A 70282-nucleotide genomic window follows, 5' to 3' on the forward strand; every position below is an offset into this window, starting at 1 on the left:
CGTTGTGGTAGCTTCCGAAGCTGCTGGTCGCTTGTTGTTCGCAGGTGGGGGCGATCGAAAAGAGGCAGGCTTGGTCAGCCCCGAAGACGGCGCCGAGCGTGGGGTGTAGGTGGCCTTGCTCCTGCTCTGCAAATCACGTCCCTGCAACTCCTTCTCTGCAAGCATGGCAAACTGAAACAACTAGTTGACAGTGTGAAATTCTTTGTAATCAACAATGTCCTGAATGTCACGCCTCAAGCCCGAGTAAAATCTACATATAGCATTCTCAGTTCCCTCAACTATGGCACAACGCATCAAACCCTTTTGAAGCTCACCATAATAATCCTGCACGGTTTTATCTCCCTGTTCTAAGCACATCAATTTCTTACGCAAATCTCTATGGTACGATGGGGGAACAAATCTATCACGCATAGCAGACTTAAGATCATTCCAAGTAGTAGGTGCAGCATCCTCAGCAATTAGACCGGTCCACCAAACGATAGCAAAATCTTTAAACTCACTAGTGGCTTGTCTAACTCTATGTTGCTCAGGTACAAGGTGTGCACTAAATTTCTACTCTACTGTCATCTCCCAATCAAGGTACCCCTCAGCATCATAATATCCCGAAAAGGAAGGTATGGTAAACTTAACCTTAGCATAAGGGTCATCGGGTACACGATTCTGGTTACCTTGCTGGTGATTGTGGTTGTGGTTGTGAGTACCACCCATACCTTGTGTGTTGCGGCGAAGACGACGGCGTAGCCGTGCTTCCCGTGTGGCCGCTTCATCTATATTACCTTGGTCATCATACACCATGTCCTCATCTTGATTGTTCTGTTGACGAGCCTCCAACACATCGATCCTGTCGGTAACCGTGGATATGATTTCACCAAGCTTGAGGCCTATGATCACCTCGGTGACTGCCTTGGTGATGACCTCGTGCATCTCTCTCTTGGCATCATCCAGCTGTTCTTGGCTAACACACTCGTTGAAGTCCTTGGGAGTATGACCCCCACTTCCATCATCACCTGCCATGGTAGACACAAAAACAGGAACAAACAGTGAAGGTTATCCCTAATAATCTGACTACTCAGGTGGTGGTGCCTCTCAAGGTCACTACTAAAGAGAGCGTCTTACCAAGCCCTTACAAGGTTCTTACCAACACGAGCAGTGGACGGTACAACCGGTGGCCGGTTCGTGATACCTGTGAGGAAGTGGTACCAAGATTGCAAGATCCTCTGGGTGTAATGATCTGAAGATAGTATGTGTAGCTATGGGAGGCTCAAAAGTATAAGTATGTGGAACACAATTCAAAATCAGATAGTAATGCTGAATAATGGTCCAAAAGCACACTTGTCCTAGTTGTTGGCCTATACGTGTCCTAGAACAGTAATGGTAACAAGCAGGATCAAGATCAAGTATGGATACGATAAACAGCACTGAATCGGGCTCAACGGAGCTCGTCGTGAGGTGGAGGCACTAGTAGAAATCAACTTTTCTTTTTTTTTATTTTTTTTTGATAATTTTTTCTCAATCTGCCTCACTAGAATAGGCTTCTCACAAAATTTCAGCTCGAACGGCTATAAGATGTGGCCTATGGAAATTCTGCAAAAACTTTAAAAAGCGTGCAGAAACTTCCGAGCTCCGACAGACAATTTTCTGATGCGAATTTTGCAATTCTGAAATCACCCAACCCGGCAATGCCGGGGGACAGACGGATGCGAAATTTTTTTCTCTTGTCCGAAAAGTTAAATTTCACCTGATTCCGAATCCGTATGCGAGAGTTATGGCCGTTTGAAGTTCGGGGGTCCGATTAGGGTTTCTGTGGAGAGCAAAACCCAAATCGGGTGGTAAGCGATGGTGGATCTGATGGCAGCGGGGATGGAAAAACACTACTGGACCAAAACACGAACTAACCAGCAACAAGACGATGAACTAGGACACAAAACACAACACGACGGACTCTGAAAAAGAATTATGCAAAAGGCTAAACACGGCTATGGGACGGGAAAACTAAACCCTAATTTTTTTTGGCTTTTTCGTGGACTATGGGACGAAAGACAACAAAAAAAACACTCAAACTAAAGATAGATGTAAAACCTGACAGTAAACCTGAGTCTCTGATTACCAAATAATGGGGACGTGGGTTCCCAATCTTCCGTCAGGTTCTGGATAACTCTCGTTGTAGGCGGAGCGAGAGACACCGATCCGGCTTCAGATCCTAAGACCCGAATCCAGCAATCTTAGCACCACAACTCCTCTGGTTATCAACCGTGTCACAACCCAATTGACCTCGCCAAGAAGGCTAATCCCTGCAAGCGTAACGAAGAACACAAGCAAGAACTCGAAAGAACGCAGCTCAATTGAAGTGACTCTGCAGATGAAAGATTAATCTCAAAGTTGGGGTCTCACAAACCGACACGGCGGCGAAACTGTTCTCAACAGAATAATCTAAGCAAAACCCAAGTCTCACGATGGCAGCGGTGGCTAATAATAAGGGTTTAGGTCGCGCAAGACCTCCCGGACGCGCTCCTATTGGGCTCCAACACGATACACGGGCCATCGGCCCAAAAATAGTGACGCAGCACCGGAACAGATTCTGGACGCCAACTTCCACAGACGATTCCTGTCGACTCCGGATGAATTTGAGTCTGAAACCAGAGCCATTGGAAGCGTCTTGAAATTATCTTTCCATCCATATCAAGTGCGCCCAAATCCGACTCTGTATGCAACCTGGGCGTCCGTTTTAGTGCGGCCTGTTCCTGGAGTCCGAAACTGAAACGAAGTCGAATCGGTTTGGGCCTCCATCTTGATCCGGACGTCCTTGCTGGTCCTCCACGCCTCCAAGGCCTTTTCCACACCCTTGCTGGTCCTCTCCTTTGTTCCTAAGTACAATTAAGTCATTAGGTAGCAATCTATTCTCAGATTCACAATAAACATTACTTAGGAACGAACTCACCTGTAAGATCAATTGTCGAGCACGTGCGCGAGTAATAGGACCTTGTATATCATCTTGAGGAGTGTCGTTTGTATCCGTAGGAGTGATGTCCTCATCACTCTACCTAGTGAAGACGGTGGGGAGTATCTTGGAAAGGTAAGGCAGAGACCCACTTGCGCATGGGGAAGGCCCATCGGCTATCCACAGAGTTACTCGACCGGGTGCTTAGCCCTTGCGCGGGCATTCCCTCGCGAGGGGCTCTAACGAGGATTAGTGGAAAGCAAGAGCTTTCCAATACCTCGGTAAAAAGTCTTCGTGCCATAAGTTTGCATTTTCTATCTCATTTACACTCTATATTACTTTTTGCACTTACTTTCTACGTTTACCTTTCCTAGAATTGGCATGTACAGTTTGTAGGATTGGAACCTAGGGTGCAAATTTTGTATGATAGATATAGCAACACATAGAAAAACCTTGTGCACATCTAGATATTTTTTGGAATAGGTTTTTATATATGCTTAGAGCCTTAGTTTTTAGAACACCTAACTCATCCTCCCTCACCTCTTAGAGTGTCATGGTCCTTTCAGTCTAGATATAATTGTATCAATATAAACACTGAAGATATTCAAAAGTTAGCTGTGTCCATAAGATATAGATTGTATGAGTACCTAGTGATGTCTTTTGGACTAACCAATGCTCATGTAGTATCTCGTGAACTCATTGTTCATTCTCGAGTTGGACACATTTGTTATGATATTTATCAATGATATATTGGTTTATTTTAAGAATATGATAGAGATCATGTTGAAAATCTAAAGATTGTTTTAGAGCGACTACGAGAACACCAACCATATGCCAAACTAAGCAAGTGTGAGTTTTGGTTGAAAGAGGTGTCATTTCTTGAAGATGTCCTATTTGAAAATGGTGTTGCAGTTGATCCATAAAAGGTTAAAAATGTAAAGAATTGGAAACCTCCTACTTCAGTGCATGAAGTTTGAAGCTTCCTTCGATTGGCTAAGTATTATCATTCCTTTATAACCAACTTCCCCAAATTGCAAAGCCAATCATAGAGTTACTGAAGAAAGAAAATAAAGTTTATATGGAGTGAATAGTGTGAAGAAACATTAAAGACTCTAAAAATTTTAATTAACCACAACACCAATTCTAGCTCAACTAGATATTGAGAAGACTTTTGGCGTGTACTATGATTCAAAGATTAGGTTGTGCGTTCATGCAAAAGGGCGGAGTCACTGCTTATACCTCTAACAATTGAAGTGTCATGAAGAACGTACACATGATTTGGAATTAGCAATCTTAATGCATGCCTTGAAGATACGGTGACATTACTTATTGGGGAACCTATACCATTTCTATAGAGATCACAAAACTCTGAAACACATCTTCACACAATTAGATTTAAACATTAGGCAATGCATATGGATGGAATTGATTAAGCTCTAATGATCATTGTTATGGATTGGGCATCATTTGGGCAAAAGGAACTAATGTGATAATGAGGTTAGAATCTATAGCTGAAGTTGAACAAACTTCATCAAAATGGAGAATTCAAGAATTTGAAAGTGGAATTGTAAAAAAAAACATGTGTAAATTAGTGGTTAAAATCAAGATGTAGTCAAATAAAAAAAGAAAAATTCAAATCCTATTTCAAAAGATTTTAATTTGAAAAAAATTCATGAAGAACATAAAATTAGACAATTAGCTAAGTTTGAGGGCTTTGAATTTGAAATTAAGTTAAGCTATGAAAATTTGGCCAAAGTGAAAGTGCTAGTAGGAACTAAGTACTACACCGTGGAAGAATATTTAAACAAAGATCTAAAGTATTTGTGTTGGATTATAACAATCAACATGCTGCTTCTGCAATGTTAAAAGCCAAACTTTAGCTCAAATTTAAGTAAGATTTCACATAGGAAGTTTGAACAACAAATGCTTCTAAGTGAAGGAGGATATGTGGAGTGCATAAGGGTGCTACATGAAATACAAGAAGGAGTCTACATGGCATTAAAATTTGATTTCAAAGTTTGAAGAATGAAAGGAGCCTGAAAACTCTATTTTTTTTTGAGTCCAATAAAATGGGCCAATATTTTAGAAGATGTTAAGAAAAATTTGTTGACCTTTTGAAGAAGGATTGAATACAAGAATTATAGAGGGATGTTCCCTCTTTAACTTTGGCTCAGAGTGATCTAAATATTTACATTTGGAATTTGAAGAAAATTTGGTTCAAAGTCTCCGATTTAGATAAGTTTGAGTGGGAAAGAGTAGAGCATTGTGTGACCAGCGTTGCCGCCACACCATTAACTTCGGCAGGAGTTTTTTAAAATGCCATGCGCTGGCGAGCCATGATGCTAGAGCCAAGAAGCTAAGAAGAGCTGGAAGCCATCGGTGCAACATGTTTTCAAATAAATTCTAGACTCGTCCGTCCTTCTTCCCCCTCTCCCGTCATTTCTCCCCTTTCCCAAGCACCATAGGAATACCACTTCAACATCGTTGTTCTCCTCAATCCACAGTTGAGCTGTGCAAGGTTGAGTTCGAGGGAGCTCTATTGACTCTATTACAGACCAACTGCAACTGTCAATTTGATTAGAAAATTATGAGAGTTAGCATTTTTTGCACCCATATTTATATAAATAATGCCAAAACCACATGTATCTTAGAAACTATTGCTATGCCGAGAAATGAACAGAAATGCAGGTAAAATGCACCCCAGAAGCCAAGGCAAACGGCGTCGACCAATCAAAACGCATTGTTCGGCCTCACATAGATCAAAGGGCCGACTAGAACATGCAATTGACACAGGATAGCGCCAATTCATCGACCTTTCACTAGGGAGCCCACCTACCATTGACTCACGGAAGATTGAAGTCAGTTGATTGTCATGCTAGGTTGGCCAAACCAGTGGTTCGGCCTAACTGGCTTTGGCACAACCGACCTTCTCCTTCCATGTGTCACTCCCTCAGCTCCTCCCAAGGTTGGTTCTAGGTGATTTGAGCTTAATTGAGCGCCAACAGCTGCTGTGACAAGGCTATACATATGGGGGGCTCAAATGAAGACAAACCTCAAGTTGCTCATTCTCAAGTTTCTCTCTTGCATAGTCCACATGCTAGTGGAGTTTAGGATGAAGTAGCTCATCTTGGGGTTCCTGAGCTTGCTTAGGAGTATTTTGTATGTGTTTAGCTCTTTGTATGTGTTTAGCTCTTACTTTCCTTTGCAATTCTCGAATATTATTTATAGAGCTATTTTCTAGATTTATATATTCGCATGACTTTTACTCTATAGTGTTAGACATATACTTCATGATTAGTTCATGTTCATACTATATACCTTGTATGATTAGATGAGTAAATATAGTGCCATGGCACTAGTTCATGTATTTGAATGTTTGCTCTAGTATAATGTCTGCCCATCCGAAGGTTGGGGACTCCACACAGGATACTAGAGTATCACTTATTAATTTAGGCATGGTGTGTGGATTAATTAACTATTATTGGATGTTTCCCTTTCCCACGGCTTGTAGAGGTAGCCGCAGGTGTTGGCAGTCCTGTCCAGTCTTCCATTATCCTCCATGTTCGGTTAGGGGTGGTAGAAAATCTATACAGTAGCTGAGTTGGCTGGTGGCTCCTCTGCCAGCCATATGCGGTTCTCCCATTAGTGCCTGGGAGCCTAGACCTGGGGATAATCATGTGTATGCATGTACTTGTATAATACAAACTACATATTTAATTAGAAGTACATAAGTCTCGAGAAGCTTTCTTCTTCCTTCTTCTCTGGCTAGGGCTTTTCATGAGTTTGAGCTTGAATTAACTTGTGTGTCATACTACCTTTATCCATTATCTTACCTTGTTTATACAATTGCATATCCAATGAAGAATTATTCATAAACTTACCTATTCATTATCTATTGCCTTCTTTGTGCAGATAAAATATGACACCCTAGAATACTCCTGGGTGGAATGCTACAACAATATTCCGTGCGCTTACAGATTTATTTGTGTTGTTAGAAATACAACAAGCTCCTACTTCTTGAGTTTCTCTATTTTAGTTTGCATAGATGGGATCAATAGCTCATAGGGGTGCTTTAGAAATCATTCATTGACCAGAAATGTGGTTAGATCCACTACGATGCACATGTCGCCGCGACGCTGCTCTGCACCATGGTTGCCACCACGGAGCATGTAGCTACGACCTCCTATGGCTACGATTGATAGTAGCAACGTGCTCTGTGATTTTGGGTGAAGCTATTGAAAGGACCTTGATGTCGTCTAGAGGGGTGAATAGGCCTTTATGCAAATTACAACACTAATTGCAACTGTCGGCACACCAATTGGTCAGACGATCTAACGCAGAAAGCACATAAAAATCAGAGTAACTTCCCTTAGAGTTCTAACACAAACCAAACTTGGTGGAGTACCTCTGCAGAAGATTTCAAGTGTTTCTAGCTAGTTAGTCACTACACACAAAACAAGCACAGACAAGTAGATTAATGCAGAAATAACAAGTAAGTGCTAGAGAATAAAGTATTGAGAGAAACCACAATTGACATGAGGATTTGTTTCCCGAAGTTTGAATTCGCCGGTGTGAACCGTTCATCTCCGTCGAGGAACTTGTTGGAATTGTGTCTATTTCAACTTGGTCCCTTGAGCTCAGTTTATTTCATCTCCTCATTTCACGGGGGTAAGATCTCAACCTTCACAAACTTGCTGTTGCTCACCACAAACTCGAGAGCTAGCCATCAAACCTAGCCATCTAGGAGACTTCTCCTCCAAGAGTAACAAAAGTTCCACGAGTTGCCTTGAAGTCAACCACAAGTGCTCAAGCTATGGAATGCTCTCTAGTTCTCACACACACTCAATCTCTCAACCCAACTCAAAGCTTTGCTACAAAATTAGCTCAACTCACAAAGAGAGGTTTGGAAAGCTTGCTGGTAGGTGTGGTAATGGGCCATGACCATAGTGGCCTCTTCAGATCACAATCCAAGTTGGATCTTATATTTTTTTTAGCTTAAAATTGTATAAGATTAGAGTCCTGTCCTTTTAGAGACTGGCCCTTAGATAATCTAAGTCAAATTTTAAGGCCCTTTACCACCCCTACTTGCTGGTCAGGGAAATGGCTTTGAAAAGCTCAGAATGAACCAGCAACCCATGAAAGAGGGAGCCAAGAGCTATATATATCGAACTTCCAAAAACTAACCATTGCTCTGCTGGACCTAGACCGGCCAGACTAGTTAGACCGGTTTCTAAACTAAAGTAGCTGTTAGTGCTCAAATCGGTTAGACCAGTCCCTCAGACCGGTCCAAGCCAAAGGGGAACCAAATCCAAATAGAGAGCTCCACCCGGTACACCAAGGCGAAACCTGGTCGACCAAGTTGATCATAGTTAGTAACCAAGGGTTTCTCTCAAGGATTCTCACTTAGCTTAGCCTATGAGCACTTTTGGGTATTGTCAATGAACCCAAGTTGCATCTCTCTTGATAGTACGACATATCTATACTCAAGTTTAAGAGATATAACAAATCAACCACTTGAACTTGTATAACTCCATGGCCTACGATGTGTAAATACTGTCGATGAAAGTGCATCTAGGCCCCTAATGGGTTTTGGTGAATTGAATGACAACATGATTAAAGGACTAATGTTTTATTTGAGATGTCATGAGCAGGGATTTAATTGTATATCATTATGTGTATTGTCTCATGTATCAAGGAATCAAATAAAATAGAGCTTATTATTGAAAATCAAGCATTTTGTGATGAGAAATGAGAAATAAGTATTCATGCAATGACATTATACTATTCATGGCTTGACATATTTGAAGAATATGTGAGATATAAAATAGTTGAAAGTATTATTGCAAGGCTTCATGGAGTTAAACAAAAAGATAAGACATACACTTATATGCTACATACTGGTCTTATATTTTAAAGCATGCAATGCTTGGAAGATAGTTATCAAATCATGGTTACAAAGCAAGACAAGCACATCATGAAGGAAAGATAGAAATGAGTGCTCATGTATTACTTGGTGGTTTCTAAATATGGCTTGTCAAAATGAAGTATGCTTTGTCTCAAAGGATCAAAAGTTCTTTATTACAATGCAAGACAAAGAAATGAAGATACAAGAATGAATTATGGAATTCACTGTTGATGTGCAAAGTTTAGCTCAACATGGCAAGGGTAAGTGATGAAGAAACCAACCGAGATGACTAGTGCGAGGGACTAAGCAAGCTTTGGTGAAGCGATGGCTTACCATGTGTGCAAGTGCTAAGGTGAAGTGCTAGTATCCGTGGGGTGTTCGAAGTATCATATTCAAGCCTTGTTGGGAGAAGCAATGCAATGCATCAAATATTTTTTGGAGTGACTTGAGTATTCAAGGACAGTTTTGCAAGATGATTTGGAACTCTAAGTCACTAGCTCAAGTATGGATTTGCTCAAAAGGATGTTATGCAATGTTGGAATCCCAAAGTTGAAGAAAATCAAAGTATGACAAAGCTGAAGCAATTCAAGGCTCAAGTGGTTGAAATGTGGTTCATATTTAATCTTGAGTGTAGGTACGCCGTACTATCAAGAGGGATGCAACATTGATTGATTAACACGGTCAAAAGTGCTCATAGGTCACCCCAAGTGAGAATCTTGAGAGAAAACCCCTGTGAACTAACTTTGTGCTACTTGAATGATCAAATATTGACTTGATGGACCAAGTGGAGCACTTAAGCCTGGGATTGGGCTTCTCTGGCCCAGACCGGTCTGACCGGTTTGGGGGACCGGTCTGGGTATAACGGCTAGTAGTTTGAACAGACCGGTCTGACCAGTCTGCACTGACAGTTACAACGACTAGTTTTTAGAAATGGGGTATTTATACCCCTCAGCCCCCTCTTGCGTGGGCTACTGGTTCTCTAACTTCTCTTGAGCTTCTTTAAGCAATTTCTTGACCAGCTAGCTCTCCCCAACACTCTTTGTGAGTTAAGCCCTCTAGATTGCATATGTTTGGATTGGGTTGAAAGATTGAGCAAGTGTGAGATTGGTGAGCATTGTGAGAGCTGCATTTTGAGCAGCAAGTGAGCAACCATAGCTTGAGCACTCAAGATTTGTCAAAGCATTCAAAGTTCGCATTTGTTACTCTTGGAGATTTGCCTCCTAGACGGCTAGGCGTCGCCGGCTAGCTCCCAACGTTGTGGTGAGCAGCGACAAATCTGTGCGGGCGTGATCTTGCCCCCTTGGTGGAAAGGATCAAGATAGTGGAATCGGGGAAGTGGTTGAAAGAGACCCAACTCAAGGGATCGAGTTCAAAGAGACTCACACCCAACGAGTTCCTCAACGGAGACGTAGAATTCACGGTGGTAAATCTGAACTTTGGGAAACAAATCCCTGTGTCTCCTTTGTGGTTTTCCTCACTACTTTGAGTTCTAGCATTTGTTTTATAATTCCACATTGATCTACTTTGGTGTGTTGTTTCTGTGTGTGCAGGGACTTGCAATACATTCATAATCACCTGCAGGAACACTACATCAAGATGTATTAGTGCTAGAGCTCGAGGAGGGGAGAAACTCTGATACTTGTGCAGGTTCTGCGTAGGACCGGTCTGACCAGTCACTCCAACCGGTCTGACCAGTCAGTGTGCTGACAGTTTGTTTTAAGTGTTGTAATTTGCAGAATTTGTTGAAACGCCTATTCGCCCCCCCTTTAGGCGACATCCAAGGTCCTTTCAGACGAGACCCGAGGTTCTATGCCTAGACCCAAGCCTATGTGGGGGAGAGATAAGGGGGAGGGTTAGGTTGTGGGTGCGTGAGAAATTCGGCGGATTTCAGCGATACAATCAGTTTAAGGTTTTATATTTTTTTAATTTGTTATAAATCATAGAATTATCCAAAAGTTGTGAGGCCAATTTTTTTAGGATTCGTGTGATTTTCCTTTATGCATGAAACATATAAAAGTTCTAGTATAATGATAAAAGATGGGTATTTATATATTTCTCTTTTTCTTAATTAATTCAAATAAATATTTGTACTATTTCTTATGTAATAATACAATTTAGTAATTCATTTCTAATAAATTAATATCTATTCATAATAATAATGAACAGGAAAATTGGATTTTCTATTGTATAATTATTCAATTAATTCCTAATAATTGACTAAAAATTATTTATGGCAAGAATAAATTAAGGAAAAATGTGTTATGCTTTCTAGAAGGGTAGACAAGGGTTGGATTGCAACTTTATCATGAAGGAAAGTTGTAAATTCAAATTTTCTAAAGCTTTTTGCATCTACCAACCCTGCATATGTGTCATGATCGGAACCGGAGTTGGGAAAATATACAACTGCCATCAAGATTAGTATCAAGATCACCAAATGCTCCTTTTCTAAAAAATTTATCCCTTTCCTAAGATGTAGTTGTTTATTTCCTTTAACCAAAACATTTTCCTTAATTACTTGAAGTCTCCATCCTCTTCTTGTTGCCTTTCTTTTTTTGTGACTTTTCTTGTTGCCATTCTGATACCGACAAAAATAAGGGATATAAAGGGGGGTTAAAAAAACTAGAAACTGCAAGCTCTTGAGGCAAAAGACAAGTGTACGACTGGATATGAGCTATATATGCATTGGCACTCATATGAATCGTGACATAGAAGCACTGTGTAGTGAGAAAAGAGGCACAAGTGACCAAACCAACAGTAGCCAAAGGCTATGGCTGCAGCGGCTGCATCTGGGTACAGACATACCAATGTGCTACCTCCTTTCCTTGGCTGCATGATGCATGCCTGACAGCTAGTTCACTGGTTGGATATGTGTCTATGAGTCATGCTCATGCCTACCTTGGTCTGGCACTAGGAAGAAACTGAAGCTTTGAGGGCACTTCAACAAGCCCCTCAAGGAAAAGGAAGTGCAAAGACACTTTGCTAAGAAGATGGGCACACAAACATGGCAGGCAACAATACCTCAAGCCCTGAAAAATATTATTTCACTTGGACTTGTAGTTCTGTGGTGCATGATGGATGAATATGTATCCACTAGCTACGGTGCAAATACAAGCTTATGTTATCACCACATCCTGCAAACATAGTATTACCTAATCAAAATTTAGAGGCCAGGGGGGAGTCCAGTTGTAGAATCTTTGTTTGGTAGGGAAATTCCAGGTCATCTTTGTTGTCTAGTTTTGGTGGGTTCAACAACTGGAGGTTTGATCTGACAGACGGTCAAAAACGTCCCAATACAACTCATTGTGCACATATTTCATTGTCACCAGATATCCAAAGGATATAAGAACGTTACATACAGATATAAACACATTTATTATTTCACTAAATAAATACAATGCATTTATTGCTATTGATTTCTTTTCACTTTCGGCGCACCAAAAAGAGGCAGAAAAAAATCCAATCAGTGTGCTGCCCCCTAAGTACTGCCCCCTAAGTTCCAAGAGATGGAGTGAAAGCCAAGGTAAGAGGAGAGAGAAAAAAAAGATATGCTCAAACTATTTCCATCTGGATCTTGCAGACCTAGGCAGCGCCCACCTGCTATATAAGGCGAACCCCTCCTCCTCCCCATCGGCATCACAGACACACAGTCACCATAGATCTAGACATTGCCTGCTCACTAAGGAGTAGCAGAGGCGCGCGTGGGACCTGCACAGCAGGGGAAGGGTGCCATGGTCATGGTGAGTGAGGCCAGTGATGCTAGTGCCCTCACATATTGTTCATCAGCGTTAGGAAAGGTAGTATCATGGTTTTGTGTATTGCTTTGTAGGGGGCGAGGAAGACGGAGGCGGTGAAGCCCAAGAAGACAGTAGCGGTGAAGCCAAGGGTCGTGGTAGCGGAGGAGCCCAAGGACCGAGAGGAAAAGAAGGAGAAGGTGCTACCACACCCACCACCGGAAGAGGTAGAGATGAGAGTCTACATGCACTGCAAGGGATGTGCCAAGAAGGTCAAGAAGATCCTTAAACGCTTCGATGGTAATATTTCCATAGCCAACATGATGACCTAATCTCTCCTTCTCGCCTCTCTTTGGTAGATCTAGACCTGATCATCTCTTGGTTTAGTTCGAGTTGGGATCGGGCCAAAAAATACTAGCTAGTTTTTCCTTCAGCCCAAACCCAACCCAACCACCATGCAAGAATTTTCTGTTGAGTCTGGTTGGACAAAACACAATTAATTGTGGGCACTTTTGTGCTAGGTTGGGTTTTTTGAGGGTTTGGGTCAAAAAAATTATCCTATCTCCAAGACCCGATCATTTATCGGGTCGGGTCGAGTTCATTTCGACTTAAAAATTTAGTATTTTTTCCTTCAACGTGTACCCGATGGTTGAATTTGTTGGCCCAAGCCCGACCCGACATGTGGTCGGGTCCGGCCGGGTTTGGGTCGGTCGGGTTTTTGGCCCATTCTCGGCCCTTTTTTGTGTTGGGTCAAAACTTTCGACCTGAGCCCAGCCCATGCATTAATCGGGCCGGATTGGGTTTTTTTCGAGCGAGTCAGTTCCGGTTTATCAGGTCGGGTAACCCGTGATCAAGTATACGGTGCCTGTCCCAGTATTTATTATCGAGCTCAATTTCATCCCAAGCCCGCCCAACACATGAGTCAGGTTAGTTATTTTCGGGCGGATCGGGTCAGATTTGTCGGGTTCGGCAACCGTGATTAGGTCTAGCCAGATCATTGAGTCTCTTAGTGCAGGCAAGATTTCTTCTTCAATCTTTCTTTGTAGTGTGATCATCTTTTTTCAATTTCTCAAGATTTTATCATTTTCTTTTGATTGTGAAAGATGGTGGACATTGTAGAAGGTTATTCTAGAAGAATTATTGTGATTTAGTGTAGGATTAAAGTGGTGTTACATGGATTATGCTTTATTTAGTCAGATTCATCACTTAATCAGTTACTCATATTTTTAAAGTTATTTAATTTTGACATAGTTTATAGAACAATGCACCAACATTTAAAAAATCAAATTAGTTTATTGAATCCACCATGAAATATGTTTTCATAATAAATTTAATTGATACATGAAATCTAGTTGATTAATGGCGGAGAGAATAACTAACCAGATAGTGACTTTTTTCTGTAGAAAAGGTCGGTACATTCCAAGAGAATGACAACCTCCGGCATATTTTCTCTTATGCTTTCAAAAGTGAAGTTGATTCTTCAACCACCTTTAAATCTTCGAATGTTCCACACATGATGCATATTTTCCATGTACCTATAGTTGATATCCAAGGAAACCTAGGATTCTTTAGCTCAAGATTCAATATTGATGGCACCTGAACTAAAATTTTTGTGTCGTACTGCAGGAGTTGAGGATGTGTTTGCTGACTGCATATCACGCAAGGTGGTGGTAAAGGGTAAGAAGGCAGCTGCCGAGCCGATGAAGGTGATGGAGTATGTCCACAAAAAGACTGGCCACATGGTGGAGCTCATATCGCCGATACCACCTCCTCCGGAAGAGAAGAAAGAAGAGGAGAAGAAGGAGGAGCCCGAGCCACCCAAGCCGGAGGAGGAGGTGAATTGAGATAAATCTCATACGACCGTCTTGCAAAATTACTCCTGCATTGCCCCTTGCAACTCTACATTTTAGTGTTTTTCATACTAATTTTCTTGCATAAGAGGCTGATGTCAGAATGTTTACTTATCAATTTGTTTGGTTCATTTTTAAGCCGCCGGTGATCACTGTTGTGCTCAAGATGCGCATCCACTGCAATGCATGTGCTCAGTGGATCATGAGGAGGATCGTCACGATGAAAGGTGCTTACTAGTTGACTACAATCAGATTTCCTATCCTATTATGACTATCCACATCATTTTCATGTCCTGTCTATTCAATAAGCTTCACAGAAATATGATTAGCTTTGTTATGTGCGCATGGCCAATTAAGTCTAATCATTCATGGTATATATAATGATTTGCAGCAGAGCTCTTTAAGTGACTAAAACAAATTTTCTCTGCAACAAGTATAGCTCCCTTCACCCACCTATATCTGACTAAACCTCAACAAATTTATTTAACTTGCCGAAAGATTTACTGATTAATATTAGTACTTGCTCTAATATAATTTGCAGAAAAATAATTTCAGTTTTATCATGGTTATGCATGCAGGGGTGCAATCAGCTGAGCTAGACCTGGAGGCATCGCAGGTGACAGTGAAGGGCGTTTTAGAGGAGGCCAAGCTGGCCCAGTGCGTGTACAGGCGCACCGGTAAGCATGTGGCCATCATCAAGCCCGAGCCAGTCGCTCTGCTGGAGAGCGCTGGTGGCGACGACACCATGGCCAACCAGGAGAATGTGGTGGTGGAAGGCGGTGAGGGCAGTGGCATCAACAACAATGGTGGAGGAGAGGGTTATTACATGGAGAACAACACCGCGTCCTTCGCCGCGGGCAATATGTACACCTACTACCCGCAGCAGTTTGCATACCCTGGGGGGTACTACAACAACTACTCACAGCCGCAGTACTACCCGCCGCCGCCGCCGCCGCCGGGTTACTTCTATCAGCAGGCAGCAGCCTATCCACCGCCGTCGTATGGCCATGGGATGTACGCGCCGCACCACCACCAGATGATGGCGCCACAGATGTTCAGCGATGAGAACCCAAACGCATGCTCCATCATGTAGAAGAGTGATGGGGGTTTGGAGACAATAAGAAGCCGGCCGGCCCGGGACCGGAAAGAAGGGAGCAGCATAATTTGAAGGTTATCTTTGAAAAAAAAAGACCCTTGAACAGAGCAAAATGCAAATGGCAACTAGAACTAAAGTGCCAGCCTGTTTGAGGGGTTTAGATTTCAATTTCTGTTCTTCTTTTTTTGTAAGTTATAAACTCCCGTTTTCATCTTTCTGGATAAATTAAGTTTGGATTTGTAAGTTTAGCATCCTGGATGCTAACGCTATGTCGAGTTTGGCCTTGAACTGCCTCGACTTTAGACTTCTATAATAATATATTGCATGTTACAACCATTTGCCTTGGTGCCCTCTTTCTAGGTTTTCTCGGTTTTCCCCTTTTTTTTTACCCCTTTCTTTGGGACAAAATATTAATAGCACCAGCAACTTCACCTTGGAATCTGAACTTTTATTAGGGTGAAAAAAATAGAGAATTCATCATGGGCTTGGGCATATGGGGCCGTCAGCTGTGAATGTGATGGCTCCATTGCGCATGGCCCAAAATCTGAGGCGGATTGCAGCTTCAATTTTGGGTGCTCCCCGCTTTTTACACAGTGCAGAGCAGTACGTCCTACTGGTACCCAAGTGGCAGCTCCAGTCTTGGCGTTTGCTCTGAATGTGAGGATTCTTTCACATCATCATGGCAACATCAACTCTCAAGAGCTTTGGCCGGCTTCAGGTTGCCTGTGTACAAATGATGGATGGATGGATTCACCAGCGGCTTGCTTGCATGGCCTGTGATCCTGTTTGTGCTGCCACTGAGCTGGGCTACTATATGTGGCATCTTTGGATGCTCCCAGCTGGTGTGGTAGTATTTGTTCGTATGGAGATGTTTGGAAGAGGGCTGCTCCATTAAAGATAGCTCAACTCCATAAAAATATAACCAAACAGGTTAGGCAACTCCACTCCACCCCATGAAAAACTAGCTCTCCTCCAGGTTTTTTCGGAAGCTCCTCTAGAGGTGCTCCACAAAATAGTGGAACTGGTAGAGTTGGGTAGTGTCGGTACCCCAGGACTGGGGTACCCCCTCTTGCTGTGTCTAGGCAAGAGTCTTGTAGTTATCCTTAACTACGCCCTGACGGCCGAGCAGCCGGACCCCTGTGGTCCGGAGTCCTACTCTCCCAGCAAACGGTCCCGGACCCGTTCCCCGCTTGGGGAGGGTCCGGTGACGCCACATGTCCCGGAGGAGGTAGCCCTCAACCAAAACGGTTGGAGGCCCCGGACCACCCAAGGAGTTCCGGACCCCCGCCGGGTCCCGGACCCCATATACTATCCGGACCCCTCAGCAGGGAGGAGCCGACACCCCGCCTGGGGCTGGTCCGGAGCCGCCACGTGTCTGTGGGTGCGGGCACACGTGCGCGGGACCGCGTGGCTTCCCTTGGAAGACTCGCCTACCTACCGCATTCAATACGGTAGGCGGAAGAACGCTCTGCCACAACAGAGCCCGAGGCGGCTTTTGCCAGGTTGCACTGTTGGTCGCGTGTTACCAAGGCGCGCAGTGCAGTCGCTGGCGCCGCCCACGCCGCGTATGTCAGTCTACTATGCCAGTTTGACACGACGGCTCGGTTTCGCCCATTATGACGCCTGCACGGTAGCCTCGACAGACTACGCCGCAAGCTACATTGCCCCAACGGGCGCCTCGCCGATGGGACAAACAAAGATCCCCCTCGGTCAAAGAGTCAACAGAGCAATGAATGGTATCCGAGAAGAGATTCTCAATCGTTGTAGCTCCATTGATGCCTTCTGCGCAGTATATTATACATCCACGTTAGACCCACATGTCGGGGTCTGAACGCCTGTGTATGCGTCCTCTTGGTCTATAAAAGGGAGACGCTCGCTAGAGGAAAGGAATTCAAGCCCGGCTGGGCAGAGGATAGACTCATTCATACTAAGAACACCACACAGTGGATGTAGGGTATTACGCTCCGGCGGCCCGAACCACTCTAAATCCGTGTGTTCTTGCGTTCTTGCCCCCCTAAGCTAGATCGGCCTAATTGCTAGGCACTTCCCCGAGTACTCCCCCTCGGGGAATAGACGAGTGCGTTCCGCCACCTGGCTGTGGGTACCCCAAAAGCCCACGACAGGTAGAATTACCCACCATGCCACTTGTTACACATCTTTCTCATACACCTTCACACAAAAATTAGAAAAAGTCAACGGTGGCTCCGAGCCGCCCGCCTCCGGGGCTCACCGTCGTGCGGGTGCTCCCGCCGCCCCTCACCGGGGATCGCCGCCACCAGCCGTAGCCTCCTCCCCTGCTGCTCCCGGCCGCCTCCTCCCCTGCGGGTGGGTGTGGCGGGTGGGGGCGCGGCAGGCGAGGCGGACGGCACGGCGACGAGCAGCAAGCCGTGCGTGAGGGGAGCGCTCCGGACCTCCGGCCATGGTGGGCACTAGGCAGACAGGTAGCTTGAGGACGCGGGCCCAACTGATGGAATCACCCCTAACGCTTGTCCAGTATCCACTCATTTATTTCTTCCGTCCTTGAAAAACTCGTACTCATGCCACATCATGAAAACGCTCACGTGGCAAGTTTCCTCTCTCTTCCTTGAGCAAGACTCGTAGTCGCTCGCTCGCCGGGAGGGGCGGGTGGGGCGGTGTGGTGGTCGGGGCTGACGGAGGGGAAAGAGTGGAGGTGGAAGAAGATAAGCGGGACCCGCATAGAAGTGAGGTGTGGAATGATGAACTTCGGTGGGCCTCTAGATTGCAGTTGGGCTGGTGGGGTGAAAAGAATCGGGCTGGCTTTTTAGAGTTGTGGAGTGAAGCAACAGAATATCCAAACAGAATGGACTCCAAGTGGAGTGAAGTGGAGTTGGTAGAGTAGAGTTGGTGAAGTGCAATGGCTATTTTGAGAGTGAAGTGCTTCCAAACAGACCCTTTATATGTGGTAGCCCTTTTTATGTGATTAGCAGTGCTCCCTGCTTTTAAAAAAATATATATATAGAACCTTTTTATTTTTCATGGAGCAAGCCATGTTAATGATGGTGAATTGCTGAGGTAAGAAACAATGGCGCGTGCAATTGCATAGGGCTGGTACGAGATAGAGACGGCGGAACATCAACCGAATGCGACGGGGTCCGCGTCTCAGGCAATTCTTTTGCAGAAGATCCCAGCCAAGAGAAAAGCTTTGTGGGGGTATTGACTGGTGGGTGGTGATTGGGATACCAATACCATGGGCCTGCAGCCGTTAGCTGCAGCGTGCACATCGTCTGATGCACAAATGCTTGCTTCTCACATAACCAAGACCAAGCTAGTTGCTGCTCACTTGATCAAAATATAATATTAGCAACCAACTTGCATGATTTGTTCTCTGACACACAAGCTCTGGCTAATCCCCACCACCCCCACAAATCCACCACTAATCTATGCAGCACAAACACATGCAGACCACTGCCTTGTGCTGCAGCTAGCTGCTCATCAGCTTTTGGGATCTTGTTTTTCAAACAAAAAGAAGTTTTGGGATCCTAAGTAGAGTAGAGTGATCTAGCTCACCACCCAATCCTCAGACGCTGCAACTCCCCAAGGGCCAGGGCGTGCCCCTAGCCATGTGCTGCTGAGTGCGAGACCACGTCCTCGGTTTTGTACTGGCCTGGGAACTGAATGTGTCACATGGTGAAGCAAACAAACTTGGGGCACAACACAAGCGGATGGGAACAAGGGGATGGAAGTTTTGGAAGGATTTGAAAAATTTTAGCCTTGTTTGCATATGGAATTGCAGCTCTTTCTTTTTCTTTACTTGGATGAACAATCATTACTAAGGATGTGCAAAATATTTGATATATGGTGATGGGCCCCCCTGAAGCAAAGGGCCGGGCCGGGCCGGGCCGGGATGCTCCATGGACCACGTAGCAAGCCAGTAATAAGCACGACAGATGTGGATTCAAAACTTGTAACCACTTTGATTTGTTTACATTCGAGGACTATGCATGCATGGTCCCAATGCCAAATGTCCTGTTCGTTTTGAAATGCATTCATTTCTGCATGACCACAAGGGTACAGTACTTGCAGTGGTCTTGTTTGATAGGTTTATGCTCTGGTTTTATACTTATATGGCGACAAATTAAGTCATTGTTTATCATTTGAGGGAGCAGATGTTACATAAGTTGGTGCGGTGCGCATTATGGCAATTGTTGTTATGTGATGCTGATTAGGACTTTAGGTAAGGGACCGAAAATGAAATGAAAACCGGCCCCACATCTCAAGAGACGTCATTCCCATGGTTCAACGATTATTGGACAATGGTTTGAGTGGTAGACTTAAATTTTCTCGCCAAGTAATTTTGATTATATATATCTCTTAAATAAATGCTAAAATAACTGGAAGTGGATACTGTGGATTTCTTATAAAACATGGTAAAAGTGTATTTTTATGGAAATAGATTTTGAGACAAATTTAATTATATACTATACCTCCCTTCTTAAGTATATAATATTATAATATTTTGGACAAGCTCATTATCTCAAATGAAACTAATTAGCTTGTCCTAAATGCCATATATTTAAGAATGGAAGGAGCAATTTTTTAATGTCCAATATATGCAACCCAAGTTTAGAGTGGTTGACTTAATAGAACCTCAAAGTGCCACTTATTTGTAACCACAGAGTGCTAGATTGGTAGTAATACACTAGCTAGTACTCCCTCCTTCCCCGTTTATAAGGCATGGTGGAACATGACACGGTCTTCTAAACAACACTTTGACCATTTATTTATCATATATTATATCACTTTTGATTATAAACTTATAATCATTGTAAAATATATTTGATTATGAATCCAATCATATGAAATTTGCATTATAAAAATAAAAATTTAATAGTTAAATTATTGGTCAAAGATGACAAGATTTGAATCTTGATATACGTGTATGCCTTATAAACAGGGAAGGAGGGAGTAGCTCCCTGCTAGTAGTCCCTAGCAACAAGACGCCTGGTTCAAATCAAATTTTAATTTTCTCAAGAAGACTTGTCACAAACCGAGTCACTTCTCACGACTCAAGAACTTTTACACCGGGCGTAGCATATTTCTCGGGTTAAAACCTCATTAATGCTTCTTTGCCTGATATTTTAAACATCATGCAAATTAATTAAATTGTACTCTGTACCAGTACCAATGCAAGTGGATGAATTCAAAATAGTACTCCCTCTAAATTAACATGAAACAAAGTGCATTCATTTGTTTATTAATCGGATCCGTACGCCGAGGACAGAAACCAATGGTTGCTAGCTGAAGAATAGAACCGGTGGCGCAGAGGTATATGCGCCACGTACTGCTCATGGATGCAAGTGCATGATGCGTAACAAATAAACTAGTGCAAATGCACGCATGTTCTGTGGTCCAAAAACAATCGAAACGAAAGAAAGGCATTGCTTTGCTTGATTTGCACAGCTCAAGTCAGCACTACTAGCACACAGACATAGATAATTAAACTACACACAGCAGCCGGCCGGCCTTGCTGCATGATGAAAACGATGCACAGCAAAGGAAGTCGTCCACATAGCTAGTAGCTGTTTGTCTCGTGACATTGTCGCTGAAGAATCCAAGAGCCAAAAGCATTCGCTTTTCTCACTGGAAAATTTCGCAGGGACAATCGCCATGTACTAATTATTACTAGTACTAGTACTAGTACTAGCGCCACTGCTGGTAATGTAATGGCGGCACTGCCGTATCCCGTCAGGGACATGGCGCAATGATGAGGACGACGATACGGTAGAGAGCTAGCACGGATGAATTGAAAGAGCAATAGGGCCGGCCGTGTCCCAGATGAGGCTCGTGCGGCGATCGAATGGAACCGACGATGCGAGGGGGGGGGGGGGGGGGGGCCTTACGAACAGGGACGGAGATCGCGAGATCTTGCCGCCTTGATGGCCGCCGGCCGTCTGCTAGCTCTCTCTCCTCGACCTCACTGCGCCTCCGTCGTCAGGCCGTACGCATATCATTGCGATCGACGACCTGCAGGGTACAGGCCTCTGCACGGCACAGCTTTTCTCACTCCTCTCGGCGTACGTGCACGGGCCCCCGGTCTCTCTCTCTCTTGTGAGAGAGAGAGAGAGAGAGTCGATCAGTGACGAGTGACAGTGGCAATGTCGTCTTCTTCACCCATTCTGGTGCTGCAGGAAAGGATTCCTGCCGAAAGCCCCGAGGGGACCTCACCCTCACGGCCTCACCTCATCGCCCATGAGAAAAAAGCTCAGCTCAGCTCAGCTCGCTCTGATCTCATCGAGAGACGAGAGAGCAGCTAGCTTCTTCGAAACAACACAACAAGCTGGAGTTGCTGTCTTCTCGTTGGTGAGCCAGCGGGCTCGGGAAAAACACAGCAAGGTTCTTCCAGGGACTTGATCACGCGAGCATCCTCTTGCCCATACTCGGGGATACACGATTCTTGCGAGGATCAAGGTTTCCATGTATAGCCGGCCACCCACCAGCCCTCTCTCGCGTGCATAAATGCGACACGCACTCGTGCCATGCGGAGCACAGCCTGACAGCATGCTGCATCGTTTGTTTGCGGTGGATAAACTTGTGCAGGAATGTTGTAGTTTGGAATAATTCTACTCTCATTTGTTTAGTTTCGAGTTGAAGTTGAAGAAAGAATCCTACAATCTACTATTGAAGGATAAACTTTCCCCAGGTTTATTTTGAACTCTTAACCACCAAAGTTCCAAGCCGAAATATCGGGCCACTAAAATACAAGCCTAATCCTAGCTAAATCCACTGGTTTGTTGTGGCTGGATAACATAAATTTTAATTTATCTTTTTCTTTTCTAGCTAAATAATATATGGTTCTAAGTAAAAAAAAAGTATTGAGTATTATTCAACTTGGAAAGTGCACAGTTTCATGCAGTGTGGCGGTACCGCGGTAGCATTTGGCCGGTGTGGGAGTAGCGAAAGTCGACTCTCTCGGGAGTGTGGCTGTGTCCCCCTGCGGGCAGGCTACGCAGCGTCCGCACTTTAACTAGCGTGAGTAGCATGGTATATTCCTCTCTTTTTCCGATCTACCACCACCGCCACCTCTCGTAGCCCGTGCGCGAGGGCTCCAGTTCCGAGGCCACGGAGAGGGGGGCCCGCGAGCCGCGCCGAGGTGTCGCTCCACTGTTGGGCGCGTGCGCCGGCGGCCCGGCCACCGCGCGCGCACGTACGGTCCACGCGCGACGCGACTCGGCTCGACGGGGAGCCCGGCCGCCGGGCGGCGACGTGACGTGGCGTTGTCGTCGAAGTCGCCGAGTCGAACCACGCGTGTGCCTGCGCCGTCGCCGGCCACAGCTCGCCGGCCTCCGTTCGGGCCGAGACGAAGGAAACCCAAGCGTTTCTCCCTGCTCCGATAGTTTTGGGCCTTGTTTGGTTTAGAGGTCAAAAAAAAAATCATGCAAACTTTTCAACATGTTTGGTTGCAATTTTTTCCACATGTTTGGTTGCAAAGTTAATAATTGCGCGAAAGAGCATGTAGCCTAGTTGTTATAAGAGACTCGGTAGCAACTAAAATCCTGTGTTCGACTCCCTATGGGGGCTAATATTCTGGAATTTAACGGCGTTGTGCATTAAGTGGTAGGCGACGTCTTGTGGTGACTTTGTCAACCTCGAGGATTTGTCGGCTCGGTCTTCGAAGATGCTCATAGGGGTAGGGTTTTTGCTTACGTGTGTTCATAGGGGTATGAGTGTGCGTGCGTTGTGAGTGTTCTCGTGCTGAACTGGGCGCCTTGGGCCTTGGCCTAACTAACTAACTACTTAGGGGGGGCCTGTGCGGTCGCCCAGCCCGCCGGGGTCTTCGACGGGGCTGCTCTTGAGCCTAGTTTCAATACCATAGCAACAAAACACATGATTTTCTTCCGCACGAAATTTCCCCCCAATCCAACCAAACAAGGCCTTGGTCAAACGGCAACAACATCACACACTGTACCTGTATCTGCCGAATGCCTGCTTATTGAATCCATTCTGTTCTGCTGGCTGCTTTTCCAGCCAACCAATATTACTTTTTTCTCACGCCAAACCAGCACCAGCCACCGGCCACCAGCAATAATTTTCTCCCACAACAAACCAGCACCAGCCACCAGCCGCAGCCAGCAGAACAGAGTCGCCGAACTCTATATATTGCGCTGCCAAACTCGTCCTTTCTTTAATTTATTATTTCGACACCGTTTTAGTTTCTCTCTTGTTTCGGGGGATCGGAATCCTATCTACTAGCCATATATGCATGGGGCGATCAATCAACGTACTGTTCGCCGCCGCCGTCGTGTGTCGTCGGATATAGCTTGACCGACCGATCGATCGATCGCGTGGTGCTGCGGATGAATATAATGCGCGACGTGACGCGCGAGGGGAAATCTTGTTCGGCCCATTTCTGACGAGCGACGCAGCGTGCCGTGCCGGGATGCATGTGGCATGGGTTCCATTCCATCAGCATCAGGTAGCTAGGAGGAGCAGCGGGGGATGGTCAAGAGCCGCAGCTTCTGTCCAGGCCCTGCTCGGACACGTAGGATCGGCGCAGCGCTACTGTGCCCTGCGCAAGCACCTCATACCTGCAACAAGTCTTTTTATTGCAGGTCTGTTTAGTTAGGTAGACACGATTAACCGATCTGGGATTACTGACACCATTTTCACCGGTGTGCTGAATAACTATTTAACACACTAGCCAACACCCCGTCCGACGACCGAACCTGTAGCCAGACAGACCCGAGTCACCCCATCCCTCCCGCAACCGGAAAAAAGTGAAGCTTTTGACCGGAAATCGAGTAACGTGAACGGAAAATCCCCACCTGATCATGCATCCATCCAGCAACCGGAAAACATGAATTTTTTGACCGGAAATTTATGAACGTGACCGGAAAATTTGTATGTGACCGAAAAAATTAGGTTGAAACTTGTACATTGTGACCGGAAAATGTTACAAAGCCGCAACCTGATAGCAGCATCCATATCAGAAAGTTTCTTATATATGACCGGAACACTCATACTTAACCGATATATTTCTAGGCCGTAGCACTATGAACGTCATTGGGTGTCTTGGCGAGCCGTGAATTTCCAACCGGAAACTGGAAACGGGAAATATGTTATAGTTTTTTGTGCATGGTCGGTTTTGGAGATTGAAATTTTGGGAACCGCATGTTACGGTCCTGTGTCTATTGTCTGCGCTGTATTTTCCAGTCAAATACCATTCCTGAGATGCAAACTCATATTAATTTTTCTTATTGTGTGCGCTGTATTTTCCGATCAAATACCATTCCGAAGATGCAAACGCATATTAATTTTTTTTCCTGTCAAATACCAGCGAGACAAATCTGACAATATAATTCCGGTCACGAGACAGAGCTTTTCCGTCCAATACAAGCACCCAAATATTTTCTATGCTTTTCTAGTTGTGCCTGCTGTTTTTCTACCTGTGGATACTATTTTAATTCCGGTTGGTACAAATCCAAATGCCATTTACAGCACAGTTGCAGAAACGAGCCGGGAGGTAATTTCCTGTTGGAAGAGGAAACTTCATTGCTTTTTCCGGTTCGTTGGACAGGCCCTGCTTCCTTTTTCCGGTCGGGGTATGTGATTTTCCTGTTGCGGGATGAAAGCGATGGCTCAGGCACCGCGGCCCACCAGGGTGGGATTGCAGCCTGCGCGCTTAATATTATTTGACACGCCGCGTGCTATATATATATATATATATATATATATATATATATATATATATATATATATATATATATATATATATATATATATATATATCAACCAGCCGCTAGAAAGGTTCAGCTAACCTTTGCTTGAGTGCTGGATTGCTGGCTGCTGGACGTACGAGTAATTGTTTTTCCAGACTTGTTAGATGTTGTTCAACAAATAAATGCTGCTTTATAATATACTTCCGTCGGGGCTATGGCAATTGCGGGGCGCTTGCTAATTCGCGGGCACGTGCCAAATCCAGACTGGCGAGCGATTTCCGAACATAGTCTTTCTGATTCTGTCTTCTATCGTGGATTGGACGTTCAGCACGTGGCTGGAGTCTCAAAGAACAATATACACATTCAATCTTGCCACTTCCTCTCGCAGATGATCATCCTCGCGGACAACACATATTAGAATTATGCAAACAGTTGGTGTGCAACTCGAACAAATTATACACAGGCTCGATCAATCTGTACATTATTGTTCGTATAATTTCATTGTACCTGTGATCATGCTAAGATTTCGAATTTTGGTTTCGAGATCGAAGGTGTTCGTTCATCATCGCACAAATAAAAACTCGGAGATACTGCGTACGGAGCGGGTGGGCCCGGCGGTGCCGGCGCGCCCACCGGCCGGCGGTGGCTCGCCTCACGTGGCAACGGTACCGGGCTGCCTGATACGTCCATCCAACGCTGACTCGGCCGGGCCCACCATTAACGCCTTTTTATCGTACTGTACGCAAAATTATTCCCACCCTCTTTCCTTCAATCCACGTACTACTACTACTCTCGATCTCATCCATCCTTCGTAGCTTCGCACACCCCAACAAATTATCCTGAGAGTATCAAAAGGAAAAAGAACAAGTTATCCTGCCAGCTTTTTGTTTTTTTAACTCCGACTTTTAAGACTTTTTTTTTCTTAAAAAGAACACTGTATTAGACACAGCGTCCGGATCAGATGATCGTTCGGATCAACACGGGTATGAGATCGATCATCAGATGCGCACCTGGATTAGTATAGAATATATATATATATATATATATATATATATATATATATATATATATATATATATATATATATATATATATATATATATATAACTCCCTGCAAAGATTGCAGCTACTAGCAGCACAAGATTTTGTACTGTTTCAGAATTCATAAAGTAATTAAAATTCGTATAATGCTCTGCGCAATGCATGTTCTCTCGATGCATGCAGCACTCGCATCATGCACAACGGTCGTATGCCAAGTTCTATTCTACGTATCAAACTGCTCTTGGGTCCTTGTCACATCAGCACACTTCGGGCGACATGCCCTAGGGACAAAAGCTCATTGCTATACTACGAAAAGAAGTAGGAACTTGTTGGTACAAAAATAAATGAATTTTGCATGCTTTTTTTCTTGTCGATGTTTCAGGGCATGTTCGGTATAGAATTTCTTCTGATTCTGATTCTGATTCTGTTTGGAAGCTGATTTTCTGAAATAAGTGATTCCCTTTCGTTCTCTAGCATAAGCTCTTAAAATCAGGATGGTGCATCACTTCACACAATCAGAATAAGCTAATTTTTCCAGCTCCCAGCTTTCTAGTTTGTTTCACATAATCAGTAGAGGATTGCTTCAATCTTAAAAACGGTTTGACAGAGCTTATGTTGGATTCAGCAGAGAATCAGCTCTAGGAGCTCCGCCAAATGCATGCACCCTTACATTAACATGGATCTGCATGCATGCGTTTCGTGCATCTTATTTGCCCGTCTCTATATATGCAAATGAACAAAAAGAGGAGGTGATAACAGACTCCATTTTCCTTATCTTCATAAAGCGCAGGTCGATCGTCTCTGTGGCCTTTCCTTGGTGCTCACTTCCCTTTTCAAAACCGTAGTGCTGCCTTTCCTTTTCTCTGCTGTTGGATGAATGAAGAGCGGATCGATCGGAATGGTGGTGGGGAAGAAAAAAAAAAGGGGGGGGGGGGGGGGGGGGGGGGGTTGTAAAGCTGACTGCGAGCTCGCGCGCGTGGGTGGCATTTTGGCCCCATTCCACCTGATGCGGGAGGGCCCTCGGGCATGCTCCATCGAGCTGATGATGGAGGGTGATCTTCTACGCATTACCAAATCCAGCTAGTATCTTTTTTCAATTCTTTCAGGATCCGGTCAGGGGTGAAGAGAGAGGAGCGAGACTACTGGAGGTTGGGAAGTGATTTTGCGAAATACTACCAAGCAATGGTGTGCAGTGGCTAGAAGAGGGTTGTAGTTTCGGATTGAGATCTGCGGTAGCTGCAGAGGTGATTCCAGGTCGATCGTGGACATGGAAAGAACAGAGGAGAGGAAGACGGTCGCGTTAAATCGGACGGCTGACGCACGTCGCTTAGGAAACGTAGGAATGCTTGTACGACTGCCGCGCAAACAAATTGAATTCCTAATACGAATCAACGATCAACGATTATATGCGACTACAGTTTTGAGTATATTTTACTATCGTCTACTAGTGGCTAACTAGTAATCGACTGCTGGCCTTGTTCACCGCAGAGAGCTTACCCATTCTCACACCCGTGGGCTCCACCACTGGATCACGGCGGCCCGGGCCCGCACGTCATGGACCCCACCCTGAAAGGAAGCAGTCACTGCCGGTATCCCAAGGCGATCCCATTCATGAATTCTATTTACCACGTCGTCGTCTACCTCGCACCACGTACGCTGCACGCACGCGAAGCCAAACAAAGCTAGTGCTCTGGGTACACAGAGAAGAGGAGGAGAAATAATTTTTTACGCGTATAATAACAGAGGGAGAAGAGGGGGGATCGCAGCCACCCGCGGATCTTGCAGCCCTTGGCGGCGCCCACCCGCGCTACATAAGGAGCCACACTCGCACGGAGCCAGCCACCGCTCGAGCAGAAGCCATGGGCGAGGTGAGCGAGGCCAGCCGCGCCGGCGACGCTTCCGTTTCTCTGCCGCGCTCGCCGCCGGCGTCGTCACCACCAACGCAAGGCGGCGTCCTGATGGCTTTTGTTGTGCCGCTTTTGCGCTCGCAGGAGGCCAAGAAGGAGGAGGCGGAGAAGCCCAAGGAGGCGGCGGCGCCGGCGGAGGACAAGCCCAAGGACGCGCCGCCGGCGGAGGAGAAGCCCAAGGAGGGCGGCGGCGAGGAGAAGAAGGAGGAGGCGCCGCCGCCGCCGCCCCCGCCGCCGGAGGAGGTCGAGATGCGGGTCTACATGCACTGCGAGGGGTGCGCCAGGAAGGTCAAGAAGATCCTCAGGCGCTTCGACGGTAATGCCGCCATGTCCGGCCGGCCGGCCGGCCATTTCTCTGTTAGCTTAACCTCCCTTCTTTGCTGGGCCATCGAATGGATTTTCAGTTTCTGCTTTGGACTCTGCTAATGTTCTTGCGATTTCTGAAGTAACCACTGTTGGTTTCTTTTGGTTGTGGGAAGCAGCAAGCTAATCTGTATCTGTATGCTCATCAGGTCTCTAACAGGCATGCTGGGATTAAGATTTCAGAATATTCTCTATTTTAAAAAAAAACAAGAAAAAAATAAATCAGAACTCCAGATTTGGAATATTTTGAAAGTTATTATTATTACTTAGAAGAAAAAGAATTGATGTGATTCATGGTAGGATTTCAAGGGTGGTAGGTGGATAGCGGTTTAATTAATCAGATTCGCCCAATTAATTAGATCTTTCGTTTTCAACTGCTGTAATTGCACATGAATCCATCAGTTGATAATGCTGGGGAGAATGACTGACCGAGAGATCCGAATGACTTTTAGCTCCAGAAAAAAAAAGGTTTGGTAGATTCCAAGAGAATGACAGCCTTGGGCTTATGTCATTCAGAGCTCAAAAAGTGAAGCTGATTCCTCAGTCACCTTCAAATTCTCATAAGTTTCAAGCATGATGCATATTCCCCATGTACTTGTAGTTGCTATCAAAGGGAACCTGAGATTCCATAGCTCAAGTGTTCAAATCTTCGTGACATCTGAAATGAAAAATTCTGTGTCGGTACTGCAGGAGTGGAGGACGTGATTGCTGACTCAAAGGCACACAAGGTGGTGGTGAAGGGGAAGAAGGCAGCCGCCGACCCCATGAAAGTGGTGGCGCGTGTCCAGAAGAAGACCGGACGCAAGGTGGAGCTTCTCTCGCCGATCCCGCCTCCGCCGGAGGAGAAGAAGGAAGAGGAGAAGAAGGAGGAGCCGGAGCCACCCAAGCTGGAGGAAAAGAAGGAGGTGAATGAGACAATTCTCATCTGAACAGCTTACCAAGTTCTTGCTGCATTGGCCCTTGTTGTTCCACATTGCAGCGTTTTCTATGCTAATTTTCTTTCATCAGAGGCTGATATCAGAATGTTTCCTTCTCTTGTCTGGTCTTGAAGCCGCCTGTGCTCGCCGTTGTACTGAAGGTACATATGCACTGCGAAGCCTGCGCTGAGGGGCTCAGGAAGAGGATCCTCAAGATGAAAGGTGCTTATTAGTAGGCTGCAATCAGATTTCCAGTCCTTTTCATGCTATCCATACTATCTTCATGTCCTATCTAGTTTACTAAGGCTTCGTGGATGCAATTAGTTCTGATGGTTCGAATGGCCAAATCCTGTCGTTCTGATGAAATGACTTGAAACAGATCTCTTCATTCAAGTGAATGAAACAAAGTTTCTACAGTCAACAATTCCTCCGAGCACCTGTCTGATTAAAAATCAACAAGATTGTTAGGCTTGTCAAAAAAAAAACCTGCTCCTTGATCTGAGTCACAGATTTTTTTTCTTCTTATTCCTGGTTGTGCAGGGGTGCAATCTGCAGAGCCAGACCTGAAGGCATCGGAGGTGACAGTGAAGGGTGTGTTCGAGGAGGCCAAGCTGGCCGAGTACGTGTACAAGCGCACCGGTAAGCATGCTGCCATCATCAAGTCTGAGCCTGTGGCTCCGCCGGAGAGCGCAGGGGGTGACAGCAAGGCCAAGGAGGAGAAGAAGGCAGAAGGTGGCAGCGAGGAGAAGAAGGACGACGACAAGGAGGAGAAGAAGGACGGCAAAGAAGGTGGCGGCGAGGAGAAGAAGGAGGAGAAGAAGGAGAAGGAGGGTGGTGATGCTGCCGCCGGCGACGAGAAGGAGAAGGCGGACAAGGAGAAGGAGGCAGCTGCCATTGCTGCGGCCAACCTGTACATGCACTACCCGCGGTTCGCATTCCCCGGCGGGTACTACCAGCCGCCGCCGCCGCTACCGCCGCCCGGGTATGTTTACCAGCCAGCCTACCCGCCAGCAGCCTACCCACCGCCACCGGTGTATGCGCAGCACCACCAGGCAATGGCTCCGCAGATCTTCAGTGATGAGAACCCGAATGCGTGCTACATCATGTAAAAAGGTAGAACCGTGGGGTCTAGAGGAAATAAAAGAAAATAAGAAGCAGGGGATGGAAAGAGAGAGCTGCATAATTTGGAGGTTGTCTTTGCAAAAAAAAACGCCATTGAGCAAAGCAAATGGCAACTTGAAGAAAAGTACCAGGCTTTTTGAGGGGTTAGATCTCCATTTCTTTTCATTTTGTAATTTTAACCCTTTTTCACCTTTCTGGTATAAAGTAAGTCTGGTCAGTTTATGGATGTTATATCTTTATGTAGAATTTTGCCTTGTACTGCCTCAGCTTCAGACTTCTATAAAAAAAACTGTACTATACTATAACCATTTACCTTGGTTCCCTCTTTCTAGTCTTCACTTCTTTTACCCTTTTCTCTAGGAACAGAATAACTGATTCAGCAACTTTACTTTAGGAATCTGAATTTTATCGCGGTTAATGATGTGAAGGTTCTAGAGGTGGCTGTGGAGGGGACAAGTGCTTAGCATGTGCATATGGGGCATGTGAATGTGATCGGTCCATGGTGCATGGCCCAAAATCCGAGGTGGATTGCAGCTTCAATTTTGGTGCTCCCTGCTTTTTCACTGGCACACTGCAGAGCAGTACTCGTGGAACTCCAGTGGTAGCTCCAGCCTTGGCAACATGCCAACATCAACTCTGAATGTGAGGATTCTTTCCCATCATCATGGCAACATCAACTCTCACCCTCTCAGGAGGTGTGGCTCAAATGATGGAGGGTGGATGAATCCATTTCTTCTTTTTGCTTTTCATTTTTTTTGTAATCTCAACCTTTTTTCACCTTTTTGCTATAAATTATGTCTGGACTTGTCAGTTTATGGATGCTATCTTTATGTAGATTTTGCCTTTTACTGTCTCACCTTCAGACTTAACTAGATTATACTAACATATTTGCCTTCGTCTCATTTTTTCTACCCCTTCTGACTTTTCTACTAGAGACTGCACCACATCTTCATGCATTTTGTGTATTTATGGATTTGCAGTTACTTCTATATTGTGCAGTTTATCAATTATACTCTGCATCCTGTAATGAGTCAAAATTAGCAGAGGAAGGTGTTCAATTTTGGTTCACTGATATACATTCAAAAGTTGACGAGCCCTACTTCACCCAACCTAAGATGTACGATGTATAGGTTCTTGTTCGGTTCTCCTGCCTTGCTAGATCTAGCACGAATTTATGCGTACTTTATTTTAATATTTGTCTGTCCTGATTCTTGGGGTACCATTTGTAGTATTCTCCATCTAGTTATACGTTAAGGGTAGTTCCAAGTATTTTGTTATGATAATTTCCCTCTTCTTATGAAATGATAATTATCTCTCCTGCGCATTTGAGATAAAAACATATTTACTATGTATCTTTTGATATCAGAATTTAAAGAATTAATAAATTTACTATGTATCTTTTGATATCAGAATCAAATGAATTAAAAAATTTACTATGTATCTTTTGATATCAGAATCAAAAGAATTAATATAAGTCCATAATTTAAAGTGATTCTGAGTAATCAAATCTGTTTAGTCTTGGAGTTATCCATGTCACTGTCACATGTGCCCAAGTTATTTTCTGTTTGTACCAGGTGATCCGGAACCATCCAAGTGTTCTTCAGATTTATCAAAACAAGCTGTTGAATCTGAGAAGATCTCGAAGGAAGATATTGACAAGTTAAACAAGAAGGTCAGCACACTAAATTAGGAATTTAAGGACAGCAATTGCTATGGTCCCAACAAAAGATACTGGCTTTCAGCTTACTGGACTGGGTTCAAGCAACCAGGGCAGATTTCACGCATCTGAAACACCGGGTAAACAGATCTGCTATTCCAGTTCTCATTGTTTCCTTTATTTATCCTCCACATTTTGAGTAATCTTTGTCTAAAAAAGCACTTCTAGTAAGTAACCTTCGTACAATGCATTTCATTGCGACTTGCATGCAGTGGTAATATTTTTATCAGCGACGTTCGATGATTGAGACCGGAGATGGCACTGATTGGGCAGTGGGTGTAGCACTTGCTTTTGCTACTCTTATAGTTGAGGGAATTATATGGTTAGGTTATCGAGAGGGGTACATTCAGCTACTGCCATTCTGGCGTCCATGACCAGAGGAGACTGGAAAGTGGTACTGCCGCCTGATCATCTTGTCATGAACCAAGATGAGCTTTTTACTGTGTTGTACAGTATTTTTTTTTAATTGTTTGGTGTATATATGGTATCCACATTGCTGGGTTGATATGGAATCAGGATCTATGGGACTTTGAGTATCTCCCACAGTGACGGGGTTTGGGAAATTCTACAAATTCAAATTGGATACACCATGATGGCTAAAATTTCTGAAGCATCAGTTCATGCTTGTAGGAGCATATGCATGGGACATAGTTTCAGATAACAATATATAGAAGTCATTTGTCAGGCAATCAGTTCAATGCTTATAGAAGCTTATGCTTGGGGCATAATTTCTGAGAACCAGAAGAATGCAAGTTACTCAGTTGTTTTTTCTGCTGACTATTAGGATTTTATTACGAGTGCTCTAAACCTTAACAGAATGTGTACTGAACTTATATGACTGAACATTGTACACTGAAATTACATGGGAAGAAAGATCATTTATTTCTGGGCATACAAGTACCCGCCTGCTTACCTGCCTTTTCATCAGGAAATTACTTACAGTTGCAGGTGTAGCATGCTGCATGCAGTCAGTCACAACTCACAACCAGTGCACCTACCCATTTAGATGATGAGAATCTGCAATGACCTCAGTGGTCTCAAACCAAAAATCTGAAATCGTTCTTCAGAAGGGTCCTGATTCTTCAGAATCTACTACTACCTCATGAGTGAGTGAGCCACGTGCACGTGCAGACTGCACGGCATTGAAGCACATGATGATCGTTTTTTTTTGATACTCCAAGGAGAATCGGAGATGATGGTTGGTTGGTCGTCGATTTCATGAGAGCTCGCATGTGGAAGGACACCTCAGCTCTGCACAGTCTGCAGAACTAACCACATCCACAGACCAGACTGCCGAATCTGCAACATGATTTCCTTCACTGGAACCATGCATTGCATTGCTTTGCACAGTGGGATTCTCTTAAATAGCAATACCATCCAAATTTATTGTAGCAATCTTACTAGCAGATCAGCAGCTAGTAAGATTGTTGATTATGATTGATCCCACAATTTTTTGTTTTTCGAATTAAATGGTCCCACAATTAAAAATAAAAAGAAAAATTGACGCTGCAAGCAGTATAGGCGAGACAAACGGGGCCCACTATCGCGCTCCCTTACCTGGGCCGCGGGAGAGGAAGCAGCACACGCGCGGCTCCAAGCGGGTCGGGCAACGCGCGGAGTTGGAGCCTGGAGGAGCGCGGCAGGATTAGTACCACCTCGCTACCGCACGGAACGAAAGACTAGGTTATAAGCTGCTGCGCCGGAACCATTTTGTTTCTTCGAAGACATCTGATAAAATTGGAATGATAAAAAAAATTAGTATGGCTCCTGCACAGGATGACACGTACAATTCGAGAAATAATTTAAATTTTTTTGAGATTTTGCGGTCCCGGCGGCCTTGCAGATACACCCCTGAATATTTCCGGTCCCTACGGCCTTCGCCCTGTTCGAGAAAAGCGATGGTTGGGCTCCCAGCCCAACCGTTCGGGGCACCCCGCGCCGCCGTCTGAGCATCCATCAGACACCGCCCGCAGGCAGCGCCCTTCTCATCGCCTCTCCCAGCCGGTGCCCATCCATCCGTCCTCGCGTAGCCTCCAGCACAGAGATCCAGGCGGCGGCTCGCTGGTGCTGGGTATTGGTACTGTGCACCCAGCCAGCTCAGCCTAGCCAGCGCTTTTACGTTCAACCGAACAGGGTCCTTGCAGATACACCCCTGAATATTTACGGCCCAGTCCCTGGTTCCCTGGTAAAGCTGCTACTCTCTTCCAGAGACGTCCCTGGATGAGTTCTTTGAGGACCCTGATGCTACTATGTTCCTGCAGAATGGTCCTGGTTGTTGTTCTAGTGTCACACTTACACCCCTGCGGATTTATGCTCCTGTCCTTAAGTTATGTTTTTCTTTACAGCCACGCACCTGGAGGTAAACGGTCTTCATTGAGATGGTTTCTTATAAGCAGAGGGGTTCCTTTTGAACTGTTTCAACGTGAGTTGCAAACCTCTTATAGTTTACTTGTAAGAGATCCTCATATGCATTTCACGTCTCGTTTGTGTTATTGAACTTCTTTTCCAAATATAATTGATTGTCTTCTCCTCTTGTACATTTCAGTCTCGTTTGTGTTATTGAAATTCTTTTCCAAATATAATTGATTGGCTTTAGTAGTAGCTCATTAATATTATCCTTTAATTTGCTCTAGACTATTTTTTACTGTTTTTTTACATAATAAGGTTCAAAATTCCCTACCATATTTTTACACATACTTATCTCAAATCCCATAGGAAGTAAGAAAAGCTCATGAGAAGCAAGATTTCCATCCAAGGTGCTGCGAAATGAATGAATCCATGACATAAGAACAAATTAAAATGTCCTTGCGTGTGCCCCCATTTTTGTTCCCCCACGAGTCAAGTCAAATTATCTTCATTAATGGTTCGGGGCGTCTTATGTACGGCTTTCTTCTGTTGGATAAGTCGATTCCTCTTGGGTTAAAAAAAAAAGAGAGCTAATCTATCTGCCAATCCCTCCTAATACTTGCGGATGAGAGGGCGCTATGAGGTATATAAACGAAGCTTATTATGGGAAGAAGGCAAGAAGCTTTAACATTATCCTAAGGATTTCTTTCGTAAACATTGGAGCCACACTGCCACTGGCTTTTGCCGGTTGGAGACACAAGTGGACTGACAACTGACTGAATCCGCATTTGTGTCTTGCACCACCGGTGTCGCCGGCGTGGGCAAACAGGCTCGCCTAGAAAGCACACGTTAGCAAGAGTATTTGCCAATAACTTTATTCTCTCTGTCTCTCGCCTCGAAACCATGCAATCTCTTTGAGATTAATCTTCTGCATCTCTTTTAAAAACATTCATTCACGTTCCGCACAATCTTTAAATTTACTTGGCACGCGCACAATGCAGCTGTGGTTTGCACCATAGTCACAGGATTCGGGGTCGATGCCTCGTCCCACGACCCGGGAACATCGTTCCGATTCGAGGGTCGGGGTCGAAGAGGGTCAGTGTCCCATTCAAGGTTGGATCGCGTCCCGGTTTGACAGGGGTCGCAGCCCCATTGCTAGAAGATTTAATTGGGATAAGAAGGTTATTGATAGAGGATTGAGATGGTTTTTGTTAGATAATGAGTTGAGTACATGTAGTATATGGTCTAAATGTACTCTTTTGTACGTTTTTTATATGCTTGTATAGATTAGTTTCTTCATTAGTAGCACATATATATAGTTTTTGTCTTTCTAAAGACGCATCGACCCGAAGATATCGACCCTGATGAATCAGAGTCGCGTTCCACATAATAATTTATCGTTCCATAGAGGTATACCCCATTCGTACCACAATTTTATAAAATGACGACTCTCGACCCTCGACCCCGTTCCTCAACCCGGTCGATCCAGGAACTTTGTGCCTATGGTTTGCACCATTCCACGTTCACCATTACCATACCGTGAAACACAGCGTGTTTGGACCCGTATGCGAAATTCTTATAGAGCGCGCGTGCGCCACTAGGGATTGCAGCGAACGGTAGTCACTTCTCTATTCCACTTCCTATTCTTTAGTATTCTAGATACCGTTTCGGATTCCATCTCATTTTTAAAAACTCCAACGCATTTTTTATTCCCCTTTCCCCATGCCTTCAACCTCGAGATGCAGGCGAAAGGGGATCCAATCACCAGATTCTCCAGATTTGAGGGAGATGGGGCGGCAAATCGCCGGAGACAAGGAGGGCAGCCGCGTCGATCTCATCGTCACGCCCGCAGTTGCCGTGCGATTCATCCGCGCTGGGGCTGTATGTCGGAGACGAGGAGGGCTGCCGCTCCCAAGCTCGTTGCCTCGTCGTTTCGACTGCATCGAGACGCGGTACACCGGAGAAGAGAAGGGAATGCACGCCGAGTTCGTTGCGCCATTTGTTTCGCCTGCATCGTGGGGAAGTTCGCCGGAGACGAGGAGGCAGCTGCGCCGAGATCGCTGCTCCATAGCTTCACCGGCATTGAGATGGATCGAAGGGGATCACCGACGAGGTGGAAGGGGATCACACTTGTCTTCACCACTGCTTTTTGGCAGTGATCTGCTGGGAGAATTGATCCTACTCTTGTCAACATCAACCACGGCTACCATTGTTGAACCTTCGATTCAGGTAACTGCATCTAGTTGCATCGCCCCATCTTGCCTGCCCCCAAAGACCATGGCATCTTCCTCCTACGTAGCACCACAACACCAGCATCCTATATGTCTTACATTTTGGAATTGTTTTTGCAATTATATGTCAAGAGTACGTATCCTATAAAATTTTGCATATAGTAGTCAAAAGTTTGGTTATATTCTATTGCAAAGAGCTGTGCGTACAAATTGAAAGTCAAGGATACTAGAGTTTTCAGTTATGTTTTTAGAATTTATTTAAATTACAAATGTAAAGTTTTGTACACCTGGTTCATAAGTTTTTAAAAAATACTAATGTTAAATTTTTAGTTTAACTATATTCGTTAGAAAATTAGGAATTCTATAAAATTTTGAATATGTGCATTTAAAAGTAGGGGTTCTAGAATTTTTTTTGTTAATATGTGCACTTAAAGTTTTTTTCATATTTTTTTTATAAACTGTTATGTATAGAATTTGAAATCTAAGGATGTGTAAATTTTTAAATCATGTAGTTGAAATTAATTGACCTACATATGTGAAGTTTTATACATGTGGCTCATAAGCCTTAAAAGTATCTATATGAAGTTTTTAAATATGTACATTTTTTAAAGTTCCTGAAATGTGTAAGCAGTAAGTTCCTAAGTTTGGAGTGCAAAGTTTTGGCTCTAGGAGTATAATTTTTTAAATGTACTAGTAGAAAGTTTCTAGATTCAATTTTATGGCTCATACCGTTTTTATTTTGCATAGGAACAACTTTCTTATGCATGGATGGGACCATAAAGTTGTACTCTAGAGCCATGTACTCATTAGATTGCTATAGTTTTAGAATGCAAAGTTTTAAAATAGGTTTGGATCCAGAAGTTCAACATTTGAAATGCCCTACTAGAAATTTTTTGGGTTAAATGCCCTTTACAATAGGAAATAAAATCTTTCAAGTATCGAGATCAAATAGTCTAAAATATTGAATCTACAGGCACAAAGTATTAGTTCGAGAGTACACTGTTTGAAATGAACCACTAGAAAGTTCTAACTATTTAGATTGTAAAGTTTCAAAATACAAAATTTAGGATTTGAGAAGACAAACTTTACAACATGCTAATTGAAATTTTCTTAATTCAGAGGCAAAATTTGGAGTACATTTTAGTAAACAGATTTTAACTAGTGACTTCAAATACCCTGAATTCAAAGTGCAAACTTATTGACTTTAGAGTTTAAAGATTTTTTAATTGCCTAGAAAGTTTTCATGTATAGTTTTCTAAATCTATTTGTAAAATTTTTTAAATATCCATATATAAAGTTTTTTATTTGCAAGAGTTTTAGAGTTTACAGTGTTGCTGATTACTTATATTTTTTCTTCTAGTTTGTAGTACTGATAATAAGGAGGTACTTCACAAAAATTTGTGAATATTGAGAATAGCATTTACAAGATCTACAACCAAATTGGTGTGATAAAAAGAATGTGCTGGTATGAAGTTCCTAAATTTTAGAATGTAAACTTCTTGGAATTTTAATATTTTAGAGTTGAGAGTACAAAGTTTACATTGTTATAGTCTAAAGTTTATAAGTTTACATGGGTACAGTCTAAAGTTTATATTCAGGAGTGAAAATTAACTTGAATCATAAAGTTACTAATATAGATTGCAAAGTTTTGGATCTAGGAGTACAAAGTTTGAAATGTGTTTGCAAAAATTTTATGTTAAAATTTCTGCCAATAACTTGACCTCAAATTTTTTAGATTTCTAGCACAAAGTTTAAAGAGTTTGGGACCATCATGTCACTTCCACTAATAAAAAATATATATAATTTGAATGCTATTATTAAAGTTCTATACTCAGAATTTGGAATTCTACGACATTCCAATAGAAAGTTCTATACTTAGAATTTGGAAGTCTACAACATTCCAATGTGAAAGTTTGGATATTTTTTTTAAAATTTCTAGCAAAAAATATTTTGATATATAAAAGTTTGCTACAAAATATTTCTTTATGAGTTTTAAAGTTTTCAATATCAAAGTTGTTCTATGTGAGTTTCTATATATCAAAAAAATTAGTATCAAAAGTTTCTTTTGTTAAATTAGCAAGTCTTTCTATCTACATAGTAAAGCTTAGCAGAATATGGTGTTACTGTACATGATTTCAAAGTTTTAGAATTCGAATAGGAAGTTTTTTGTCTATAGGTTAACCATATTTTTAAAGTGTTTGTATACAAAAATTTAAAAGTTTATATAGTTCAAGTAGAAAGAGCTTGACCAGATTCTTAAAAGTTTGGATGCATAACACATATTCATTTAGCATCCTAGACTTGATATTTTCATTATTTTTCTGTGTATGAAGATAGTTTCTTTATACATGATTTATAAGTTTATAATATCAAGTTGGAATGTTTTGATGCGTAGATTAAATGTTAGTTTTGGATGTATGAGGTGCAGGTTTTTAATATGTTTTGTATAAAGTTCTAAAAGCTACTTGATAGTAGGATGCGCTATATTTTTTTGGTATATGATTCCACAACCTTTTGAATTTGGGCCATGAATATGAATATCTTAGAGAAAAATATAAGTTCATATGAAGTTTTTAATATTTGAGTGTAGAGTTGTAGGACATTACTTTAAAGTCAGATAAACAAAATTTTGAATTAATGATTTAATTTTTCAAAAACTGTTTATAATGTAATTTGCAAGTACTATGTGTAAAGTTTTAGATATATGATTTGAAAGTTTTTGACTTTGGGGGTATAAAGTTTTTAATTGTACAAAGTTCCTTAAAATTTGATAGAAAGTTTTTGATCTGTACATTGATAGTTTGGGAATGTGCAGATATTTTGTTTAAGAGCTAGAGTATGAAAGCTGAGTTTTTTCTATATGGGACAAATAGTTATGGCATAACAGTTTGAGAAGGATAGTCTTGGGCTTCTCCCACGGGGTCTTGGTACAGACACATTGTGTCATATGAAAGAGATGTAAGTTTATCCCACTCCCACACATTACATATATGTGCATTTCAATATTTCTTATTTTTCTATATATGCTCTGATCTATTTTGTAAATGTTTATTATTTTTCTATATGTGTTTTTTTTACCCAAATTCAGCACACACCCTGCTTCATAAATAGTCTATTCGTGATATATTGTTTTCATGATTCATGAGTATTCAAAATATATTTACTTATTCAATAATTATAGTTTCATATTTTAAAATTTGGGACTACAAAGTTTATTAGTGTGCCACTACAAAGTTCATAGTTTCAGATTTTAAAGTTTTTTGTGACTACAAAAGTTTATTATGTGCTAGTACAAAGCTCATAACTTCATATTTCAAAGTTTTTTTGGAAGGGGATTATAAAGTCTATTATTGTGCTAGTACAAAGTTTATAGTTTTGGATTTTAAAATTTTTATGCTGCAAACTTTATTACTATGGTACTACAAAGTTCATAGTTTCGTATTTCAAAGTTTTTTGTAGCTGTAAATTTTATTATTTTGCTAATAGAAAGTCCATAGTTTCATATTTCAAAATTTTTGGGAAGCTAATAAAGTTTATTAATGTGATAGTAAAAAATCATAGCTTTAGGTTCAAAAGTTTTCAAACTAAGAAACTATTACTGTAGTACAAAGTTTATAGCTTGAGACTTCAAAGTTGTTTTGAACTACAAACCAGGTTATATTTTTTCTCTTTATTTCTATTATTTTTTATGTATAAAAATATTTAAATATAATTTATATTTTTCCCAATAAGAAGATGCAAAATTGCTTCATTAATGCATATCCCTACTACCTACTAACATGTCCATGCAATGAAAAATACGACACCCTTGTAGAGATAAAAAAAACTAAACATGCATGTAAGTTCATATGTAGATATCTTTTTTTGCTCATTTTAAAACCAATTATAAAAGTTGAGCACAAGAGTTTTAATTTTCTGATTTTCCAATTTTTTTGGAGCATTACCATGGAGTTCTATGAGTGAAGATGCAGTTTATGGTTAAAAAAGATAATGATATTGAATGAAGGATATGGACGCATTGTTTATTCTATATTGGAGAACGACAACTAATCAATTTTTTTATTTATCCTCCGGTACGCCTAAACATGAGACACTGGAGAATTATTTTACCTCTTTTCTTTATCAAATCTTGTGACTTTTTTGTTTCTATTTTCTCATTCTTTTTTCACTACTTCTACATGCATATATATGTGAAACCCCCCGTCCATTCACTCACCCACTCACCCGCTGTCTCGAAAATGAAAAAAAAGAATAGAAGGTAGAGTAGAACACGCAACTAGAGATGTCAAGGTGTACTTGTTACTGGAGAAGTCAAATGCTTGTTCGCTATTACTGCTGCCACTGCACGTCAGGGTTAAATAAACCCACCGGTCCGGTCAAACCGGCGCGGTCCGGTACCGGTTTATCGGACCGGTTTGACCGGAAACCGGTAGAAATCGGTCAAATTCAAAATCGCATGTTCAATCGGTTCCGACCGGCTTACCGGTCGGTTTGACTGGTAACTGGCTAAATTCAATTTTTTTCTTTTTTTGGTTTAAATTCAAATGCCCGCAAAGTATACTAAATAAATATTTGTATAACATATTTTAGTCTAAATGAACCCTCCAACCCTCTTTTATACTACTTTTACATTGTATTTGTATACTTTTATATGCACGCTTTTTTGTTTAATTTCAAATCCCCGCAAACTATACTAAATGAATAAATTTTTGAGAAAATTTGACACCATTAAATTTGTCGCATTTTGAAGTATTTTTAGGAAGTTTTTATTTTTTTAATTTAAATTTGAATTTTGAATTTGGGCCAGTTTGGTACCGGCTCAAACCAGAACCGGACCGGACCGGTTTGACCGGTTCCCACCGATTTGGTGAACCCTGCTGCACGTACGCTGCTTTCTATCTGCGGCGAAGGGCGCTTCTTCGCCGCATGGTGGTTGTGGCGCACAATCGCCAAATAGCAGCCCCCGTATGTATGTCCTGCTGTCCACTAGCCACCAAGCGCGGCGCTCGCCGTGCTAATCGTGCGCGGGTTCTCAGGTTCCGGGCCCACCGAACAGAGAAATGAAGGTCGTAAAAGCCAGAGGAATATTTGCATGTCACGGAACCGGGGGAAAAAAAAAGAGCCGTCACGGCAACAGCCTTTACGAGTCCTTAGACTCCTTACCGGAACCGTCACGCTTCCGCCGATACCCTTCGCCCCACGCCGCCACAGGCTTATCCCCAACCAAAACCAACCACCGAGCCTCCCACGAATCGTCCTCCCACTGACCCTGGGCCCGACCGATCCCGCGCCCAATCCGAACCCGAGCAGCACGGCGCCCCCCGGCCGACGCTGCCGCAGAGGATCCGGGCTCGCCCGGGGAGAGCCGCGCGAACCTGGACGCCTAGTCCGACGCTTTCGCAAGGTCGATGACGCGCGGGCCCCCCCTCCCGCGGCGAGCGTGGCGTGGCCCACACGTCCCTGTCCGCGTATATCCGGGGGGCCCACGTCGCCGTCCCGGTTTAACTACAAAGCCGCCCCTATAATTAAGCTGACCTGTGGGTCCCACTTATCCCTTAACCAGCGCCATGCGGGCCCCGCTCGGGAGCACGTTGCCTACGTTCACCGGACGAGGTTGTTGTACCTCTGCCCAAACCCTCGGGCCCACGGAGTTCCGGGCCCGCGCGTCATGGTGTTAGTGTCTGTATCCGAAGGGGACTCGTGAATTTCGCTGGGCTCATTAATGAAAAAAAAAAATCGGCAGCGCACCTCCTCAACTCCCTCGCCCCCATCGTCGTCGTCTACCTCGCCGCACACCACACGCGAAAGCAAACAAGTACTAGTAGCAGAGAGAGAAGAGGAGAGAGAGATCTTTTTGTATTAGAGAAGAAAAAAAGAGGAGGGAGGGGTAGAGAGAGAGGGAGAGGCATTGCCGTGACCCTTCTCTGGCCGGCAACCGATGGGCTCGGAGGCGGAGATCACGGGCCCGCTCCTCGCGGGCGGCGGCGGCGCGGAGGCGGAGCGGGAGGCGGTGCCGCCGTGGCGGGAGCAGGTGACGGCGCGGGGGCTGGCGGTGAGCGCGGTCCTGGGGGTGCTCTTCTGCCTCATCACGCACAAGCTCAACCTCACGGTCGGGATCATCCCCTCGCTCAACGTCGCCGCGGGGCTGCTCGGCTACTTCCTCGTCCGCACGTGGACGGCGGCGCTCGAGAGGCTCGGCGTCGTCTCCAAGCCCTTCACCAAGCAGGAGAACACCGTCATCCAGACGTGCGTCGTCGCCTGCTACGGGCTCGCCTTCAGCGGTATGTGCTCTGATTGCGCCGGCCGCCGGGGAGGGATAGCTTGATTGTTTGTTTGCTGTATAGGTGATCGGTAGTCGGTGAAAAGATTCCTTTATTGCTACCTAGAGTTACAAAGTTCTGATGTTCAATTTAGGTGGACTAGTACTGTAGGTTGCTCGATGTTATTTGGATCGACGTTCAGTTTAGGAATGTTATTTTGGCTGACATTTGCTTGCTGTTATTTTTCTGAGGCGATTGCTTTAATTTACACTTGGATTTTGTGTTTGTTTGCTTGCCTGTATGCCATTGACTACTGATGTTATCTAGATCTTATTTGAGTTCAGTTTAATTGTTCACTAGTTTTAGTTTCAGAGGATATAACAAAATGCTGTTATTCATTTGGTGGTTTCAGGATTTGCGTCTCAGTAAAACAGCACTACGATTCAAGATTTTTTTTCCTATCGCATTTTTTTTTGTTTCAAGATACTTTTCCTTTCGGTGAAGCTGAGTACCTAATATATGATTGTTATTATATTCTGGTTGGGGAATTTTGCTGCATTTATTCCTGATTTTGCTCTTTATTCAGAGCATTAGTTATAATAAATACTTTCCTCTTTTGCTTTAAATTCATTCTTCTTCTCAATAATAATTAATCTTGTGGTTGCAGGGGGGTTTGGAAGTTATATTCTTGCGATGGATCAGAAAACCTACGAGCTTATCGGGCCAGATTATCCAGGTAACAGGGCTGTGGATGTCAAGAATCCTTCACTTGGTTGGATGATTGGTTTTATGTTCGTCGTTAGCTTCCTCGGCCTATTTAGTCTTGTTGCGCTACGCAAGGTACTCATTTACGACTTTGATCCCATGCCTCTCTGTATGTTATGCTACTACATGCTCATTCTCAGATGGAATCGAACGGTTCCCATGACTAGTGTCTAGTTGCTCTGCTGAAGTGTGGTCTGTTTTGGTGCTTGTTAGGTAATGGTAATCGATTACAAGCTGACCTATCCCAGCGGGACAGCCACGGCCATGTTGATAAATAGCTTCCACACAACCACTGGAGCTGAGCTTGCAGAGTAAGACCTGGACTAACATCTTAATTTGTCCACGCATTTTTTTGATTTGCAACTTTGTATACTTCTTCCTGTACAAAGTTCCCTTTCTTACCTGTTCACAATATATATAGTATGTGGCAACCATCAATTGAAAGGAGTATAATCATGACTCATGATTTTTGCATGACAAAATGTTGTGACTAGGTTGGGTAATATATTGTTTGTAACCTCAAAAGAATACAAAGAACAGCTAGAGGTTTCTGTGTCCTTTCAATGTTTATACTAGGTCATCCAAGTGACTGTACATCACCTATCTCTTCACCTAATTTTAGTTGGACCTCTCAACCAACAATGAATCATATTTCGGTTTCAATGCTGTAATGGTCTTCCAATTTGTCCTGTTCTATGCGTTTAGTTCTAAATCATCAATGTTTTCCTGATTAATCTAGTCAAATTGTAAGTGAGCTCAGTTAGTTCCATATACAACAACTTAAATGACAATACCAAGATTTTAGTATCAGTCCATGCAAAGAAAGCGCTAGAGGAAATTTCAAACATGGAACATATGGATTCCATGTGCAGGATGGAACATAAGTTGTTGAGAAAACACTCCATCCAGACACCAAAAGGTCACAATTATTTTTAATACATAAAGTCACATTTTGGACAAGGACAAGGTCTCCAAACACAATTTTGACCATTATATCTGTTTACTATGTATGTTCATTCATAACCTAACGAACAGAGATATTTATTCCCAACTTTGCACACAGAGTCATGGATACATTTCATATAGCTAATGTAAACACCTATGAAGGTGTAGTCAAAATAGAAATATTTAAACTGGTTCCATAGTCACACAAACTGATTTCATTTCAATTTCTGGACGTTTTGTGACCCTAACTTTTGTTTCTGTGGTTGCAGCAAGCAAGTTAAGTGTCTTGGGAAGTATTTAAGCATTAGTTTTTTCTGGAACTGCTTTAAATGGTTCTTCAGTGGTGTTGGAGATTCTTGTGGTTTTGATAATTTCCCATCTTTGGGACTTGAAGCATTTAAGAATACGTAAGTTTGCTTTGATTGTTTTTGATATCCCATTAAAGTTTGGATGTGAAGGCTTGAATGCCAGATCTGATCTAATGACATGAAAGTACACATCCTTTAAGGTTGAATGTTATTGGCATGTAAGAAAGCCTTAAAATTTCCACTTTCTGTAGGTTTTATTTTGATTTCAGTCCAACCTACATTGGATGCGGTCTTATTTGTCCACATATTGTTAACTGCTCTACACTTCTTGGTGCCATCATATCATGGGGTTTCCTTTGGCCATATATATCCACAAAAGCTGGGGACTGGTATCCAGCTAACCTTGGAAGCAATGACTTCAAAGGACTCTATGGGTACAAGGTACGGTGATCAAAAGTTTAATCTGTTACATGCCATTGGTTAATTCTTCATTCTGTACTTCATTTTGACAGTCAACTAGCAATGTTCTCTATTCACTTATTCTAGAGCAAACAAATTACAAGGCATGAATGATGAAGGAAACACTTTTTCCTCCTCTACGTGTTTATAAACCTTATAAAATCTAAAAGAAATTTTGGCTGTTGATGTGGTCCTGAAGTAATACTACTAATTGTCATACTATATGTTGCTAATTTTGTTGCGTTTTTAGTGAAATAACATATGGATAGCATATCTAGCTCATTTAGTTCCTACAGACTTTTTGGTTTGCATGGTGATCAGTTTTTGCGACTTCGTGTTCAACAACAATTAAGCTGTATTTATCCTTTATTTAAAAAACTAAGCTGTATTTTTTCCCTGTATTCCAGGTTTTTATATCTGTAGCTGTGATTCTTGGGGATGGTCTTTATAATCTGATCAAGATCATTTATGCTACTACAAAGGAAATAATGAATGCACGGGCAAAGCAAGGAAGACTTCCACTTGTCCAGGTTCAGGATGGTAATGTGATTTTCCTATTTTATACTTCTTACATATCAATACATCAAAATCGCAGGATCTTATGCTGCTATTCTTGGACAGATGATGAAGATTCTAAATTATCAGCTGAGGAAAAGCATCTGAATGAAACATTCATAAAGGACAGTATTCCTTCCTGGCTGGCTGGATCTGGTTATGTTGGTCTTGCAGCAATATCGACTGCAACTGTCCCAATGATCTTCCCACAGATCAAGTGGTACCTTGTCCTCTCAGCATATGTTGTTGCTCCCCTACTCGCTTTCTGCAATTCGTACGGTGCTGGGCTAACAGACTGGAATCTTGCATCCACATATGGAAAGATTGGCCTTTTTATTTTTGCCTCATGGGTTGGTCAGAATGGAGGCGTGATTGCTGGCTTAGTTGCCTGTGGTGTTATGATGTCCATCGTAGCCACTGCATCTGATCTCATGCAGGACTTCAAGACCGGGTACCTTACACTCTCTTCACCTAGGTCCATGTTTGTGTCACAGTTGATTGGGACCGCCCTTGGCTGCGTCATTGCCCCACTCACCTTTTGGCTTTACTGGTCGGCTTTTGATATTGGCAATCCTGATGGTTCGTTCAAAGCTCCATACGCTGTGATCTTCCGTGAGATGTCGATTCTAGGTGTTGAAGGATTATCTGCGCTGCCCCAACACTGCCTAGCGATCTGCTCATTTTTCTTCATTGCGTCCCTAGTGATCAATCTCCTCAGGGATGTAACTCCAAAGAATGTGTCTAGATTCATTCCGATCCCGATGGCTATGGCAATTCCCTTCTACATTGGTGCATACTTCGCCATTGACATGTTTGTTGGGACGGTCATCCTTTTCGTCTGGGAGAGGGTGAATCGCAAGGAATGTGATGATTTTGCTGGTGCAGTTGCCTCAGGCTTGATCTGTGGTGATGGGATCTGGACTGTTCCTTCTGCGATATTGTCTATCCTTAGGATCGACCCACCAATCTGCATGTACTTCAAGCCATCCCTTACCAGCTAAAATTAGAACTAGTGATGTCCTTTATTTGGATGTCGTAATGGGACATCCAACTGTGTATATATGTTCCCTGTGAATTATAGTGCAAAGAAACTGCAGTTGCCTTATTCAATATTCAATTATTCATCGACATGTTATTATGCTTTTGCTTTAGTGCTTTGGCCGTGCTTGTGATAATTCAGCTTTCAATTATATTTTGGTTGCGTTAGCTGGGGGACACAAAATCTACCGTACATATCTCACAAAAATTCTTGTGAGGTGGCAGATTTGATATGAATTCTGTGATAATTCAGCTTGCAATTATATTTTTGTTGGGTTAGCCGGGGAGGGGTTGAGAGTTTGGTCAGATCGACACAAAATCTACAGTACATATAACAGAAATTCTTGAGAGGTGGCAGATTTTATATGAATTCTCATTAACCCTTACTTTGACAACAAGGAACATTTTAAGCATATATAATTTAATATAAAGGTAGAAATATTGACATTATTTGTTTTAAAGTTTAGATAAATTAGACTAAATATGTATATGTATCTCAATAAAAATACTACCTTTGTTCTTAAATACATTTGGTTCAGGACAAGCAAATTAGACAATATATATTTAAAAACAGAGCTAGTAATGGTGTAAGGGAAAACAGTAATGAACATTAACAAATTTAAGAAAAGAGAATTAGTAACCTTGCCAGGGATAATCATTTTGGAACTAGGGTAGATAGTGGATCATAGGCATGCGTGCATGGTCATTCCATCAATTACTGTTCTGACGCATCAAGTAAGCAAAAATATGGATGACAATAATTTTGTCGCCATATCATGAAAAGGACTGGATGGATTAAAATATTTAGATTCCCATATTTACATACAACAAATTAAATTGCTGAACTGATCATCTAGTCTGTCTCAAAGTTGGGTATTTCTGTGATTTGAGGTAGCTTATTTTGTTGGAAATAAGGGATGCTAACACACTTTTGTACCGTATATCCATACACTCACAAACTTGATGCTTATGATATTATCCTCCGTATTAGTTATTTCTATTTTGCATGAGTTCCACAAAGAGTAAAATGCACTCTGGGTACCTAAACTATTACGTGGGTATCAGATAGTTACTCTAACTCATAAACATAACAGATAGGTACTCAAACTATTTTGTAGGTACCAGATAGGTGCTCCAACCCAAAAACGTAACAGTTAAGTACTCAATCTGTTTAGTCAGCTAGCATGCTGCTGTGTGACGTCCGAGCGAGTGCGTTTAATGTCGAGCGCATACGAAATGAAATCATGCATGCGGCAATAGTAAACGGTGGTGTTATCTAATTCCTATTGATTCATGCATGCTGGTCGAAAATAATAAAAGGCACTGGTGCTTTTTACAACAGCATTGCAAGAACCATGTCAGGCTAGTGTTATTATAAATTCATAATATTCAGCCGTGATGCAAGAATATTTAGGCAAGTAAATTGTGCAGTTTTTTTTCTAAACTATTAATCTGGTGAAGCACACGAATGAAAAACAAACCCTATATGAGATTAAAAACAATTACTAACTCCACCTGATTCTAGATGAGGAAATCTTTATTATTAATATTATAAATTCGTCCATAAATAATTCTAGACAAGCCCTTGCACAATAATCTCAGGACGAGGAATTGCTTTGTTATTACCATTATTATTTATCGATGAGGAATTAAATGCCACCACCGTTTGCTACTGCCGCATGCATGATTTCATTTCTTTTGCGCTCGACATTAAACGGACATCATGCAGCAGCATGCTAGCTGGCGGGTGATCAACATAAATAAACTAAGTACTTGATTGTTACGTTTTTTAGTTGGAGTACCTATCTGGTACCCACAGAATAGTTTAAGTACCTGGTTGTTACGTTTCTGAATTAGAGTACCTATCTAGTACCCATAGAATAGTTTGAGTACATGTCTGTTACGTTTCCCAGTTGAAGTACCTATCTGATACCCACATAATAGTTTAGGTACCCAGGGTGCATTTTACTCTTCCACAAATCTTACACGTTAAACTATTATCCGACTCAATATTAGATCACTGTTGACATAAAGTACTCATAGGGGTTCATCTGATCCTGGTTGTTGTTAGTGCTTAGGGTGTACATGTTTACTACTCATTTTAGTGATAACTTTGGTCATATTCATATTACATGTGCCACTTCGCATTTAATATTAAATGAGTTTCGTATATATATCAAGTATTTTGATTCATAATAATAAATCACATAAAATACGACATATAATTGGTTACTCTTTGATGGAGCTTTTGGATTCCCAAAACTAGGGGATACCAGCGCTCCCAACCCTAACCGACAGCATGGCTCTTTGAAACCCAATTGATGCCATGATGATTCCGCACATTGCTTACCCAAGGCATCAAAGATCCTTTGATATCACTTGGATTTGATTAATTATCAAGATAATAAGGAAAGAAAGATGAGAGAAAGTGTGAATATTGAATGTTAAACCTTATCACCAAGTCAAAAATGTGACCAAACTAATATATGAATTATTATAACATGATAGAAGGAAAAAATCAATGAGCACTATATATATAGGACCTAGCATTAATCATCCCATCTAGGGTACATAATGGATCTTTGGCACGCGCTTACTTTTCCTTTCATATACTTTTTGAAAAATAAAACAAGTGAGAAAAGTAGAAAGGAATATGTTTTCCTCTGATACACCAAAATGACTCAGTTGATTGGCATGTTAGCAAATAACCCAAATTTGACAATCAGAATTGTGCCAAAATTCGTTATTACATAATTTTTCGTGTCTATTAGTTGAAAAACTACTTTGAATCAATATGTCTGGATAATTGTTGAAAGTATGGTTAGTAATTTATTTTATTAAATAATATTTGAAAGCTAATTGCATATAATGTGATTTCTAAATTCCAATCTGTTAAAGATTTTAGAGTCAGTTTAGCTGAGCAAAATCTAAATGACCAAAAACCTTCATGACACAACACATAATTTTGTGAAGAATCAGATTGCCTTGACAATGTTTTGTCAATAGCGTTGTAGGGAACTTTTGTAGCTTGTGTTAGGCAGAATTATTGTGTCGATATAATGCGTCGTCATTACTCGAGGATCACTTGACTTTGTGGCACATGATTGTAGAAAAGTGTTACAGAAATATATTCCTTTATTTGTGTTGCCATATAGAACTCTGGCTATAAATATGGCTATAATGGTGTGTGACACAATTCATCCCTGGTTTGCACACAGAAAGAGTGTTTACAAAGGTAAGTTTCTGTTCTTTCATGCATGTACTACTGGAGTAGTAATAATAGTTTTCTGTTAAGTGTTTATTAATTAGCCACTGTGAATATATATCTATCTCTTGTGATCTTACACCATGTTCATGTTGTGTGCTCTTTACAGTGTAATCATGATCATCAAATCTGCAAAACCTGTTGCACTTTCCATCCTGGCGATCCTCTTAGTAGGTATCGTAGTTGATGGTGTCCAAGGAAATGCTGATGCCGAATTTACTCTTCGAGGGATCAAAACAAAAAATCCTACAACGTTTGGTGACAACATCCCCAACTCCGGTGACAAGGAACAACACAAACAGTTAACCACTGCCCTTGGAGCTACTACGACATACACAGACCACCGTCCACTAACTCGTGAAGAGTACTGCAAGCTCGTCAAATGTCCTCAGTAAAATTGGGTATATCTATGGATGTCCTGGAGTAGCTGCAGCTTTCAGGCCTAATGTTAAGGCCAAGTAATAAAATAAAGCTCCAGGAATTAATCGGAAATATGAAAATATGTACACTGAACCCTTGCACGTCAAGGGAAGACTAGTTATAAAATGGAGATATGTTAACTCCCATGTTATGTGCTACTTTGTTGTTAGCTTGTTTTATTCCGCTATGTTTGAAATGCATTATCACGTATACAAGGCTGTCTTCCTTGAATAATTTTTTATCCAAATGTCATATAATATACATTAATGTAAACAACTTACAAATGGTAAGGTTATAACTTTCTGGGATTTCATGATCCTTAATGCTGTATGCATGATACTTCTAGCTTACATATAGGAGATGGTTTTAGCGAATATTTTGTCCAATATTCTGTCCTGTTGGGAAAGTTGAACCAGTAATGTTCGTTCCGGAATCCGAATCAAAGTATGCATCTCTGTCAACAACAACGAGTGCATGGAGTTTTAGCGAATACTCCTTCCAAATTTTGTAGATTGAATATGCATGGATTTAGATACTTCTGTCTTAAATATTGTGAAATCATTGCTGTGAGGGAGTTGATGAATTGATATTGTTATGAGAATTGAGCATGAATCTTCTTTGAGAAAAAACTCGTAGAGTACAACATCCCCTGCTAGTTGATCTCGTCGAGAATCTTCGAGTTATCCTAGTTGAGAAATCTGTAATATCTGTTGCTAGTTGATCTCGGGAGACCATTGAGTGATTGTAATGTATCCAATCATCCAGGGGCGGGCCCAAGGCCGGGCGAGCCTGGGCACCGGCCTGGGCTCCTTGCGCTCCAGCCCAGTAGATTAATACCATGGGCCGTTGTCAGTCCAACTCAAAATACTTCAGTTGTCCAGCCCAATAGGTAAAATCTGGTTAGGCCTGCTAATGGGTCGGATAATATTTGGGGGTTTTGGGTTGGGTTGTTCTGTGGAAGTGTTTGGATGGGAGTTAATGGGTTTACAGGACAAATGGATTGGGATGGAATGGGTTTGCTAGCAAATCGGGTTGGGTTGGGTTGGAACGGGTTCAATTTTCCGGCTTCTCACCCACTCCCTCCGCCCCCCCCTCCGCGCCGTTCTCACCCAGACCTAAATCGCGCCGCCGCTCCTCCGCAGACTGCAACACGGCCAGCAGCACCGCCACGGGGAACCGCCGGTCCACGCCGCGGGCGCCCGCCGGGTCCAGGAGCCGCACCGCGCCCGCGACGCCGCGCTCGTCCCGCCGGAACAGCTTCTGGCACGCGCCCGACGACGCCAGGAGCGCGGCCATCGCGCGCACCGCGGCGTCGCGCTCGGCCGCGGGCTTGGCCTCCAGCATTCACACCAGCTGCGGGACGGCGCCCTCCAGCTCGCGCCGCGACTTGCCCCCCGCCGCCGGCGTTGCCGCAGAGCTCGGCGAGCGCCAGCGCCGCCTCCGTGCGGGTCGGGGTCTCGGGGACCGGTCGCTGCCCAGCGTGGCGGCGACGTGCGCCGCGTAGCTGTTGGACGCGGCGATCTCGGCTGGACAAGAAAGCTCGTGCAACGCTTCTTGTTCTTTCCAAGACCGCTATCCGCCGCCGAAACTGCGCTGTGTCCAGCTTTCCCCTTCACCGGCAGCGAGCAAACACCAGGTTCGCCAGCCCCTTGCTTCCCCTACTTGTGATGGCAGGATGAACTTTGCTTATTTGATTCATGAGATGGCAATCTTGGTTCGAGAGCGACGTCTCTGAGTGGCCGTTGGTTAGGCAGCTCGCGTCTCTGAGTGGCAGGTAGCCCCCCTGCTTGAGCTCGCGGAGCCTCATCTGGCGGGAGAGCGACGCGGCGGGGCACACCCAGAGCACCTTGCTCGGGACTCGGAGCTCCCGCGCCACGTCCAGCGCGAAGCTCATCAGCGCCGTCGGGATCACGCACGTCACAGGCGGCGGCGCGCCCACCGCCGGCGTGCTCCCGGTCCCGCCCCGGAGCCGCGCGACGAGCTCCCGCAGCGGCGCCGTGCCCCGCTTGCTGGTGGACTGTGACAGGGCGCGGTCGCGCTCCAGCGGCGTGCTGCCTCCGCCGCGGTCGGCGTCGAGCAGCCCGTCCGGTATGGTCTAGAACCGGAACGACGGAGGAGGATGGTGCATGCATTTTGTCGCTTCTGATGGAGGAGGTGCCCTATTTTGTCTCTCATGTCGACTTCTATTTGTCTAACGCAATGGACAGGGTGACCATTGTTAGTATCCATGGCGACCCACGGGAGCAGCCCCATGGCAACCCAAGACATAGTGGGTTGGGTTGGGGATAACTTGATTTGGAATGGGGTGGGGTGGAGTAAGAAAAAAACATATTTGCTTTGGATTGGGGTGGGAATGGGTTGGATTTTTGCCCATTAGCAGGGCTAAATCTGGTGGAGTTGCAGCCCAATAGGTAAGTTGGCCCAGACTCTTGGAAAAATTCTGAATCCGCCACTACAATCATCCATCTACCATCACCCTTAGTGAGTCGATCCTCGTCACCATAGTTTGAGCAAAGCACCCAAGTTCATGCCATGGGCAAGGTAGGCATGACTCTGTCTTGGTCGTTGGATCGGCCATGAAGAACTACTAGCTACTGCCTCCCCATTCCATTTTTGCACTGCACTTGCTTCAACATTCCAAGTTGAACCATTAATGTTCCTTCCGGAATTCGAAGCAAAGTATACATGTTGCATTTCTACCAACAAAGTGGAGTACGCGGAGTTTTAGCCAATAATCCTTTCGAATTCTGTAGGCTGAATATGTAAGACAGAAATGGATAAATCCATCAATATTGTGAAAACCGTTCCTATGTCAGAGTTAATGAATTGACATTGCTATGACAATTGAGCATGACTATCCTTCTACAAACACGTAGAGTAACATCCGATGCTAGTTGATCTCATCCAGTAATCTTCATGTTATGCTAGTTGAGAAAACCTAGGAATTTTTTTAACTTGTTAGGGATTTAATTCTTCAAAACTCCTCTAATCACCCTCAATTCCCTTGCAACCGAACAAGTTTTTTTTTTCACTATAAAAAACAAGTTTTTTTTTCTAGCAGCCGGAATTTGGTGGCGGCCCATTGGACTTTACTTTCAGAACTGAAACGGCCCAAGACGCTGATATGCCGTTGACTTTTTAAAATATCCGAATCCTTGTTCTTCAGCTCCGTCTACCCCCACTCCCCGGCCGTCGATGTCGCCGTCGCCGGCGCCGCCTCGCCGTGGCCCTCACCACCCTCTCGCCTCCCCGCTCCTCCAGCCAGATGCCGCGAGCCCGGCCGCGCCCCCGTGGCGAGAGCAGCTCACCCTCCGCGGCGTCGCCGTGGCGGCGGTGCTCGGCGCGCTGCTCTGCGTGGTGATCCACCGCCTCAACCTCACCGTCGGGGTCATCCCGGCGCTCAACGTCGCCTCGGGCCTCCTCGCCTTCTTCCTCGCGGCGGCGTGGCGGGCCGCCGCCGGGTGGCTAGGGTTCGGCCGCGGGCCGCCCTTCACGAGGCAGGAGAACACCGTCATCCAGACGTGCGCCATAGCGTGCGCTGGCCTCGCCTTTAGCGGTAGGTGAATTGTTTTCAGATTTTTATAAATTCGAAATGCGTTGTTTCAGTTCCAGCAATTTCTTGCTGTGAATTCCTGTGCAATGAGCGAACCTGCGTTCTTTGTAGGGTGCTCGGTCTCCTACATTTTAGCGATGGACAGGAAGACGTATGAGCTCGTGGGACCAGGCTATCCGGGTAATCGACCGGAAGATGTCAGAGATCCTTCACTTGGTTGGATCATCAGTTTCCTGTTCCTGATTGCTCTCCTCGGGCCATTTAGCATTGTCTTGCTGCGAAAGGTACCCTTTCTTCTTGTTGGGAAATCTTGCAAGATGATGACATTCGAGTTGGCTTCGCACATTTTGTCCAGCTTAATAAAAATAATGTACTTCAAATCAGCACTTAACTTTATAAAGTTAAATAGCTCAAGACACACATAACTATTTGGTTGCTGAGTTGCTGCGTTTCTGTTTGAAAACAATTTCTGAGCTTCTCATTGCAGGTAATGGTGATTGATTACAAGCTAACATTCCCTGGTGGGACAGCTACAGCTTTGATGATCAATAGCTTGCATGGGAAAACAGAAGGTGATGTTGCAGGGTAAGGCAACAGCAACTCTTTCTTGTAGAGAACTAACCATAAGAATATGCATATTGATGAACTAAAGTGTGGCTGCATATTGTCTGTGCTAATGTTTTTTTAGAAGTATGGTGACAAGACACGATGCATGAAAAAAGAACAGATACAATCCATATACCGAAACATACCTCCATGAAAAAAATGGAACTTAGAAGTCAGGAAATGGATGATTGTATCAAATACTCCATCTCTGCACACTTGTTAAGCAACCTCCATGCTTGGCACATTTGCACTCTGGCATCAGTGGCAAAAGAACTGGTGTGCAGATGGTACCATTAATTTGTAATAAATGTTGCCTTGTCTGCGTATGTATTACTGTAGCCAGTTTTAATTCTAAAGTCATGTTTCATATTCACATGCTCATGTTAGTCCATTATTTTGCAGGAAAAAAGTACATTGTCTTGTAAAGTACGTGAGCATTAGTTTTGTCTGGGGCTTCTTTAAGTGGTTCTTTAGTGGTGCTGGTGACTCTTGTGGTTTTGACAATTTCCCAACATTTGGGCTTGAAGCTTTCAAGAACACGTAAATCCTCTTAATCTTAGTCCTACCCCCTTCCCCCTCTCTCATTTTTTATTACATAGTTATCAAATGTCCACATCAATTTACTAATCAATTTATGTTGATCCTATTTCTTTATTATGGATAGATCTTTTATTCAGACTTTTGTTTTAGCTAAGGACACTGTGATTTAGTCATTAGAGATTAGACTGCTCCGGTACCTATGTTTTCTCAAAAAGGTTATGCTCACCAGGGAACATTCACTATTGTGTATTGTTTTGGGTTTTTTTTCTTTCCAACGAGATCCATGATTCATTGACTCACCACAATATATATATGATGATCTTTCGAAAAACAATATAGATATGCTCAAGTTCAGTAATTGTTCTGACAATGAAATTTCGAAACCAAAAAGTCCTATTTTATATGCAGTTCTGCGCTGCTTGATCTCTCAATCTAATCTGCCACTGTTCTAAAAGAAAACGAATGAAGCTGTTGTGCTAATGACCATTGTGCCACATGTTATATTAGCAATGTGCATTCATTAACCTTTCCTTTTTGTATTCTGGCAGGTTTTATTTTAACTTTAGTCCAAGTTATGTTGGTTTTGGTCTTATTTCCCCCCATATTGTGAACTGCTCCGTTTTCCTTGGGTCAGTCATATCTTGGGGTTTTCTTTGGCCATTTATCAGTGCGCAAGCTGGCCATTGGTACCCAGATAACCTTAGTAGCAGTGATTTCAGAGGCCTGTATGGATATAAGGTATATTCCTAATTCCTATTTTCTTTGTATTCAACTGGTTATTTTTCTCTTCCTTTGCAATCACGCTAACTGAATCTTCTGCTATATGTTAAATTGAATCTTTGTTTTTTTATAAGATTCTATCAGCAAACTGTCGTTCTCTTTTAGTAGTCAGTATGATTAATGTGAATGGGTCGCTGCAAGTGAATTCTATTTCAATGATCTGGATAGTGATTTTCTAATCTGCAATTTTGTTTAATGATGATGCTGTCATGCTGGATTTCCTCATATGATGTGTATACCTGCAGGTTTTCATAGCAATTTCTATCATACTAGGAGATGGCCTCTACAACTTGGTCAAGATATTTTTCATCATTGCTAGGGAATTCTGCAATGCGCAATCAAAACAACGCAATCTTCCTGTTCAATCTCTGGAAGGTAACTTGTTACTTCTTAGTTGTCACGTGTCATACAATGTATTCACCTCATATTGTGAAATGAGTTTCTGTCTTGAGAGTATTACTTGGGTCATTTCCTGTTCTGTTTTACAAAAAGTTTACCTCTTCTTCACTTGTGCATATTGTGTTTTATTTCTTTCAGCATACCATCTTCCCAGACTATTTGTCCAATGTTTGTCTCATGGTGTTTTTTTTTTGAGGGCTTTGTCTCATGGTAGTTTTTGCAGATGATGGGAGCTCTGAGCAATTACCGGATGAGAAACTACAAACTGAAGTGTTCCTCAAAGATAGTATATCTCCTTGGTTTGCTGCTGGTGGTTACATTGTACTGGCAGCAATATCCACCGCCACTGTGCCCGCCATATTTCCCCAGCTCAAGTGGTACCTTGTCCTCTTGTGCTACTTCCTTGGTCCTGCCGTTGCCTTCTGCAACTCCTACGGCATGGGCCTCACCAACCTGAACCTTGCCCCCACCTATGGCAAGATCGCCCTCTTTGCATTCGCCTCACTTGTAGGTAGCGACGGTGGCGGAGTCATCGCTGGCCTTGCAGCATGTGGCATCATAATGTCCATCGCCTGCTCCACAGCCGATCTAATGCAGGACTTCAAGAGTGGGTACATGACCCTCTCCTCACCACGGTCAATGTTTGTGGCCCAGCTGATCGGCATTGCACTTGGGTGTATCATAGCTCCACTCACACTGTGGCTCTTCTGGACGGCCTTCGACATCGGTGACCCTGACGGAGAGTACAAGGCGCCGTTTGCCATCATGTTCAGGGAGATGGCCATCCTCGGTATCAAAGGCTTCTCCGCGCTGCCGATGCACTGCCTGGAAATCTGCTGTGCCGCCTTCCTCCTCGCTGTGGCCATCCGCCTCCTCAAGGACGTGACACCCGCGAATGTTTCCAGGTTCATCCCCATACCTATTGCGATGGCCGCGCCATTCTATGTCGGCGCCTACTTCGGCGTGGACATGTTCATAGGCACGGTGATCTTGTTCGCTTGGCAAAAGCTGAACCGGGAGGAGGCCGATGGTTACGCGGTGGCTGTTGCGTCCGGGCTGATCTGTGGGGATGGAATCTGGAGTATCCCTTCCGCTGTTCTCTCCATCCTGGGAATTGACCCACCAATCTGCATGACCTTCAAGCCTTCCTCTGCTTCCAGGTGAGGAGATGGATGGGAGTTGTGTTCTTGGCCACGTGGTTGTATCATTTGTGAAATCCTGTAGATTGTAATACACACAAAGTAGGTTTTGCTGTACATTAGCCATTCTTAGTTTGTACAAAACGGTGTGAAAATGATGGGCCACGAGAGCCACTGTTCCTGATGAATTATATGAAATAGAATGTTGTTTCATGTCAATTGTCAATACATACATTGCCTCTCCACTCATTGAAAATTTGAAATACTTCATCTTTTACTTGTGTCAGTATTCAAGAGCCTCCTTGTGCATTTTGCATTTATTACAGATATATTATATTCCAATTTTTTGAACTGAAATTCAATTCCAGATTATACATGTATACTGTTGTTAATACGGCAAATACCTGGAATGGTATTACTCATGTACTCCAGACTTGTATGGCATGGACAGCAATTCTTTTTTATTGAGTCGGCTGTGCTGCCGAATGGACGAGAGGGGCCACCTGCCTCTCTGTGAAGCTCACAGGTGGCTCTGCTCCTCTTAATGACTCCATTCCACGTGCCCTGAAGCCTGTGACGTGTCGCGCTGGGAGGACACCATGCTCGCCTATGCAGTATCCCTCCCGTCTCTCCTGGCCTGCAGCGCGAGACAGAACAGAGCAGAGGCGATCAGCGGCGGCGTCAGCAGCTGCAGAAGGTCGGCGGCCATGGAGATGCTGAGCATGCTGAAGGTCGGGTACACCATCCTGCGCAGCGAGACGCCGGCGACGGACCTCATCAACTCCTTCATGGACTGGGCGGCGCGCCGGTCGCTCCTCCTCCTAGCGGTCTTTCTCCCGCCTTACTACATCTACAAGCTCACCACGGCGGCGTTTGCCGTCGTCGCGCCGGAGGACGTCGCCGGGAAGGTCGTGCTCATCACTGGCGCCTCATCCGGCATCGGCGAGGTATGTTAGTCTGGCCAGTCTTCCTTTGTACCCATGTTTCATGAAGCCTTATGCCGTTCATATAAGCATGTTTTTCTTGCTTAAGGCTGGGAATTTTGATTTTTTTTATAGAGTATAATTTCAATTCCAATAATGCGGTGTAAATTGTTTTGGACGATAATTCATGGTAAAGTTATGTAGGGCTATTTCATTGAAGATAAAGCTCTTTACTGAAGTGTATATGTTTTTATTTACATCGCATCTGTGTCCAGCAAATAGCTTACCAGTACGCAAAGAAGAGATCGAGGCTGGCTCTGGTGGCGAGGAGGGAGGCAAACCTGCACGATGTCGCCGCGAAGGCGAAGGATGCCGGCTCGCCGGACGTCCTGGTTGTTGCAGGGGACGTTGCAAATCCAGAGGATTGCAAGAGGTTTGTGCAGGCAACAGTTGAACATTTCGGCCAATGTAAGTTATGAACATTAGCTATTTTTTGTACTATCAGTGTAAAAAAGTTTGAAAAATCATATCGTGTTTGAATGATGGCTGATTTGTAGTGGATCATCTCGTGAACAATGCTGGTGTGGCGAGTGTCTGCTGGTTCGAGGAAGTGCCAAATGTTGCTGATTTCAAGCAAGTCCTGGTACGGTTTAGCAGCACATGCGCTGCTCCCTTCTCTTACTAATTTCTGTCAACTAAAGTTCTAGATTAATCTACAGTATTGCCAATCTGCCTCTGCAAATGGATGTCCTAGATGTCTGATCTATATACATGATGCAGGCCATAAATTTCTGGGGCACAGTTCATCCAACTCAATGCGCTCTTCCTCATCTGAAGAAGAGTGGCGGGAAGATCTTCGCCAACTCCTCGGCTGCGGCGGTGTTGGGAATGCCAAGAATGAGCTTCTACAACGTACATTTCTCGACATCAAACTGAACAGCCCTTCGTTTAATTTTGTATAGCCATTCATGCAGGTCACACAAATTACCGAGATCCAAATTTACTGAAAAAACATTGCAGGCAAGCAAGGCTGCCGTCCTGAACTTCTTTGAGACCCTGCGGATGGAGCTCCATGACGAGGTCGGCGTCACGATCGCTACTCCCGGGTGGATTGAGTCAGAGATGACCAAGGGGAAGCACCTGTCGAAGGATGGAACAATGAAGGTCGATCAGGACCTGAGAGATGTGAGTACACCACACGTCCACACACCTGACGTTCCCAAACCAATCGACCTATGATGTGGTGTGATGTGCCTGCATCGATGAATGAACTCGGGTTCTTGAATTTCTTCAGGCTCAGGTCGGGTTGTTACCAGTGGTGCGCGCGGAGCGGTGCGCGGAGGCCATCGTGGACGCCGTCTGCCGCGGTCGTCGCCACCTCACTGTGCCACTGTGGTACCGGGCGCTGTTCCTCTGGCGGATGCTCGCGCCGGAGGTCGGGGACTTTACCCAGCGGGTGTTCTACCGCCGGACCGCCGGCGGCAGCCACGGTGACCAGCAGGCCAAGGCCAGGAGGTTCCTGGAGGCCACCGGCGCCAAGGGGGTGCTCCAGCCGGCGTCGCTGCAGAGCTCTGATATCAAGCGGGATTAGATCGAGACGACACTACACGTACACAGCTGATCTGGAGGAAGCGGAGTGGTTTCGTCGTTGTTTGTGAGGTACATCAATCAAATAACGTTAGAGCGAAATTGAGTTTGAAAATCTGATCGACCAGTGATCGGTCGGCTGTCAGTTGTCATATTCGTGCCGTGATAGTATCAAGTGTGTGCCTTAAGATTTTGTACCCTGTGCCCAGTGGACACACTACAACTTAGTCAAGCTTTCCTAAAAAGGAAAACCTTCAGTTTAGATTTGTTACAAGTTCTTTTTGTTTCTGTACTTTGATTTAAGTTACACTAGTCTATCAATCCGTGCTCCTGCACGGGCTAATTAGAGATATCTAATAATTATCTATCTCACGCTCTTTTTAACCAATTAAATATTCTAATCAAGTAGAGTAAAGATACATATTTATTATTATATAATTGTAATAAATGTGATAGGTTTAGTTACTAATAAATTTTTTTCACTTTGCATCAAACCTCCATATATGTTATTTATGTATTTAATTGAACATTTTGTTTGAGCTATGTGACATACACGTTATGGTTAGTATTTTTATATAACAATAACATAAATAATATATTAATAATGATATAAATAGTAGTTTAAAATTATATATTGATGTGTTTTAAGATGTTATTATAATAATATAATTTTGATTCAGATTTGGGTTATTTTAACTTTTCATTATGATATCATTGGATAATGTATATGAAAATTTAGGGGGTAATTATTTGATATTATTTTATAATGGCATAAGTGGGTAATTTACATGAAGATTAGGGGGTTACTTTAGATTATTTTTTATAATGGCAGAGGTGGGTAATTAAGATACATATTTAGGGGGTTACTTTAGTCTATTTTTATAATGCCAAAGGTGGGTAATTTATTAGAAAAAAATAACAGATCCAATGGCTATAATGATTAGAGTTGCTGAATTGATGGCATGATGTTTCTAATTTTTGTGAGAATTTGTAGCATTTCTTTATTTTTTTTAGACTGAAGGGCGGGCCTGGTGCAGCGGTAGAGCCTACCGTCTGTAACCGGAAGGTCCCGGGTTCGAGCCCCATCCTCTGCACATTTGTGTGGGTAAGGCTTGGGGCTTAAAGACAACCCTTTCCCAGACCCCGCACAGTGCGGGAAGCCTACGACACTGGGTACGCCTCTATTTTTTTAGACTGTTCATTTAGGATCCTAGGTGGCTTTACCTGGAGGCTTCGAAAGGAGCCTCCAATTAGTAATAGTAAGATTGCATAGACACGGAAAACTTTAGCAATCGGCAAGTACAAAAAGATGTTAATTTCTGACCAGATTGAAAGCATCAATTGAAGTAGGATTCCAAACTGGTTTATTCTAGCGTCCTTCTGCTCTTATTGTTTAGCTGGTGCCCCCAGCTCTGCTTTGGTGGTTTATAACATGCTTTCTATAAAAGCTGGCAATGGTAAACCCTGTTTCGAAAGGGGGAGAAAAGCATAGTGTGACTTCTGCTGCTTTGATACTAATCCTCCTCCAGCCAAGAGACCATGTTTGCATGTTGAGCACAGGCCAACACGCAAAACATGTCGCGGCAAATCGCAGCTTGGAGTTCTAGTGTTAACGAAAATAGTGCCGCTCAACTACCATTATTCGAAAATCAACGGGTGAGCAGCAAGCATTGCGTCTGATGCCTTCATCTCTGGTGCCACATATCCTGAAAATTGATCCAGCTAAGCATGAAAATGATAAGATTTACTTGATTAGCATTTTTGAGTCACTGCACAGGAATTCATTTGGAGATATGACAGGCTAGGAGACTTGAAACTTTTTCCCCCAAAAAAACAGCCAGGAGAGGCTTGATATTAAGAGAGAAGAGCATATAGACATCTCTGTTTTGCTAATACAAACCTGCAATGCAGAATGTACACTGCAAACAGCCCTCAGCTCTGTGTTTAGAGACGATAAACAAATTACAGAAACAATGTTAGTATTACATACCAAAATCTACACAGAAGGAAACACAAGTAGATGTACCTATGCAGACTAGTCTGGTGTGGTGCTCTCGTCCAGCATTCGATTTTTTTTTTTTTTTTGCGAATTCAGCCTTCGAATAACTCTTGCAACATCTCTTGCAGGTTCGAGGGACTGAATTTAGGGGGGGCATTTCCGTAGTCATCCGCTAGGCACCTCGTGTAGCATGGAATGACTTCATCTATGATAGCTTTGCGCAGCCTAATCCTCAGCTCAGGGTGGGGGACCTTCCATAGCTTTTGGGTGGTGTATATCTTCTGAAATTCAGACTCGAACTTGGGCAGGGGGGAGTGGTTTTTTCCGAAGCAAGTAGGTGTAGGATTGATCAAGCATGACAACACGGGTTCCCATGATACTCGTATATACCTCTTCGTGTAGCCCTCGACTTTCCCACCGAGGTCTTCCCTGTAGTACTGGGGGAAATCAAGAACGCAGAGTTGATCCACGATGTAAGATGAGTTGTTGAGCAAGAATAAGAACCTGAGGCCCTGATCTGGGAATGCTTCTGACTTGTTGGCAAGCTTTTCTAACAGTCTATATACCATCTTCACTTCCAGGCTTGTCAAAGGTGGTACGTCTCCAATCTGAGGAACATACCTACCGAGGCTAGAAGCTTTGGATACAATTGGCTCCACTATCGAGTAATAATTATCCAGGAACATTACGTACTCCATAACGGACTTGGTAGCCTCGTCAATGTCAGATGATCCTTGTGGAGTTTGAGTACAGGATAATCCTTGGCCGTCGTCCAGTGATTCTACGATTCGAGTCCTAATCTCTTCCAGGGCGCTCCATATGGCCTCGCCCACCTTGCCCTCCTTTGCTGATAGGAGGTTGACTATCCCGCCCTGTATCCTTGCAATTTTTGCAGAGGATGATGAATCGAGTGCCGACAGGATCGAAAAGGCCTGGGACAGAGCCTCATGTACACGGAGCAGGTTGTGGAGCTTGTATGGTGCCGGCGCCGGCACCCCATCATCGACAATAAAAGATTCACGAGTAAGATTTGGAACAACAATGGAGTCAACAAAAGTGAGCATCTTCAACATAGCTTGCTGGGTAAAGCTTGCAAGCGGCAACCATTCCTTCGCAGCAGGCTGCTCTTCCTCCGCGGAGGTGTTTACCGTGTAGCCGTGGCCATGGAGGAGCTTCAACGTGCCCCGGAAGGTATTTACAATTTTGGTGAAAGCCGGGAACAAGCTGGATGCATCAAGAGCATGCTCGACTTCCCCTGAAGGTGTACCATCAGCGACGTGGAGAACCCACCAGACGCCCAGCTTGCTGAACCACCTCTCCAGGAGCAGGACACTCAGGTCGCCTCCTTCAGTGCTGCGTTTCGCCGACTCCACATCACCCAAGAATTCCTTGGCAAGGATTTTAATTTGCTTCATCTTCTTCCCGCTCGCCGTTGCTTATAGGGATTGAGCAAACTCGACATCCATGACAGCCTCCATCTCCATAGAAACTGCATCCTCCATCTCCATTTCTTGGAAGTGCCTAGCCGCCTCCGTAGACATCCAGGAGAGCCGAGATCTAGTGGACGCGGTGTAGCCAGTTGAGACCGTACCTGATGAGCTGCTGGCGTGGGATTTGGATCCTGGGGGACAGAGAGCAATCTCCTGATCGAGGCGATCATGCCTGCTCTTCGACTCCATGCTTGAGGAAAAACTCAAGACGGGACGGAACGCCTTTGTCTGCAACACGTGTCTTAGAATATAATTCCCATTCGCCGGCAATGGCATCGTTCTCGCTTGCTGAGTATGCTGACGCCTTGCCAATGGCGAGGGAAGGAGAAAGGACCGTTCGTGCCTCTTTAAAATTGCTAGTGGGCACTACCGCTTTTTAATATTTTGGGTGCAAGATGTTGACTACTTGACTTTGATATGATTGCTAGAAGAACTCCGGGTCACTTTAGCTGATCTTCAAAATTTGATGGAGGCTGTCATTCTTGCTGCTCGCCGTGATCTTGAGGTGAAGGACAGGGACGTGCGACCAGAGCGAGTCAACGGAGTCTCTAAATTTTTTCCGAGAGAATGAGGTTTATGTCTTGAATTCAATTCGAGATACCTCTCTCCCAACCGTTAAGGTGATAAAAACCAACTAGTAACAAGCTCACCCTAGAAACGGATAGACAAAGCTCAACGTAAAGCGGAAGCGAAAAATAACCAAATGACGAAATCTCGACACAAAGTAGAAGTAAACGAGAACTAAACAATCCGACCAAAAGCTTCGCTTGGTCAAGCATGCAGCGATTTCAATAAAGATTAGGAAAGATTAAAACCAAATGGAAGCAAAGCTTGTCCAAAAGGACCGATCCAGAGTTTCGCCGAAAAGGCTATAGCTAATCAAGCTCGGTTAATTGAGCATGTCAAGATCTTGCAATTAGAACTAATTGACATAAGTTAACTGTGCATGCAAAAGTCTAAAAGCGATTAGCAAGATCAAGTACTAATTAACTCAAATTAATTAAGCAAGCAGCTGACGATAATTAGCAAGAGCAAATGCTAATTAATTTTGCTTAAAAGCAGGATAGGTGAGAAAAAGTCCCACTGTGCTAATTGTTTTTCCTTGCATATGGGCCGTAAGCCACTCACCAGCGTCCTGTTTGGTCTGTGCTATGCTAGAAATTATATCAACTTTGACCGCTAATTAGAGATATTAAATTAAGACAGTTTTCAAAGCTAATTTTGACCGCGTGAGTAGAGGATGATTACTGTAGCATCACTTAGTCAATCATCGATTAATTACCGTCATTAGATTCATCACGAAAAGTTACATCCATTCTTGAAATTTTTTTGCAAATATATTTCATTTAGTACTCCATGCACGCAAGATTCTCTTCTCGAAATCGTGTACTAGGGATTCTGGAACGGGAACCAAACAAGGCCCAGCTTGCTTCCTTGCTGTTGCAGGCTGTTGGAGCTCGGCCCTCAGATTGGTCTGCTTCACCGACTTGCTGGCCTGTCGGCCCACGAAGCCGCCGCTGGCCGCGAGGGCACGTGAGCTCGCACGCGCTGCCGCTCGCGAGCGCTGGCTGGCCGCGAGCGCCTCGAACACGCGCGCGCCGCGCGTCTCCTGCTGGCCGCAGCTGCCAGTGCCGAGCGCCTGGCACCGCCGCCCGCCGGCTCGCGCCGGGCCGCGCGCACCTGCGCCGCGCCGCGCGCGCGCTCCCCTGCTCGGAGGAAGGGACAGTGGAGGTCGATCAGGAACATGAGAGATGTGAGTACACCGCACACCTGACGTTCCCAAACCGATCGACCTGTGATGTGCCTGCATCGATGAATGAACTTGGGTTCTTGAATTTCTTCAGGCTCAGGTTGGCTTGTTCCTGGTGGTGCGCGCGGAGGCTATCGTGGACGTCGTCTGCCGCGGCCGGCGCCACCTCACCGTGCCGCTGTGGTACCGGGCGCTGTTCCTCTGGCGGATGCTTGCTCCGGAGGTCGGGAATTTTGTGACAACCCGTCGAGTTAAAATACTTAATTAAATGTAACCGCCATCATTTGAACGCATCAGACGCATTAGTTTAATGAAGTGTAACATGACAGTCTGTTTCCAATCCACAGACCGATCGAAACACACCAAAAGTCTCGCACGAAGGCAAGCGCTGAAGGTACCAGCATAATAGAATCTTACCAAAAATAGCAAATAATATTAAAGTATTTACAAAATGACTTTTCACATTAAAATGCGCATAATAAATAATAGCAGAGGAAGAGAGTCTAACCTGACAATATTTTTCATTAGAAAGCAAATGAAATAAAATGAAATAAAACGGTAACTATGAAGACGCGAGGACGTCACGTCGAGCCCACCGATGTGAATCCAGGTTAGTTTTTATACCTGAAATAGGGTAAACAACAAACCCTGAGCAACTAATACTCAGCAAGACTTACCCGACTATTGGGTATACTTAGCCCACATATCTAGACATGCAAAACTTTCTGACTGGTAGTTTGTTTTGCAGAAAAACAATTAAAAGTGGATCTTTATTTTTAATATTTTAGTTCTAGGTTCTATATAGATTAACTATAATATAATATTTGTCTAAACCAACTAGATCACACATGGTAGAGTATCAAATCACAAATCATGGTAGTCATCATCATATATAATAAAATCCATATTCCATATCTCATTACTACGATGTGACTCGGATATCAAGGTGCTCATATCCGAGAGCGACTGACGGCGAATCAATCCGATTTAACTTTGCAAGGTGGACCTAACCAACACGTCACGCATAAGCCCCGTCGGACCACACGCACCAACCATTCCCCTCCCCGCCTCGAACTACAGAAACAAACCCAACGACATATAGTCAGCCGAGCCCTACATGAGACCGCCAAAAGCAAACATATGCAACCCCTTTATCCGCGGCCACTCGACTACCCTAGGAGTTGGGTGCGGGTTCCTGTACTTTCGAAGCAAGGCAGTACTCGGCTTATCGGTTTCGACTACCTCCTACTCCCGGCATGCGGTTAGTACAATTCAAACATGATCAGCAGGGCCAACAACGGTACGGTCCTTAACCGACACAGACGGGACTAAGACACCCAGGAGCCCTGTCCTGCTGCCATACCTATACATCACCATCATTTCCGGTCCGGTCTCAACTTTTCATTCAATCCATACCAAATTCAATAATTCATGTACTAGAACATAAAGGTATTCTACATCTTGCGGGTAACCGGAAATTACTCGAATTCTAAATATTCTACATCTCGCGAGCGACATGAAATCACTCGACTTCTACCGAGAACAATTAGGCATAGCATTTCTATCGTCCTATACATACTAGTATAACTCAAGGGACCCTAGGGATCATGCAACTAGGGTTCCAAACAACTCCTGAAACGTAATGCACAAGTAATAAATATATATAGTGAGTCATAATTTAAAATAGTAGGACATGCACCGGGTCTTGCCTGAGGGTAACACTAAGTTAGTGTTAATACTAGCAAGGCCTTGGGCCCTTCCGACTATTGGGCTGTGTCTTCATGGGTTCCTTCCTAAGCCTGCTTCACTAGCTCTTGGGCTTCACGGCTACGCCTGTTCCACAGCCATGAGATCGCATGCACCGGAATCTACATGTATGCACATGATATAAGCGAATGCAAATGTGATTTTACAATTACAAAGAACCAATAACTGAGAACAAACGCTAACGATTTACACTAACTTACTCCTACCAGCCCCTACTTTGCTACTGCTAATACCGGTCAGACCGGTCTACAAAACCGGTCAGACCAGTCGCGACTGGGTGAGACTCTGAACCCTAAATCCGAATTATTCGGATGTATTCTTGGAGTATCCGGACTCCCAAGCCTGGAGAATCCGAACTTAAACCCGTAGTGTCTAGACCACTACAATCCAGAGTATCCGGACAAATGGCCGGACTATCTGGACCCCTACCAGTCAGACCGGTATCCCTGACCGGTCAGACCGGTCCTATATTGATACTGGCTACACTACTAGTCAGACCGGTTCCTTCAACCGGTCAGACCGGTCTTAACCGAGCCATGACCTAAGTTTACACATTGCAAGCTACAGCTACCAAATTCTTTCTTTACTTATAATCAACCTCGAGGTGAATTTCAAGGAAGAAATACATAGAAAGCTACAACAGTTAGACAACTCTAAGGGATTATTTAAAAGGATAACCTTAATTGATTGGGAACTATGCTAGTTTAGGAACAATTCCTATTTAAATATTAACTTTTCATATAAGAAATTAGTCCTTATTACTAAGACTATTTATTTAAGCCTACACATGATGAACTCGTAATTAAAAAGCTACAAACTTACACATACTAAACGATGTTTTCTAGACTTGCAACTTTTGCAATTGGACTACACATTCCTAAAACAAGCCACTGCCTAAGTTTCAAAATTTTCAGACTAACCTATTTGTCGAAACTAATTAAATGAATCTAAACACGACTTGAACTCTAACAGGGGCAAAAAGGACACTTTGCAAGAATAAATATTTTTCCCTTGTAGATATAGACGCAACCAACCTAACAAAACTAGTTTGGTATTTTTACCATTTTTCCTTGATTTGTTAGACAACCTATAAGTTTTCGCTAAATGAATAAAAATCAGAAAGCTACCGGTCTGACCGGCTGACCAAAGCGGTCAGACCGGTCATGGCCGGCCAGGCCATGGCGTACGACGGTCCGGGCGGCTCGGCGTCGGAATCCACGAAGGAGGAAGCTAGGGAAGATGAGAAGCTCACCACGAACCCATTTTGAAGGTCGATTTGGGTGGAGGAGGACCGGAGAAGCGGATCGACGGTGAGGGGCGGAGCTACTGTCCATGGTGGTTTGGTGCTTCGATTTCCGTCGACTCGGTCGAGAAGAAGCTAGGCTGGAGGTTGGGGAAGGTGGAGGAGGCAGTGGGGAACATCTGGAGGTTGGGGAAGGTGGAGGAGGCAGTGGGGAACATCTGGGTGCAAGGAATCAAAGCAAGGCGGCCGGAGGAAGGAGATCCATGATGGGGGTGGCGGTGGAAAGAGCTCTGCTCGGCTCTGTCTGAAGGGAGAAGAAAGAGAGAGCTAAGTGAAATAGCTAAGGATGGAAGAGGATAAGGTTAGATTTAAAGACGCCCAACCAGTCTGACCGGTTTGGCCTACCGATCGGACCGGTCTGGAGCCGAGGTGTTACAAACTTCACCCAGCGGGTGTTCTACCGCCGGGCCGCCGCCGGCAGCCACGGTGACCGAGCTCCGATATCAAACGCGACTAGATCAAGACGACGCTGCACGTACGCAGCTTATCTTGATCTGAAGGAAGCACAGAAGCAGAGTGGTTGCATCGTTGTTTGTCAGGTAGGAGTACATCCAAATAACGTTAGAGCGAAATTAGTATAACTGAGTTTCAAAATCCGATCGATCAGTGATCGGATGGCTGTCACGTTTCGTCCCCTGGTAGTATCAAAGTATATTTGTGCCTTAAGATTTTGTACCTTGTGCCAAGTTGACACGCCACAACTTAGTCAATCAAGCTTTACTAGAAGGAAAACTTTTAACTTGTTATTACAAGTTGTTTTTGTTTCTGTACTTTGAATTACGGGCAAGTTACATTACACAAACATGAAAAGCGTACGTTTTCAAGATCGCCGCATTAAGTATACGGTGTAATCACACGATATAGATGGAATTGGAACGGCTAGTGCACCGGCTTTTGCTAAAAAAAATTGTCTTCTTTTCTTGAAAAGCAACCGGCAAGTAGGATTCCAAACTGGTCCTTCTGCTCTTTATGGTTTAGCTGGTGCCCCCAGCTCAGCTTTGGTGGTCTCAGGGGCGGGCCCAAGATTTTGGAGGTGGGTATTCAAAATTTGAAAAGGTGTAATTTTTTTGATAGTTCAAATTTCACAAATTACAATGATAAGTTTCAAAACAATGATCGAATTTATCATTAGTCATCTCACCTTATTTTGCCGGACCCGCTTCTGCTTGCTCGCCCACGCCCCACATGGGCACAACTCCTAGAGCGGCGGAGCTACGGAGGCCCTACCATGCCGGGCAAAGCAGCAGTGCCGCTCCCTAGCCGCGTGCTCCACGCCGTGCAGGCCCAAGCCCTATGCCCATGCCTGGCTACGGCGCTGGCCTGGTCGCTGCTTGAATCTCGTGGCCCGCCCAACAACCGCACTCGTGTCGCCGATCGTCTGCCCGATCGCGGAGCCCCTATCACCGTCCGTCCTCATGGTCGACGAGTCCCTACATTCGTTTGGCCTCATCGATCGCGCCCTTGCCGTCAGGATCGCTGGTTTAAGGAGCTAGGGTTGCGGTCTTGTGGTTGGGTATTGGGGAATCGAGGGACCGAGAGGGTGCACGGACGTTTGGCCTATCGGTCAGGCTGGCTAACTGGTTGCCTGAC

At 43.9% G+C, this 70282-nt stretch overlaps 5 protein-coding genes, 1 long non-coding RNA gene and 1 other non-coding gene across 9 annotated transcripts; all 7 read left to right on the top strand.

The window, feature by feature from the left end:
• Positions 1-12571: 12571 nt before the first annotated feature.
• On the top strand, positions 12572-15859 carry LOC120640075 (heavy metal-associated isoprenylated plant protein 7-like). The gene is made up of 5 exons (XM_039915967.1): positions 12572-12580; positions 12670-12874; positions 14201-14409; positions 14564-14651; positions 15003-15859. The coding sequence occupies exons 1-5, from the start codon at positions 12572-12574 to the stop codon at positions 15515-15517; spliced, it is 1026 nt and encodes a 341-aa protein (XP_039771901.1). The 3' UTR covers positions 15518-15859.
• Positions 15860-27894: 12035 nt separating this feature from the next.
• Positions 27895-30872, top strand: LOC120640748 (heavy metal-associated isoprenylated plant protein 7-like). Of its 2 annotated transcripts, XM_039916669.1 has the most exons (5): positions 27895-28106; positions 28230-28461; positions 29199-29413; positions 29560-29647; positions 29966-30872. In XM_039916669.1, exons 1-5 carry the CDS (start codon positions 28098-28100, stop codon positions 30532-30534), a joined length of 1113 nt encoding a protein of 370 aa, XP_039772603.1. In that variant the 5' UTR covers positions 27895-28097; the 3' UTR covers positions 30535-30872. The 2 variants fall into 2 exon arrangements, with proteins under 2 accessions (XP_039772603.1, XP_039772602.1); XM_039916668.1 differs by having other exon boundaries at positions 28083-28461.
• Positions 30873-33976: 3104 nt separating this feature from the next.
• LOC120643283 lies at positions 33977-34076 on the top strand. Its single transcript, XR_005662962.1, has one exon. It is a non-coding gene; the product is annotated as a U6 spliceosomal RNA (small nuclear RNA).
• Positions 34077-42618: 8542 nt separating this feature from the next.
• Positions 42619-47284, top strand: LOC120640751 (probable metal-nicotianamine transporter YSL6). The gene is made up of 7 exons (XM_039916672.1): positions 42619-43122; positions 43769-43941; positions 44080-44177; positions 45081-45218; positions 45371-45560; positions 45986-46118; positions 46200-47284. Exons 1-7 carry the CDS (start codon positions 42780-42782, stop codon positions 47132-47134), a joined length of 2010 nt encoding a protein of 669 aa, XP_039772606.1. The 5' UTR covers positions 42619-42779; the 3' UTR covers positions 47135-47284.
• Positions 47285-50329: 3045 nt separating this feature from the next.
• Positions 50330-51014, top strand: LOC120640753. The gene is made up of 2 exons (XR_005661979.1): positions 50330-50406; positions 50546-51014. It is a non-coding gene; the product is annotated as an uncharacterized LOC120640753 (long non-coding RNA).
• A 2965-nt stretch (positions 51015-53979) lies between these two features.
• On the top strand, positions 53980-58101 carry LOC120640749 (probable metal-nicotianamine transporter YSL5). Of its 2 annotated transcripts, none has more exons than XM_039916671.1 (7): positions 53980-54412; positions 54521-54693; positions 54897-54994; positions 55418-55555; positions 56104-56293; positions 56581-56710; positions 56958-58101. In XM_039916671.1, the coding sequence occupies exons 1-7, from the start codon at positions 54052-54054 to the stop codon at positions 57896-57898; spliced, it is 2031 nt and encodes a 676-aa protein (XP_039772605.1). In that variant the 5' UTR covers positions 53980-54051; the 3' UTR covers positions 57899-58101. The 2 variants fall into 2 exon arrangements, with proteins under 2 accessions (XP_039772605.1, XP_039772604.1); XM_039916670.1 differs by having other exon boundaries at positions 53999-54412; positions 56949-58101.
• A 124-nt stretch (positions 58102-58225) lies between these two features.
• LOC120640752 (11-beta-hydroxysteroid dehydrogenase 1A-like) lies at positions 58226-60658 on the top strand. The gene is made up of 6 exons (XM_039916673.1): positions 58226-58820; positions 59072-59264; positions 59354-59439; positions 59577-59708; positions 59817-59981; positions 60091-60658. The coding sequence occupies exons 1-6, from the start codon at positions 58473-58475 to the stop codon at positions 60385-60387; spliced, it is 1221 nt and encodes a 406-aa protein (XP_039772607.1). The 5' UTR covers positions 58226-58472; the 3' UTR covers positions 60388-60658.
• The last annotated feature ends 9624 nt before the right edge of the window (positions 60659-70282 follow it).

This window comes from Panicum virgatum, chromosome 7K (assembly GCF_016808335.1).
Source record: "Panicum virgatum strain AP13 chromosome 7K, P.virgatum_v5, whole genome shotgun sequence".
NCBI lineage: Eukaryota > Viridiplantae > Streptophyta > Magnoliopsida > Poales > Poaceae > Panicum > Panicum virgatum.

Coding starts and splice junctions, on each gene's coding strand:
- LOC120640075 (XM_039915967.1), top strand. Junction 14,410..14,563: donor CACCCAAGCCGGAGGAGGAG/GTGAATTGAGAT, acceptor TTCATTTTTAAG/CCGCCGGTGATCACTGTTGT. Junction 14,652..15,002: donor GAGGATCGTCACGATGAAAG/GTGCTTACTAGT, acceptor TTATGCATGCAG/GGGTGCAATCAGCTGAGCTA.
- LOC120640752 (XM_039916673.1), top strand. CDS start 58,473: ATGCTCGCCTATGCAGTATCCCTCCCGTCTCTCCTGGCCTGCAGCGCG. Junction 58,821..59,071: donor CCTCATCCGGCATCGGCGAG/GTATGTTAGTCT, acceptor ATCTGTGTCCAG/CAAATAGCTTACCAGTACGC. Junction 59,709..59,816: donor CAAGAATGAGCTTCTACAAC/GTACATTTCTCG, acceptor AAAACATTGCAG/GCAAGCAAGGCTGCCGTCCT.
- LOC120640749 (XM_039916670.1), top strand. CDS start 54,052: ATGTCGCCGTCGCCGGCGCCGCCTCGCCGTGGCCCTCACCACCCTCTC. Junction 54,694..54,896: donor GCATTGTCTTGCTGCGAAAG/GTACCCTTTCTT, acceptor TTCTCATTGCAG/GTAATGGTGATTGATTACAA. Junction 56,711..56,948: donor TCCTGTTCAATCTCTGGAAG/GTAACTTGTTAC, acceptor GTCTCATGGTAG/TTTTTGCAGATGATGGGAGC.
- LOC120640751 (XM_039916672.1), top strand. CDS start 42,780: ATGGGCTCGGAGGCGGAGATCACGGGCCCGCTCCTCGCGGGCGGCGGC. Junction 43,123..43,768: donor CTACGGGCTCGCCTTCAGCG/GTATGTGCTCTG, acceptor TTGTGGTTGCAG/GGGGGTTTGGAAGTTATATT. Junction 46,119..46,199: donor ACTTGTCCAGGTTCAGGATG/GTAATGTGATTT, acceptor ATTCTTGGACAG/ATGATGAAGATTCTAAATTA.
- LOC120640748 (XM_039916668.1), top strand. CDS start 28,098: ATGGGCGAGGTGAGCGAGGCCAGCCGCGCCGGCGACGCTTCCGTTTCT. Junction 28,462..29,198: donor GATCCTCAGGCGCTTCGACG/GTAATGCCGCCA, acceptor TCGGTACTGCAG/GAGTGGAGGACGTGATTGCT. Junction 29,648..29,965: donor GAGGATCCTCAAGATGAAAG/GTGCTTATTAGT, acceptor CTGGTTGTGCAG/GGGTGCAATCTGCAGAGCCA.